General features: G+C 52.0%; 1 protein-coding gene across 1 annotated transcript; it reads right to left on the reverse strand.

Annotated features, from left to right (window-relative positions):
- Positions 1-4545: 4545 nt before the first annotated feature.
- Positions 4546-55031, reverse strand: clcn4 (chloride channel, voltage-sensitive 4). The gene is made up of 12 exons (XM_079263639.1): positions 54873-55031; positions 54553-54707; positions 54383-54482; positions 53006-53193; positions 52808-52930; positions 52531-52737; positions 36762-36842; positions 36151-36696; positions 35285-35471; positions 34816-35214; positions 34523-34739; positions 4546-5299 (listed from the first exon to the last, which is right to left on the reverse strand). Exons 1-12 carry the CDS (start codon positions 54898-54900, stop codon positions 5209-5211), a joined length of 2322 nt encoding a protein of 773 aa, XP_079119765.1. The 5' UTR covers positions 54901-55031; the 3' UTR covers positions 4546-5208.
- Positions 55032-71051: the final 16020 nt, after the last annotated feature.

Below are 71051 nucleotides of genomic sequence, written 5' to 3' on the forward strand. Positions count from 1 at the left end.
CACGGTCCGCAGCCAAGACCCTGGTCCGCAGCCAAGACCCTGGACCACGGTCCGCAGCCAAGACCCTGGACCACGGTCCGCAGCCAAGACCCTGGACCACGGTCCGCAGCCAAGACCCTGGTCCGCAGCCAAGACCCTGGACCACGGTCCGCTGCCAAGACCCTGGTCCGCAGCCAAGACCCTGGACCACGGTCCGCTGCCAAGACCCTGGACCACGGTCCGCAGCCAAGACCCTGGACCACGGTCCGCAGCCAAGACCCTGGACCACGGTCCGCAGCCAAGACCCTAGACCACGGTCCGCAGCCAAGACCCTGGACCACGGTCCGCAGCCAAGACCCTAGACCACGGTCCGCAGCCAAGACCCTAGACCACGGTCAGCTGCCAAGACCCTGGTCCGCTGCCAAGACCCTGGACCACGGTCCGCAGCCAAGACCCTGGACCACGGTCCGCAGCCAAGACCCTGGACCACGGTCCGCAGCCAAGACCCTGGACCACGGTCCGCAGCCAAGACCCTGGTCCGCTGCCAAGACCCTGGACCACGGTCCGCAGCCAAGACCCTAGACCACGGTCCGCAGCCAAGACCCTAGACCACGGTCTGCTGCTAAGACCCTAGACCAGATGATGTCACAGGCTGTGTCTGGTGCGGTACCAGGTATTATATAAACCGCTACCAGAATAACACAGGTAAACTCTCTGGGTAAATAATATGGACGGAAGCTCACAGCTAACAGTTCCATGTCCCTTGTGCATATCTTCTCCTTGACAGTAACATGTCCAGGATGACACCAACGCTGGTTAACCAGCACTGCAATTCCACCACCCTTTAGCTTTCCGCTGTGTTGTCTACTGCGGTCTGCACGGACCGTTTTAAAGCCCGGTACAGACACATTACAGTCAGGGATGTGTTCATGCAGCCATGTCTCGGTGAAGCACATAATACTGCACTCTCTGTATTCTTTCTGAGACCTTGTTAGCATCTCGAGCTCATCCGTTTTGTTAGCTAGCAATCTCACATTACCCATGACGACGGTCGGGAGAAATGGCTTAAATCTCCATCACCTTCTTCGCTCTCTGACGACCACTCTGCATCCTCTTCTCTTTCTTTTCAACTCAATCAGGATTTGATGTGTTGTTTCGCTGATAATCCTGATTTGGGAGAGTTTAATCAGTTGATCCTGATTGTAAACAAGTCTTTCGTTGCCATGGAAACTCATAACAAGCCTTGAAAGAGCGAAAATATGCAAAAAAAAAATCCTTGCAGCACACCCTCCGAACCGGCATGAAATCCTCAGAAAAAATACCTAATTTCAGATATCTATGCAAGGAGACATGCAAAAAAATCAAGATAGCAAGTCAGAGCTACTACAATCTGCTGCCAACAGACGGGACAATCAAGAATCTAGAATATCCCATTCATCCTCTCCTGAGACCCATTGTATCTTCTGCTCCCTGCTGGATACCTGTTGCACATTATGCAAGACTAAACAGTTCATGTGTAAAATGAATTAGTTTTACATTTTGGTAAAGTGGCATGCAGATCTCAGATAGAAATTGACATTTCTGCCCATTACGTCTTGGTTTAGCTGTGTTGTTCATTCCACAAATGCACCATTTTTACCAGTTCTTTTGAAAAGCCTGATCAGTCACCTTTACATTTTCGTAAAGGTGTAATGATGGAATGTTCCGACCAAGGTTCCATGAATACACAACACAACCCCCCTTGATGCAGATGGTCTCCAGCAACTGTAGACCAGACTGGGTTCCCTCCTGTCAGCTAAGAACAAGAAACTTAGGCTACAATTCACAGACTCACCAGAACTGGACGAAGATTGAAAAACGTTGGAAGAAGCATTGCTCCTGAGATCAAGTACCAGCTTATGATTTAAAATTACATGTAATTAGAGGAGATTTTAACAGTAAACAGTGTCAACATGATGACAAATGTGAGCACATAAAACAAGCGGAAACTCTTCAGCTGGTTCACACATTTAATTTTCCATATTTACAAATAAAAATACAAATGGCTGAGTTGTGTTGGAACAATGCATCTGATAAACAACCAGTGCTCAATGCTAGTGTTCTGTCAAAATAAATATAAAAAACACAATAAGTCTCCAAAATATATACAACAGCTATCTTTCCAAGACATGCTCCCAGCACTTAAAACCAACAACATGAAGGGGTGCGTTATCCATCAGCAGCTCAACAACAAAGAACACAGTAAGCAGATAAAAAGTGTGGATTCGGGTTGGGGTTAGGCCAAGGAGGACGAGGACTGGACATGGGTTGGGGTGAGGACTGGGCATGGGTTGGGGAGAGGACGAGGACTGGGCATGGGTTGGGGTGAGGACAAGGAGGACGAGGACTGGGCATGGGTTGGGGTGAGGACAAGGAGGACGAGGACTGGGCATGGGTTGGGGTGAGGACGAGGACTGGGCATGGGTTGGGGTGAGGACGAGGACTGGGCATGGGTTGGGGTGAGGACGAGGACTGGGCGTGGGTTGGGGTGAGGACGAGGACTGGGCATGGGTTGGGGTGAGGACGAGGACTGGGCATGGGTTGGGTTGAGGTCTGGGCATGGGTTGGGGAGAGGACGAGGACTGGGCATGGGTTGGGGTGAGGACAAGGAGGACGAGGACTGGGCATGGGTTGGGGTGAGGACGAGGACTGGGCATGGGTTGGGGAGAGGACGAGGACTGGGCATGGGTTGGGGTGAGGACAAGGACTGGGCATGGGTTGGGTTGAGGTCTGGGCATGGGTTGGGGAGAGGACGAGGACTGGGCATGGGTTGGGGTGAGGACGAGGACTGGGCATGGGTTGGGGTGAGGACGAGGACTGGGCATGGGTTGGGGTGAGGACAAGGACTGGGCATGGGTTGGGGTGAGGACAAGGACTGGGCATGGGTTGGGGTGAGGACAAGGACTGGGCATGGGTTGGGGTGAGGACGAGGACTGGGCATGGGTTGGGGTGAGGACGAGGACTGGGCATGGGTTGGGGTGAGGACGAGGACTGGGCATGGGTTGGGGTGAGGACAAGGAGGACGAGGACTGGGCATGGGTTGGGGTGAGGACAAGGAGGACGAGGACTGGGCATGGGTTGGGGTGAGGACGAGGACTGGGCGTGGGTTGGGGTGAGGACGAGGACTGGGCGTGGGTTGGGGTGAGGACGAGGACTGGGCGTGGGTTGGGGTGAGGACAAGGACTGGGCATGGGTTGGGGTGAGGACGAGGACTGGGCATGGGTTGGGTTGAGGTCTGGGCATGGGTTGGGGAGAGGACGAGGACTGGGCATGGGTTGGGGTGAGGACGAGGACTGGGCATGGGTTGGGGTGAGGACGAGGACTGGGCATGGGTTGGGGTGAGGACGAGGACTGGGCGTGGGTTGGGGTGAGGACGAGGACTGGGCGTGGGTTGGGGTGAGGACGAGGACTGGGCATGGGTTGGGGTGAGGACGAGGACTGGGCATGGGTTGGGTTGAGGTCTGGGCATGGGTTGGGGAGAGGACGAGGACTGGGCATGGGTTGGGGTGAGGACGAGGACTGGGCATGGGTTGGGGTGAGGACGAGGACTGGGCATGGGTTGGGGTGAGGACGAGGACTGGGCATGGGTTGGGGTGAGGACAAGGAGGACGAGGACTGGGCATGGGTTGGGGTGAGGACAAGGAATGGGCATGGGTTGGGGTGAGGACGAGGACTGGGCATGGGTTGGGGTGAGGACGAGGACTGGGCATGGGTTGGGGTGAGGACGAGGACTGGGCATGGGTTGGGGTGAGGACAAGGACTGGGCATGGGTTGGGGTGAGGACGAGGACTGGGCATGGGTTGGGGTGAGGACAAGGAGGACGAGGACTGGGCATGGGTTGGGGTGAGGACAAGGAGGACGAGGACTGGGCATGGGTTGGGGTGAGGACAAGGAGGACGAGGACTGGGCATGGGTTGGGGTGAGGACGAGGACTGGGCGTGGGTTGGGGTGAGGACGAGGACTGGGCGTGGGTTGGGGTGAGGACAAGGACTGGGCATGGGTTGGGGAGAGGACGAGGACTGGGCATGGGTTGGGGAGAGGACGAGGACTGGGCATGGGTTGGGTTGAGGTCTGGGCATGGGTTGGGGTGAGGACGAGGACTGGGCATGGGTTGGGGTGAGGACGAGGACTGGGCATGGGTTGGGTTGAGGTCTGGGCATGGGTTGGGGTGAGGACGAGGACTGGGCATGGGTTGGGTTGAGGTCTGGGCATGGGTTGGGGTGAGGACGAGGACTGGGCATGGGTTGGGGTGAGGACGAGGACTGGGCATGGGTTGGGTTGAGGTCTGGGCATGGGTTGGGGTGAGGACGAGGACTGGGCATGGGTTGGGGTGAGGACGAGGACTGGGCATGGGTTGGGGTGAGGACGAGGACTGGGCATGGGTTGGGTTGAGGTCTGGGCATGGGTTGGGGTGAGGACGAGGACTGGGCATGGGTTGGGGAGAGGACGAGGACTGGGCATGGGTTGGGTTGAGGTCTGGGCATGGGTTGGGGTGAGGACGAGGACTGGGCATGGGTTGGGGTGAGGACGAGGACTGGGCATGGGTTGGGGTGAGGACAAGGAATGGGCATGGGTTGGGGTGAGGACGAGGACTGGGCATGGGTTGGGGTGAGGACGAGGAAAACGAGGACCAGCTTCTTCATGAGCCAGATAGAAGCAACCACCGTATCATCTGAGGTGGCAGACTCCCTGAAAAACTGCAAAATGTACCAACATAAAGAATAAACAGTTGCAGCGCAGATAAACAGTCTGACATGTTCCGTCTACAGCAGCATTGGTTTAAATATTGCAACAACGTGAAACTAAAAAAGCCCATAGACTTCGTACAGATAGGCCTTATTGTCTGAATGAAATGTAAGAAAAAGATTAGGTGATATAACTTCTGGTGTATTCCATTATCACTGCAGGATGAACACTGACCTTTCACATAATATACAAACTCATTTGCATATTAATGCCACACTAGTTAAACTGGTATTCCAATCAGCTGAAACTGGTTCCAGTTACTGGAGCTCCAGAGATTCTTGACCCCACCAGTGGATTTAGTTTAGTGGTTGTTACTGTGATCGACAGATGTGATGGGCTAGAGGCAGGGTTTCTGCTGCAGACAGTCAGCTGTGTGTTATTGGTGGTATCCCAGGGTACGGGAGGGGTTGTTAATCTAGCTTTATTTACACCATCAGTCTGTGGTTAGTTGAACATGATGGACTCGGGGTCTTGGTTCATCATCTGGGCCATGTGTCGCAGAACGTCCTTCTTAGTGATGATGCCCAGGAGGCGCCTACAGATAACCAGAAACAAGTAAAAGACCAGAACCCAACAAATGATCAACAGAAAACATGTCATAAGGCTGGTTCAGAAGCTGCTTAGCTGGTTTCTCCTTACACACCAGACTCTTTCTTAGTAACTATCATATGTATCCAGACAGGCCTGTAGGCCGGCAGAGATGGGCCAGTAGGCCGGCAGAGACGGGCCTGTAGCATGGCAGAGACGGGCCTGTAGCCCATCAGAGACGGGCCTGTAGCACGGCAGAGACGGGCCTGTAGCACGGCAGAGACGGGCCTGTAGCACGGCAGAGACGGGCCTGTAGCATGTCAGAGACGGGCCTGTAGGCCGGCAGAGACGGGCCTGTAGCCCATCAGAGACGGGCCTGTAGCACGGCAGAGACGGGCCTGTAGCACGGCAGAGACGGGCCTGTAGGCCGGCAGAGACGGGCCTGTAGCATGTCAGAGACGGGCCTGTAGGCCGGCAGCGACGGGCCTGTAGCATGGCAGAGACGGGCCTGTAGGCCGGCAGAGACGGGCCTGTAGGCCGGCAGCGACGGGCCTGTAGCATGGCAGAGACGGGCCTGTAGGCCGGCAGAGACGGGCCTGTAGGCCGGCAGAGACGGGCCTGTAGCATGGCAGAGACGGGCCTGTAGCATGGCAGAGACGGGCCTGTAGGCCGGCAGCGACGGGCCTGTAGCATGGCAGAGACGGGCCGGCAGCGACGGGCCTGTAGCATGGCAGAGACGGGCCTGTAGGCCGGCAGAGACGGGCCTGTAGCATGGCAGAGACGGGCCTGTAGCATGGCAGAGACGGGCCTGTAGGCCGGCAGAGACGGGCCTGTAGGCCGGCAGAGACGGGCCTGTAGGCCGGCAGAGACGGGCCGGCAGAGACGGGCCTGTAGCATGGCAGAGACGGGCCTGTAGCATGGCAGAGACGGGCCTGTAGGCCGGCAGAGACGGGCCTGTAGGCCGGCAGAGACGGGTCTGTAGCATGTCAGAGACGGGCCTGTAGGCCGGCAGAGACGGGTCTGTAGCATGGCAGAGACGGGCCTGTAGGCCGGCAGAGACGGGCCTGTAGGCCGGCAGAGACGGGTCTGTAGCATGGCAGAGACGGGTCTGTAGCATGGCAGAGACGGGCCTGTAGGCCGGCAGAGACGGGCCTGTAGGCCGGCAGAGACGGGTCTGTAGCATGGCAGAGACGGGCCTGTAGGCCGGCAGAGACGGGTCTGTAGCATGGCAGAGACGGGCCTGTAGGCCGGCAGAGACGGGTCTGTAGCATGGCAGAGACGGGCCTGTAGGCCGGCAGAGACGGGTCTGTAGCATGGCAGAGACGGGCCTGTAGGCCGGCAGAGACGGGTCTGTAGCATGGCAGAGACGGGCCTGTAGGCCGGCAGAGACGGGCCTGTAGCATGGCAGAGACGGGCCTGTAGGCCGGCAGAGACGGGCCTGTAGCATGGCAGAGACGGGCCTGTAGGCCGGCAGAGACGGGCCTGTAGCATGGCAGAGACGGGCCTGTAGGCCGGCAGAGACGGGCCTGTAGCATGGCAGAGACGGGCCTGTAGGCCGGCAGAGACGGGCCTGTAGCATGGCAGAGTAGTCGACAGGTAGATTGAGTAGCCTGTAGTCGACTCAATCTACCGTAGTTTAGTCAGCGATATTATGATTTACATTTTAATTTGTATTTTAGTCAATTCAATCTACCGTAGTTTAGTCAGAGATATTATGATTTACATTTTCATTTTTATTTCAGTGGACTCAATCTACTGTAGTTTAGTCAGAGATATTTAGTCGACTAAGTGGACCATAACTCAGGGAATGATGATGACTTAATTATGACAAAACTTATATGGACTTTCTGGTTTGGTCCTCAACTGGTTCAGGTAGAGTCCAGACCAAAGTCCAGACCAGAGACCAGTGTCCAGTTCTGGGACCAGAGTCCAGACCAGGGACCAGAGACCAGAGTCCAGTCCCGGGACCAGAGTCCAGTCCGGGACCAGAGACCAGACCAGGGACCAGAGTCCAGACCAAGGACCAGAAAGCAGACCAGGGACCAGTCCAGGGACCAGGGACCAGTCCTGGGACCAGAAACCAGAGACCAGTCCCAGGACCAGAGACCAGAGTTCAGTCCCGGGACCAGGGACCAGAGTCCGGTCCACAGACCAGTGGGACAGAACGTGGGACCGAATGTAGAACAGAACGTAGGACAGACCAGTGGGAATGAATGTGGGACAGGACATAGGAAAGAACGTGAGGTGTTATCGTGGCGTTAGCGGTGAGGCGTTATCGTGGCGCTAGAGGTGAGGCGTTATCGTGGCGCTAGCGGTGAGGCGTTATCGAGGCGTTAGCGGTGAGGTGTCATCGTGACGTTAGCGGTGGCGTGTCATTGTGACGTTAGCGGTGGCGTGTCATTGTGACGTTAGCGGTGGTTAGCGGTGGCGTGTTATCGTGACGTTAGCGGTGGCGTGTCATTGTGACGTTAGCGGTGGCGTGTTATCGTGACGTTAGCGGTGGCGTGTTATCGTGACGTTAGCGGTGGCGTGTTATCGTGACGTTAGCAGTGAGGTGTTATCGTGACGTGGGACAGAATGTGGAACACAGCGTGGGACAGAGCGTGGGACAGAACGTGGAGCAGAGCGTGGGACAGGACGTAGGACAGAACGTGGGACAAAATGTAGGAAAGAACGTGAGGCGTTATCGTGACGTTAGCGGTGGCGTGTCATCGTGACGTTAGCGGTGGCGTGTCATTGTGACGTTAGCGGTGGCGTGTCATCGTGACGTTAGCGGTGGCGTGTTATCGTGACGTTAGCAGTGAGGTGTTATCGTGACGTTAGCGGTGGCGTGTCATCGTGACGTTAGCGGTGGCGTGTCATCGTGACGTTAGCGGTGGCGTGTTATCGTGACGTTAGCAGTGAGGTGTCATCGTGACGTTAGCGGTGGCGTGTCATCGTGACGTTAGCGGTGGCGTGTTATCGTGACGTTAGCGGTGGCGTGTTATCGTGACGTTAGCGGTGGCGTGTTATCGTGACGTTAGCGGTGGCGTGTTATCGTGACGTTAGCAGTGAGGTGTTATCGTGACGTGGGACAGAATGTGGAACACAGCGTGGGACAGAGCGTGGGACAGAACGTGGAGCAGAGCGTAGGACAGGACGTAGGACAGAACGTGGGACAAAATGTAGGAAAGAACGTGAGGCGTTATCGTGACGTTAGCGGTGGCGTGTCATCGTGACGTTAGCGGTGGCGTGTCATCGTGACGTTAGCGGTGGCGTGTTATCGTGACGTTAGCAGTGAGGTGTTATCGTGACGTTAGCGGTGGCGTGTCATCGTGACGTTAGCGGTGGCGTGTTATCGTGACGTTAGCAGTGAGGTGTTATCGTGACGTTAGCAGTGAGGTGTTATCGTGACGTTAGCGGTGGCGTGTCATCGTGACGTTAGCGGTGGCGTGTTATCGTGACGTTAGCGGTGGCGTGTTATCGTGACGTTAGCGGTGGCGTGTTATCGTGACGTTAGCAGTGAGGTGTTATCGTGACGTGGGACAGAATGTGGAACACAGCGTGGGACAGAACGTGGAGCAGAGCGTGGGACAGGACGTAGGACAGAACGTGGGACAAAATGTAGGAAAGAACGTGAGGCGTTATCGTGACGTTAGCGGTGGCGTGTCATCGTGACGTTAGCGGTGGCGTGTCATCGTGACGTTAGCGGTGGCGTGTCATCGTGACGTTAGCGGTGGCGTGTCATTGTGACGTTAGCGGTGGCGTGTTATCGTGACGTTAGCAGTGAGGTGTTATCGTGACGTTAGCGGTGGCGTGTCATCGTGACGTTAGCGGTGGCGTGTTATCGTGACGTTAGCAGTGAGGTGTTATCGTGACGTTAGCGGTGGCGTGTCATCGTGACGTTAGCGGTGGCGTGTTATCGTGACGTTAGCGGTGGCGTGTTATCGTGACGTTAGCGGTGAGGTGTTATCGTGACGTTAGCGGTGGCGTGTCATCGTGACGTTAGCGGTGGCGTGTCATCGTGACGTTAGCGGTGGCGTGTCATCGTGACGTTAGCGGTGGCGTGTCATCGTGACGTTAGCGGTGGCGTGTCATCGTGACGTTAGCGGTGGCGTGTCATCGTGACGTTAGCGGTGGCGTGTCATCGTGACGTTAGCGGTGGCGTGTTATCGTGACGTTAGCGGTGGCGTGTTATCGTGACGTTAGCAGTGAGGTGTTATCGTGACGTGGGACAGAATGTGGAACACAGCGTGGGACAGAGCGTGGGACAGAACGTGGAGCAGAGCGTGGGACAGGACGTAGGACAGAACGTGGGACAAAATGTAGGAAAGAACGTGAGGCGTTATCGTGACGTTAGCGGTGGCGTGTCATCGTGACGTTAGCGGTGGCGTGTCATTGTGACGTTAGCGGTGGCGTGTTATCGTGACGTTACCGGTGGCGTGTCATTGTGATGTTAGCGGTGGCGTGTTATCGTGACGTTAGCAGTGAGGTGTTATCGTGACGTTAGCGGTGGCGTGTCATCGTGACGTTAGCGGTGGCGTGTCATCGTGACGTTAGCGGTGGCGTGTCATCGTGACGTTAGCGGTGGCGTGTCATCGTGACGTTAGCGGTGGCGTGTCATCGTGACGTTAGCGGTGAGGTGTTATCGTGACGTTAGCGGTGGCGTGTCATCGTGACGTTAGCGGTGGCGTGTCATCGTGACGTTAGCGGTGAGGTGTTATCGTGACGTTAGCGGTGGCGTGTCATCGTGACGTTAGCGGTGGCGTGTCATCGTGACGTTAGCGGTGGCGTGTCATCGTGACGTTAGCGGTGGCGTGTCATCGTGACGTTAGCGGTGGCGTGTCATCGTGACGTTAGCGGTGAGGTGTTATCGTGACATTAGCGGTGAGGTGTTATCGTGACGTTAGCGGTGGCGTGTCATCGTGACGTTAGCGGTGGCGTGTCATCGTGACGTTAGCGGTGAGGTGTTATCGTGACGTTAGCGGTGGCGTGTCATCGTGACGTTAGCGGTGGCGTGTCATCGTGACGTTAGCGGTGGCGTGTCATCGTGACGTTAGCGGTGGCGTGTCATCGTGACATGGGACAGAATGTGGAACACAGAGTGGGACAGGACGTATGACAGAACGTGGGACAGAACGTGGAACAGGGCGTGGGACAGAACGTGGAACAGGGCGTGGGACAGGACGTGGGACAGAACGTAGGACAGAACACATGACAGAACGTGGGACAGAACGTATGACAGAAGGTGGGACAGAACGTATGACAGAAGGTGGGACAGAATGTGGGGCGTGGTAAAGTACGTTGGATGTGGCACAGAACGTAGGACAGGACGTGGGAAAGACCAGTGGGACAGACCAGTGGGAGGTGTTATTGTGATGTTAGCGGTGGCGTGTTATCGTGACGTTAGCGGTGAGGTGTTATCGTGACATTAGGGGTGAGGTGTTATCGTGATGTTAGGGGTGAGGTGTTATCGTGACGTTAGCGGTGAGGTGTCATCGTGACGTTAGCGTGTCATCGTGACGTTAGCGTGTCATCGTGACGTTAGCGTGTCATCGTGACATTAGCGGTGAGGTGTCATCGTGGCGTTAGAGGTGGCGTGTTATCGTGGCGTTAGCGGTGGCGTGTCATTGTTACATTAGCGGTGGAGTGTCATCGTGACGTATTATCGTTATGTTAGCGTGTTATTGTGACGTTAGCGGTGGCGTGTCATCGTGGCGTTAGCGGTGGCGTGTTATCGTGGCGTTAGCGGTGGCGTGTCATTGTGACATTAGCGGTGGCGTGTTATTGTGACGTATTATCGTTATGTTAGCGTGTTATTGTGACGTTAGCGGTGGCGTGTCATTGTGACGTTAGCAGTGAGGTGTTATCGTGACGTTAGCGGTGGCGTGTTATCGTGACGTTAGCGGTGGCGTGTTATCGTGACGTTAGCGGTGGCGTGTTATCGTGACGTTAGCGTGTCATCGTGACGTTAGCGGTGGCGTGTTATCGTGACGTTAGCGTGTCATCGTGACGTTAGCGTGTCATCGTGACGTTAGCGTGTCATCGTGACGTTAGCGGTGAGGTGTCATCATGACGTTAGCAGTTTGGTGTTATGACATGGGACAGAATGTGGAACACAGCGTGGGACAGGACGTATGACAGAACGTGGGACAGAACGTGGAACAGGGCGTGGGACAGAACGTGGAACAGGGCGTGGGACAGGACGTGGGACAGAACGTAGGACAGAACACATGACAGAACGTAGGACAGAACACATGACAGAACGTGGGACAGAACGTATGACAGAACGTGGGACAGAACGTATGACAGAAGGTGGGACAGAAAGTGGGGCATGGTAAAGTACGTTGGATGTGGCACAGAACGTAGGACAGGACGTGGGACAGACCAGTGGGACAGACCAGTGGGAGATGTTATCGTGACGTTAGCGGTGGCGTGTTATCGTGACGTTAGCGGTGAGGTGTTATCGTGACGTTAGGGGTGAGGTGTTATCGTGACGTTAGCGGTGAGGTGTTATCGTGACGTTAGCGGTGAGGTGTTATCGTGACGTTAGCGGTGAGGTGTTATCGTGACGTTAGCGGTGAGGTGTTATCGTGACGTTAGCGTGTCATCGTGACGTTAGCGTGTCATCGTGACGTTAGCGTGTCATCGTGACGTTAGCGTGTCATCGTGACATTAGCGTGTCATCGTGACGTTAGCGTGTCATCGTGACATTAGCGTGTCATCGTGACGTTAGCGTGTCATCGTGACGTTAGCGTGTCATCGTGACGTTAGCGTGTCATCGTGACGTTAGCGGTGAGGTGTCATCGTGACGTTAGCGGTGGCGTGTCATCGTGACGTTAGCGGTGGCGTGTTATCGTGACGTTAGCGGTGGCGTGTCATCGTGACGTTAGCGGTGGCGTGTCATCGTGACGTTAGCGGTGGCGTGTCATCGTGACGTTAGCGGTGGCGTGTCATCGTGACGTTAGCGGTGGCGTGTCATCGTGACGTTAGCGGTGGCGTGTTATCGTGACGTTAGCGGTGGCGTGTTATCGTGACGTTAGCGGTGGCGTGTTATCGTGACGTTAGCGGTGGCGTGTTATCGTGACGTTAGCAGTGAGGTGTTATCGTGACGTGGGACAGAATGTGGAACACAGCGTGGGACAGAGCGTGGGACAGAACGTGGAGCAGAGCGTAGGACAGGACGTAGGACAGAACGTGGGACAAAATGTAGGAAAGAACGTGAGGCGTTATCGTGACGTTAGCGGTGGCGTGTCATCGTGACGTTAGCGGTGGCGTGTCATCGTGACGTTAGCGGTGGCGTGTTATCGTGACGTTAGCAGTGAGGTGTTATCGTGACGTTAGCGGTGGCGTGTCATCGTGACGTTAGCGGTGGCGTGTTATCGTGACGTTAGCAGTGAGGTGTTATCGTGACGTTAGCAGTGAGGTGTTATCGTGACGTTAGCGGTGGCGTGTCATCGTGACGTTAGCGGTGGCGTGTTATCGTGACGTTAGCGGTGGCGTGTTATCGTGACGTTAGCGGTGGCGTGTTATCGTGACGTTAGCAGTGAGGTGTTATCGTGACGTGGGACAGAATGTGGAACACAGCGTGGGACAGAACGTGGAGCAGAGCGTGGGACAGGACGTAGGACAGAACGTGGGACAAAATGTAGGAAAGAACGTGAGGCGTTATCGTGACGTTAGCGGTGGCGTGTCATCGTGACGTTAGCGGTGGCGTGTCATCGTGACGTTAGCGGTGGCGTGTCATCGTGACGTTAGCGGTGGCGTGTCATTGTGACGTTAGCGGTGGCGTGTTATCGTGACGTTAGCAGTGAGGTGTTATCGTGACGTTAGCGGTGGCGTGTCATCGTGACGTTAGCGGTGGCGTGTTATCGTGACGTTAGCAGTGAGGTGTTATCGTGACGTTAGCGGTGGCGTGTCATCGTGACGTTAGCGGTGGCGTGTTATCGTGACGTTAGCGGTGAGGTGTTATCGTGACGTTAGCGGTGGCGTGTCATCGTGACGTTAGCGGTGGCGTGTCATCGTGACGTTAGCGGTGGCGTGTCATCGTGACGTTAGCGGTGGCGTGTCATCGTGACGTTAGCGGTGGCGTGTCATCGTGACGTTAGCGGTGGCGTGTCATCGTGACGTTAGCGGTGGCGTGTCATCGTGACGTTAGCGGTGGCGTGTCATCGTGACGTTAGCGGTGGCGTGTTATCGTGACGTTAGCGGTGGCGTGTTATCGTGACGTTAGCAGTGAGGTGTTATCGTGACGTGGGACAGAATGTGGAACACAGCGTGGGACAGAGCGTGGGACAGAACGTGGAGCAGAGCGTGGGACAGGACGTAGGACAGAACGTGGGACAAAATGTAGGAAAGAACGTGAGGCGTTATCGTGACGTTAGCGGTGGCGTGTCATCGTGACGTTAGCGGTGGCGTGTCATTGTGACGTTAGCGGTGGCGTGTTATCGTGACGTTACCGGTGGGGTGTCATTGTGATGTTAGCGGTGGCGTGTTATCGTGACGTTAGCAGTGAGGTGTTATCGTGACGTTAGCGGTGGCGTGTCATCGTGACGTTAGCGGTGGCGTGTCATCGTGACGTTAGCGGTGGCGTGTCATCGTGACGTTAGCGGTGGCGTGTCATCGTGACGTTAGCGGTGGCGTGTCATCGTGACGTTAGCGGTGGCGTGTTATCGTGACATTAGCGGTGAGGTGTTATCGTGACGTTAGCGGTGGCGTGTCATCGTGACGTTAGCGGTGGCGTGTCATCGTGACGTTAGCGGTGAGGTGTTATCGTGACGTTAGCGGTGGCGTGTCATCGTGACGTTAGCGGTGGCGTGTCATCGTGACGTTAGCGGTGGCGTGTCATCGTGACGTTAGCGGTGGCGTGTCATCGTGACATGGGACAGAATGTGGAACACAGAGTGGGACAGGACGTATGACAGAACGTGGGACAGAACGTGGAACAGGGCGTGGGACAGAACGTGGAACAGGGCGTGGGACAGGACGTGGGACAGAACGTAGGACAGAACACATGACAGAACGTGGGACAGAACGTATGACAGAAGGTGGGACAGAACGTATGACAGAAGGTGGGACAGAATGTGGGGCGTGGTAAAGTACGTTGGATGTGGCACAGAACGTAGGACAGGACGTGGGAAAGACCAGTGGGACAGACCAGTGGGAGGTGTTATTGTGACGTTAGCGGTGGCGTGTTATCGTGACGTTAGCGGTGAGGTGTTATCGTGACATTAGGGGTGAGGTGTTATCGTGATGTTAGGGGTGAGGTGTTATCGTGACGTTAGCGGTGAGGTGTCATCGTGACGTTAGCGTGTCATCGTGACGTTAGCGTGTCATCGTGACGTTAGCGTGTCATCGTGACATTAGCGGTGAGGTGTCATCGTGGCGTTAGAGGTGGCGTGTTATCGTGGCGTTAGCGGTGGCGTGTCATTGTTACATTAGCGGTGGAGTGTCATCGTGACGTATTATCGTTATGTTAGCGTGTTATTGTGACGTTAGCGGTGGCGTGTCATCGTGGCGTTAGCGGTGGCGTGTTATCGTGGCGTTAGCGGTGGCGTGTCATTGTGACATTAGCGGTGGCGTGTTATTGTGACGTATTATCGTTATGTTAGCGTGTTATTGTGACGTTAGCGGTGGCGTGTCATTGTGACGTTAGCAGTGAGGTGTTATCGTGACGTTAGCGGTGGCGTGTTATCGTGACGTTAGCGGTGGCGTGTTATCGTGACGTTAGCGGTGGCGTGTTATCGTGACGTTAGCGGTGGCGTGTTATCGTGACGTTAGCGTGTCATCGTGACGTTAGCGTGTCATCGTGACGTTAGCGTGTCATCGTGACGTTAGCGGTGAGGTGTCATCATGACGTTAGCAGTTTGGTGTTATGACATGGGACAGAATGTGGAACACAGCGTGGGACAGGACGTATGACAGAACGTGGGACAGAACGTGGAACAGGGCGTGGGACAGAACGTGGAACAGGGCGTGGGACAGGACGTGGGACAGAACGTAGGACAGAACACATGACAGAACGTAGGACAGAACACATGACAGAACGTGGGACAGAACGTATGACAGAACGTGGGACAGAACGTATGACAGAAGGTGGGACAGAAAGTGGGGCATGGTAAAGTACGTTGGATGTGGCACAGAACGTAGGACAGGACGTGGGACAGACCAGTGGGACAGACCAGTGGGAGATGTTATCGTGACGTTAGCGGTGGCGTGTTATCGTGACGTTAGCGGTGAGGTGTTATCGTGACGTTAGGGGTGAGGTGTTATCGTGACGTTAGCGGTGAGGTGTTATCGTGACGTTAGCGGTGAGGTGTTATCGTGACGTTAGCGGTGAGGTGTTATCGTGACGTTAGCGTGTCATCGTGACGTTAGCGTGTCATCGTGACGTTAGCGTGTCATCGTGACGTTAGCGTGTCATCGTGACATTAGCGTGTCATCGTGACGTTAGCGTGTCATCGTGACATTAGCGTGTCATCGTGACGTTAGCGTGTCATCGTGACGTTAGCGTGTCATCGTGACGTTAGCGTGTCATCGTGACGTTAGCGGTGAGGTGTCATCGTGGCGTTAGCGGTGGCGTGTCATCGTGACATTAGCGGTGGCGTGTCATCGTGACATTAGCGGTGGCGTGTCATTGTGACATTAGCGGTGGCCTGTTATTGTGACGTATTATCGTTATGTTAGCGTGTTATTGTGATGTTAGCGGTGGCGTGTCATCGTGACGTTAGCAGTGAGGTGTTATCGTGACGTTAGCGGTGGCGTGTTATCGTGACGTTAGCGGTGGCGTGTTATCGTGACGTTAGCGGTGGCGTGTCATCGTGACGTTAGCAGTGAGGTGTTATCGTGACGTTAGCGGCGGCTTGTTATCGTGACGTTAGCGTGTCATCGTGACATTAGCGTGTCATCGTGACATTAGCGTGTCATCGTGACATTAGCGGTGAGGTGTCATCGTGGCGTTAGCGGTGGCGTGTTATCGTGGCGTTAGCGGTGGCGTGTTATCGTGGCGTTAGCGGTGGCGTGTTATCGTGGCGTTAGCGGTGGCGTGTCATTGTGACATTAGCGGTGGCGTGTTATTGTGACGTATTATCGTTATGTTAGCGTGTTATCGTGATGTTAGCGGTGAGGTGTTATCGTGACGTTAGCGGTGGCGTGTCATCGTGACGTTAGCGGTGGCGTGTCATCGTGACGTTAGCGGTGGCGTGTCATCGTGACGTTAGCGGTGGCGTGTCATCGTGACGTTAGCGGTGGCGTGTCATCGTGACGTTAGCGGTGGCGTGTCATCGTGACATTAGCGGTGGCGTGTCATCGTGACGTTAGCGGTGGCGTGTCATCGTGACGTTAGCGGTGGCGTGTCATCGTGACGTTAGCGGTGGCGTGTTACCGTGACGTTAGCGGTGGCGTGTTACCGTGACGTTAGAGGTGAGGTGTTATCGTGACGTTAGCGGTGAGGTGTTATCGTGACGTTAGCGGTGAGGTGTTATCGTGACGTTAGCGTGTTATCGTGACGTTAGCGTGTCATCGTGACGTTAGCGTGTCATCGTGACGTTAGCGTGTCATCGTGACGTTAGCGTGTCATCATGACGTTAGCGTGTCATCGTGACATTAGCGTGTCATCGTGACATTAGCGGTGAGGTGTCATCGTGGCGTTAGCGGTGGCGTGTTATCGTGGCGTTAGCGGTGGCGTGTCATTGTTACATTAGCGGTGGAGTGTCATCGTGACGTATTATCGTTATGTTAGCGTGTTATTGTGACGTTAGCGGTGGCGTGTCATCGTGACGTTAGCAGTGAGGTGTTATCGTGACGTTAGCGGTGGCGTGTTATCGTGACGTTAGCGGTGGCGTGTTATCGTGACGTTAGCGGTGGCGTGTTATCGTGACGTTAGCTGTGGCGTGTTATCGTGACGTTAGCGTGTCATCGTGACGTTAGCGTGTCATCGTGACGTTAGCGTGTCATCGTGACGTTAGCGTGTCATCGTGACGTTAGCGTGTCATCGTGACGTTAGCGGTGAGGTGTCATCGTGACGTTAGCAGTTTGGTGTTATCATGACATGGGACAGAATGTGGAACACAGCGTGGGACAGGACGTATGACAGAACGTGGGACAGAACGTGGAACAGGGCGTGGGACAGAACGTGGAACAGGGCGTGGGACAGGACGTGGGACAGAACGTAGGACAGAACACATGACAGAACGTAGGACAGAACACATGACAGAACGTAGGACAGAACACATGACAGAACGTAGGACAGAACACATGACAGAACGTAGGACAGAACACATGACAGAACGTGGGACAGAACGTATGACAGAACGTGGGACAGAACGTATGACAGAAGGTGGGACAGAATGTGGGGCATGGTAAAGTACGTTGGATGTGGCACAGAACGTAGGACAGGACGTGGGACAGACCAGTGGGACAGACCAGTGGGAGATGTTATCGTGACGTTAGCGGTGGCGTGTTATCGTGACGTTAGCGGTGAGGTGTTATCATGACGTTAGGGGTGAGGTGTTATCGTGACGTTAGCGGTGAGGTGTTATCGTGACGTTAGCGGTGAGGTGTTATCGTGACGTTAGCGGTGAGGTGTTATCGTGACGTTAGCGTGTCATCGTGACGTTAGCGTGTCATCGTGACGTTAGCGTGTCATCGTGACGTTAGCGTGTCATCGTGACGTTAGCGGTGGCGTGTCATCGTGACGTTAGCGGTGGCGTGTCATCGTGACGTTAGCGGTGGCGTGTCATCGTGACGTTAGCGGTGGCGTGTCATCGTGACGTTAGCGGTGGCGTGTTATCGTGACGTTAGCGGTGGCGTGTTATCGTGACGTTAGCAGTGAGGTGTTATCGTGACGTTAGCAGTGAGGTGTTATCGTGACGTGGGACAGAATGTGGAACACAGCGTGGGACAGAGCGTGGGACAGAACGTGGAGCAGAGCGTAGGACAGGACGTAGGACAGAACGTGGGACAAAATGTAGGAAAGAACGTGAGGCGTTATCGTGACGTTAGCGGTGGCGTGTCATCGTGACGTTAGCGGTGGCGTGTCATCGTGACGTTAGCGGTGGCGTGTCATCGTGACGTTACCGGTGGCGTGTCATCGTGACGTTACCAGTGGCGTGTCATCGTGACGTTAGCGGTGGCGTGTCATCGTGACGTTAGCGGTGGCGTGTCATCGTGACGTTAGCGGTGGCGTGTCATCGTGACGTTAGCGGTGGCGTGTCATCGTGACGTTAGCGGTGGCGTGTCATCGTGACGTTAGCAGTGAGGTGTTATCGTGACATGGGACAGAATGTGGAACACAGCGTGGGACAGGACGTATGACAGAACGTGGGACAGAACGTGGAACAGGGCGTGGGACAGGACGTGGGACAGAACGTGGAACAGGGCGTGGGACAGGGCGTGGGACAGAACGTAGGACAGAACACATGACAGAACGTGGGACAGAACGTATGACAGAAGGTGGGACAGAACGTATGACAGAAGGTGGGACAGAATGTGGGGCGTGGTAAAGTACGTTGGATGTGGCACAGAACGTAGGACAGGACGTGGGAAAGACCAGTGGGACAGACCAGTGGGAGGTGTTATCGTGACGTTAGCGGTGGCGTGTTATCGTGACGTTAGCGGTGAGGTGTTATCGTGACGTTAGCGGTGAGGTGTTATCGTGACGTTAGGGGTGAGGTGTTATCGTGACGTTAGCGGTGAGGTGTCATCGTGACGTTAGCGTGTCATCGTGACGTTAGCGTGTCATCGTGACGTTAGCGTGTCATCGTGACGTTAGCGTGTCATCGTGACATTAGCGGTGGAGTGTCATCGTGACGTATTATCGTTATGTTAGCGTGTTATTGTGACGTTAGCGGTGGCGTGTTATCGTGGCGTTAGCGGTGGCGTGTCATTGTGACATTAGCGGTGGCGTGTTATTGTGACGTATTATCGTTATGTTAGCGTGTTATTGTGACGTTAGCGGTGGCGTGTCATCGTGACGTTAGCAGTGAGGTGTTATCGTGACGTTAGCGGTGGCGTGTTATCGTGACGTTAGCGGTGGCGTGTTATCGTGACGTTAGCGGTGGCGTGTTATCGTGACGTTAGCGGTGGCGTGTTATCGTGACGTTAGCGTGTCATCGTGACGTTAGCGTGTCATCGTGACGTTAGCGTGTCATCGTGACGTTAGCGTGTCATCGTGACGTTAGCGTGTCATCGTGACATTAGCGGTGAGGTGTCATCGTGGCGTTAGCGGTGGCGTGTTATCGTGGCGTTAGCGGTGGCGTGTCATCGTGACGTTAGCAGTGAGGTGTTATCGTGACGTTAGCGGCGGCGTGTTATCGTGACGTTAGCGTGTCATCGTGACATTAGCGTGTCATCGTGACATTAGCGGTGAGGTGTCATCGTGGCGTTAGCGGTGGCGTGTTATCGTGGCGTTAGCGGTGGCGTGTTATCGTGGCGTTAGCGGTGGGGTGTCATTGTGACATTAGCGGTGGCGTGTTATTGTGACGTATTATCGTTATGTTAGCGTGTTATTGTGATGTTAGCAGTGAGGTGTTATCGTGACGTTAGCGGTGGCGTGTTATCGTGACGTTAGCGGTGGCGTGTCATCGTGACGTTAGCGGTGGCGTGTTATCGTGACGTTAGCGGTGGCGTGTTATCGTGACGTTAGCAGTGAGGTGTTATCGTGACGTGGGACAGAATGTGGAACACAGCGTGGGACAGAGCGTGGGACAGAACGTGGAGCAGAGCGTAGGACAGGACGTAGGACAGAACGTGGGACAAAATGTAGGAAAGAACGTGAGGCGTTATCGTGACGTTAGCGGTGGCGTGTCATCGTGACGTTAGCGGTGGCGTGTCATCGTGACGTTAGCGGTGAGGTGTTACCGTGACGTTAGCGGTGGTGTGTCATCGTGACGTTAGCGGTGAGGTGTTATCGTGACGTTAGCGGTGAGGTGTCATCGTGACGTTAGCGGTGGCGTGTTATCGTGACGTTAGCGGTGGCGTGTTATCGTGACGTTAGCGGTGGCGTGTTATCGTGACGTTAGCGGTGGCGTGTTATCGTGACGTTAGCGGTGGCGTGTTATCGTGACGTTAGCGGTGGCGTGTTATCGTGACGTTAGCAGTGAGGTGTTATCGTGACGTGGGACAGAATGTGGAACACAGCGTGGGACAGAGCGTGGGACAGAACGTGGAGCAGAGCGTGGGACAGGACGTAGGACAGAACGTGGGACAAAATGTAGGAAAGAACGTGAGGCGTTATCGTGACGTTAGCGGTGGCGTGTCATCGTGACGTTAGCGGTGGCGTGTCATCGTGACGTTAGCGGTGGCGTGTCATCGTGACGTTAGCGGTGGCGTGTCATCGTGACGTTAGCAGTGAGGTGTTATCGTGACGTTAGCGGTGGCGTGTCATCGTGACGTTAGCGGTGGCGTGTTATCGTGACGTTAGCGGTGAGGTGTTATCGTGACGTTAGCAGTGAGGTGTTATCGTGACGTTAGCGGTGGCGTGTCATCGTGACGTTAGCGGTGGCGTGTTATCGTGACGTTAGCGGTGGCGTGTTATCGTGACGTTAGCGGTGGCGTGTTATCGTGACGTTAGCAGTGAGGTGTTATCGTGACGTGGGACAGAATGTGGAACACAGCGTGGGACAGAGCGTGGGACAGAACGTGGAGCAGAGCGTGGGACAGGACGTAGGACAGAACGTGGGACAAAATGTAGGAAAGAACGTGAGGCGTTATCGTGACGTTAGCGGTGGCGTGTCATCGTGACGTTAGCGGTGGCGTGTCATCGTGACGTTAGCGGTGGCGTGTCATCGTGACGTTAGCGGTGGCGTGTCATCGTGACGTTAGCGGTGGCGTGTTATCGTGACGTTAGCAGTGAGGTGTTATCGTGACGTTAGCGGTGGCGTGTCATCGTGACGTTAGCGGTGGCGTGTTATCGTGACGTTAGCAGTGAGGTGTTATCGTGACGTTAGCGGTGAGGTGTTATCGTGACGTTAGCGGTGGCGTGTCATCGTGACGTTAGCGGTGGCGTGTCATCGTGACGTTAGCGGTGGCGTGTTATCGTGACGTTAGCGGTGAGGTGTTATCGTGACGTTAGCGGTGGCGTGTCATCGTGACGTTAGCGGTGGCGTGTCATCGTGACGTTAGCGGTGGCGTGTCATCGTGACGTTAGCGGTGGCGTGTCATCGTGACGTTAGCGGTGGCGTGTTATCGTGACGTTAGCGGTGGCGTGTTATCGTGACGTTAGCGGTGGCGTGTCATCGTGACGTTAGCGGTGGCGTGTCATCGTGACGTTAGCGGTGGCGTGTTATCGTGACGTTAGCGGTGGCGTGTTATCGTGACGTTAGCAGTGAGGTGTTATCGTGACGTGGGACAGAATGTGGAACACAGCGTGGGACAGAGCGTGGGACAGAACGTGGAGCAGAGCGTGGGACAGGACGTAGGACAGAACGTGGGACAAAATGTAGGAAAGAACGTGAGGCGTTATCGTGACGTTAGCGGTGGCGTGTCATCGTGACGTTAGCGGTGGCGTGTCATTGTGACGTTAGCGGTGGCGTGTTATCGTGACGTTACCGGTGGCGTGTCATTGTGATGTTAGCGGTGGCGTGTTATCGTGACGTTAGCAGTGAGGTGTTATCGTGACGTTAGCGGTGGCGTGTCATCGTGACGTTAGCGGTGGCGTGTCATCGTGACGTTAGCGGTGGCGTGTCATCGTGACGTTAGCGGTGGCGTGTCATCGTGACGTTAGCGGTGGCGTGTCATCGTGACGTTAGCGGTGAGGTGTTATCGTGACGTTAGCGGTGGCGTGTCATCGTGACGTTAGCGGTGAGGTGTTATCGTGACGTTAGCGGTGGCGTGTCATCGTGACGTTAGCGGTGGCGTGTCATCGTGACGTTAGCGGTGGCGTGTCATCGTGACGTTAGCGGTGGCGTGTCATCGTGACATGGGACAGAATGTGGAACACAGAGTGGGACAGGACGTATGACAGAACGTGGGACAGAACGTGGAACAGGGCGTGGGACAGAACGTGGAACAGGGCGTGGGACAGGGCGTGGGACAGAACGTAGGACAGAACACATGACAGAACGTGGGACAGAACGTATGACAGAAGGTGGGACAGAACGTATGACAGAAGGTGGGACAGAATGTGGGGCGTGGTAAAGTACGTTGGATGTGGCACAGAACGTAGGACAGGACGTGGGAAAGACCAGTGGGACAGACCAGTGGGAGGTGTTATTGTGACGTTAGCGGTGGCGTGTTATCGTGACGTTAGCGGTGAGGTGTTATCGTGACATTAGGGGTGAGGTGTTATCGTGATGTTAGGGGTGAGGTGTTATCGTGATGTTAGGGGTGAGGTGTTATCGTGACGTTAGCGGTGAGGTGTCATCGTGACGTTAGCGTGTCATCGTGACGTTAGCGTGTCATCGTGACGTTAGCGTGTCATCGTGACATTAGCGGTGAGGTGTCATCGTGGCGTTAGCGGTGAGGTGTCATCGTGGCGTTAGAGGTGGCGTGTTATCGTGGCGTTAGCGGTGGCGTGTCATTGTTACATTAGCGGTGGAGTGTCATCGTGACGTATTATCGTTATGTTAGCGTGTTATTGTGACGTTAGCGGTGGCGTGTCATCGTGGCGTTAGCGGTGGCGTGTTATCGTGGCGTTAGCGGTGGCGTGTCATTGTGACATTAGCGGTGGCGTGTTATTGTGACGTATTATCGTTATGTTAGCGTGTTATTGTGACGTTAGCGGTGGCGTGTCATCGTGACGTTAGCAGTGAGGTGTTATCGTGACGTTAGCGGTGGCGTGTTATCGTGACGTTAGCGGTGGCGTGTTATCGTGACGTTAGCGGTGGCGTGTTATCGTGACGTTAGCGGTGGCGTGTTATCGTGACGTTAGCGGTGGCGTGTTATCGTGACGTTAGCGTGTCATCGTGACGTTAGCGTGTCATCGTGACGTTAGCGTGTCATCGTGACGTTAGCGGTGAGGTGTCATCATGACGTTAGCAGTTTGGTGTTATCATGACATGGGACAGAATGTGGAACACAGCGTGGGACAGGACGTATGACAGAACGTGGGACAGAACGTGGAACAGGGCGTGGGACAGAACGTGGAACAGGGCGTGGGACAGGACGTGGGACAGAACGTAGGACAGAACACATGACAGAACGTAGGACAGAACACATGACAGAACGTGGGACAGAACGTATGACAGAACGTGGGACAGAACGTATGACAGAAGGTGGGACAGAAAGTGGGGCATGGTAAAGTACGTTGGATGTGGCACAGAACGTAGGACAGGACGTGGGACAGACCAGTGGGACAGACCAGTGGGAGATGTTATCGTGACGTTAGCGGTGGCGTGTTATCGTGACGTTAGCGGTGAGGTGTTATCGTGACGTTAGGGGTGAGGTGTTATCGTGACGTTAGCGGTGAGGTGTTATCGTGACGTTAGCGGTGAGGTGTTATCGTGACGTTAGCGTGTCATCGTGACGTTAGCGTGTCATCGTGACGTTAGCGTGTCATCGTGACGTTAGCGTGTCATCGTGACATTAGCGTGTCATCGTGACGTTAGCGTGTCATCGTGACATTAGCGTGTCATCGTGACGTTAGCGTGTCATCGTGACGTTAGCGTGTCATCGTGACGTTAGCGGTGGCGTGTCATCGTGGCGTTAGCGGTGGCGTGTCATCGTGACATTAGCGGTGGCGTGTCATCGTGACATTAGCGGTGGCGTGTCATTGTGACATTAGCGGTGGCCTGTTATTGTGACGTATTATCGTTATGTTAGCGTGTTATTGTGATGTTAGCGGTGGCGTGTCATCGTGACGTTAGCAGTGAGGTGTTATCGTGACGTTAGCGGTGGCGTGTTATCGTGACGTTAGCGGTGGCGTGTTATCGTGACGTTAGCGGTGGCGTGTTATCGTGACGTTAGCGGTGGCGTGTCATCGTGACGTTAGCAGTGAGGTGTTATCGTGACGTTAGCGGCGGCGTGTTATCGTGACGTTAGCGTGTCATCGTGACATTAGCGTGTCATCGTGACATTAGCGTGTCATCGTGACATTAGCGGTGAGGTGTCATCGTGGCGTTAGCGGTGGCGTGTTATCGTGGCGTTAGCGGTGGCGTGTTATCGTGGCGTTAGCGGTGGCGTGTTATCGTGGCGTTAGCGGTGGCGTGTTATTGTGACGTATTATCGTTATGTTAGCGTGTTATCGTGATGTTAGCGGTGGCGTGTTATCGTGACGTTAGCGGTGGCGTGTCATCGTGACGTTAGCGGTGGCGTGTCATCGTGACGTTAGCGGTGGCGTGTCATCGTGACGTTAGCGGTGGCGTGTCATCGTGACGTTAGCGGTGGCGTGTCATCGTGACGTTAGCGGTGGCGTGTCATCGTGACGTTAGCGGTGGCGTGTCATCGTGACGTTAGCGGTGGCGTGTCATCGTGACGTTAGCGGTGGCGTGTCATCGTGACGTTAGCGGTGGCGTGTTACCGTGACGTTAGCGGTGGCGTGTTACCGTGACGTTAGAGGTGAGGTGTTATCGTGACGTTAGCGGTGAGGTGTTATCGTGACGTTAGCGGTGAGGTGTTATCGTGACGTTAGCGTGTTATCGTGACGTTAGCGTGTCATCGTGACGTTAGCGTGTCATCGTGACGTTAGCGTGTCATCGTGACGTTAGCGTGTCATCATGACGTTAGCGTGTCATCATGACGTTAGCGTGTCATCGTGACATTAGCGTGTCATCGTGACATTAGCGGTGAGGTGTCATCGTGGCGTTAGCGGTGGCGTGTTATCGTGGCGTTAGCGGTGGCGTGTCATTGTTACATTAGCGGTGGAGTGTCATCGTGACGTATTATCGTTATGTTAGCGTGTTATTGTGACGTTAGCGGTGGCGTGTCATCGTGACGTTAGCAGTGAGGTGTTATCGTGACGTTAGCGGTGGCGTGTTATCGTGACGTTAGCGGTGGCGTGTTATCGTGACGTTAGCGGTGGCGTGTTATCGTGACGTTAGCTGTGGCGTGTTATCGTGACGTTAGCGTGTCATCGTGACGTTAGCGTGTCATCGTGACGTTAGCGTGTCATCGTGACGTTAGCGTGTCATCGTGACGTTAGCGGTGAGGTGTCATCGTGACGTTAGCAGTTTGGTGTTATCATGACATGGGACAGAATGTGGAACACAGCGTGGGACAGGACGTATGACAGAACGTGGGACAGAACGTGGAACAGGGCGTGGGACAGAACGTGGAACAGGGCGTGGGACAGGACGTGGGACAGAACGTAGGACAGAACACATGACAGAACGTAGGACAGAACACATGACAGAACGTAGGACAGAACACATGACAGAACGTAGGACAGAACACATGACAGAACGTGGGACAGAACGTATGACAGAACGTGGGACAGAACGTATGACAGAAGGTGGGACAGAATGTGGGGCATGGTAAAGTACGTTGGATGTGGCACAGAACGTAGGACAGGACGTGGGACAGACCAGTGGGACAGACCAGTGGGAGATGTTATCGTGACGTTAGCGGTGGCGTGTTATCGTGACGTTAGTGGTGAGGTGTTATCATGACGTTAGGGGTGAGGTGTTATCGTGACGTTAGCAGTGAGGTGTTATCGTGACGTTAGCGGTGAGGTGTTATCGTGACGTTAGCGGTGAGGTGTTATCGTGACGTTAGCGGTGAGGTGTTATCGTGACGTTAGCGGTGAGGTGTTATCGTGACGTTAGCGTGTCATCGTGACGTTAGCGTGTCATCGTGACGTTAGCGGTGGCGTGTCATCGTGACGTTAGCGGTGGCGTGTCATCGTGACGTTAGCGGTGGCGTGTCATCGTGACGTTAGCGGTGGCGTGTCATCGTGACGTTAGCGGTGGCGTGTCATCGTGACGTTAGCGGTGGCGTGTCATCGTGACGTTAGCGGTGGCGTGTTATCGTGACGTTAGCGGTGGCGTGTTATCGTGACGTTAGCAGTGAGGTGTTATCGTGACGTTAGCAGTGAGGTGTTATCGTGACGTGGGACAGAATGTGGAACACAGCGTGGGACAGAGCGTGGGACAGAACGTGGAGCAGAGCGTAGGACAGGACGTAGGACAGAACGTGGGACAAAATGTAGGAAAGAACGTGAGGCGTTATCGTGACGTTAGCGGTGGCGTGTCATCGTGACGTTAGCGGTGGCGTGTCATCGTGACGTTAGCGGTGGCGTGTCATCGTGACGTTACCGGTGGCGTGTCATCGTGACGTTAGCGGTGGCGTGTCATCGTGACGTTAGCGGTGGCGTGTCATCGTGACGTTAGCGGTGGCGTGTCATCGTGACGTTAGCAGTGGCGTGTCATCGTGACGTTAGCGGTGGCGTGTCATCGTGACGTTAGCGGTGGCGTGTCATCGTGACGTTAGCGGTGGCGTGTCATCGTGACGTTAGCAGTGAGGTGTTATCGTGACATGGGACAGAATGTGGAACACAGCGTGGGACAGGACGTATGACAGAACGTGGGACAGAACGTGGAACAGGGCGTGGGACAGGACGTGGGACAGAACGTGGAACAGGGCGTGGGACAGGGCGTGGGACAGGACGTGGGACAGAACGTAGGACAGAACACATGACAGAACGTGGGACAGAACGTATGACAGAAGGTGGGACAGAACGTATGACAGAAGGTGGGACAGAATGTGGGGCGTGGTAAAGTACGTTGGATGTGGCACAGAACGTAGGACAGGACGTGGGAAAGACCAGTGGGACAGACCAGTGGGAGGTGTTATCGTGACGTTAGCGGTGGCGTGTTATCGTGACGTTAGCGGTGAGGTGTTATCGTGACGTTAGCGGTGAGGTGTTATCGTGACGTTAGCGGTGAGGTGTTATCGTGACGTTAGGGGTGAGGTGTTATCGTGACGTTAGCGGTGAGGTGTCATCGTGACGTTAGCGTGTCATCGTGACGTTAGCGTGTCATCGTGACGTTAGCGTGTCATCGTGACGTTAGCGTGTCATCGTGACATTAGCGGTGGAGTGTCATCGTGACGTATTATCGTTATGTTAGCGTGTTATTGTGACGTTAGCGGTGGCGTGTTATCGTGGCGTTAGCGGTGGCGTGTCATTGTGACATTAGCGGTGGCGTGTTATTGTGACGTATTATCGTTATGTTAGCGTGTTATTGTGACGTTAGCGGTGGCGTGTCATCGTGACGTTAGCAGTGAGGTGTTATCGTGACGTTAGCGGTGGCGTTATCGTGACGTTAGCGGTGGCGTGTTATCGTGACGTTAGCGGTGGCGTGTTATCGTGACGTTAGCGTGTCATCGTGACGTTAGCGTGTCATCGTGACGTTAGCGTGTCATCGTGACATTAGCGGTGAGGTGTCATCGTGGCGTTAGCGGTGGCGTGTTATCGTGGCGTTAGCGGTGGCGTGTCATCGTGACGTTAGTAGTGAGGTGTTATCGTGACGTTAGCGGCGGCGTGTTATCGTGACGTTAGCGTGTCATCGTGACATTAGCGTGTCATCGTGACATTAGCGGTGAGGTTTCATCGTGGCGTTAGCGGTGGCGTGTTATCGTGGCGTTAGCGGTGGCGTGTTATCGTGGCGTTAGCGGTGGGGTGTCATTGTGACATTAGCGGTGGCGTGTTATTGTGACGTATTATCGTTATGTTAGCGTGTTATTGTGATGTTAGCAGTGAGGTGTTATCGTGACGTTAGCGGTGAGGTGTTATCGTGACGTTAGCGGTGGCGTGTTATCGTGACGTTAGCGGTGGCGTGTCATCGTGACGTTAGCGGTGGCGTGTCATCGTGACGTTAGCGGTGAGGTGTTATCGTGACGTTAGCGGTGAGGTGTTATCGTGACGTTAGCGGTGGCGTGTCATCGTGACGTTAGCGGTGGCGTGTCATCGTGACGTTAGCGGTGGCGTGTCATCGTGACGTTAGCGGTGGCGTGTCATCGTGACGTTAGCGGTGGCGTGTTATCGTGACGTTAGCGGTGGCGTGTTATCGTGACGTTAGCGGTGGCGTGTTATCGTGACGTTAGCGGTGAGGTGTTATCGTGACGTTAGCGGTGAGGTGTTATCGTGACGTTAGCGGTGAGGTGTTATCGTGACGTTAGCGTGTCATCGTGACGTTAGCGTGTCATCGTGACGTTAGCGTGTCATCGTGACGTTAGCGTGTCATCGTGACGTTAGCGTGTCATCTTAGCGGTGGCGTGTCATCGTGACATTAGCGGTGAGGTGTCATCGTGGCGTTAGCAGTTTGGTGTTATCATGACATGGGACAGAATGTGGAACACAGCGTGGGACAGGACGTATGACAGAACGTGGGACAGAACGTGGAACAGGGCGTGGGACAGGACCTGGGACAGAACGTAGGACAGAACACATGACAGAACGTAGGACAGAACACATGACAGAACGTAGGACAGAACACATGACAGAACGTAGGACAGAACACATGACAGAACGTGGGACAGAACGTATGACAGAACGTGGGACAGAACGTATGACAGAAGGTGGGACAGAATGTGGGGCATGGTAAAGTACGTTGGATGTGGCACAGAACGTAGGACAGGACGTGGGACAGACCAGTGGGACAGACCAGTGGGAGATGTTATCGTGACGTTAGCGGTGGCGTGTTATCGTGACGTTAGCGGTGAGGTGTTATCGTGACGTTAGGGGTGAGGTGTTATCGTGACGTTAGCGGTGAGGTGTTATCGTGACGTTAGCGGTGAGGTGTTATCGTGACGTTAGCGGTGAGGTGTTATCGTGACGTTAGCGGTGAGGTGTTATCGTGACGTTAGCGTGTCATCGTGACGTTAGCGTGTCATCGTGACGTTAGCGGTGGCGTGTCATCGTGACGTTAGCGGTGGCGTGTCATCGTGACGTTAGCGGTGGCGTGTCATCGTGACGTTAGCGGTGGCGTGTCATCGTGACGTTAGCGGTGGCGTGTCATCGTGACGTTAGCGGTGGCGTGTCATCGTGACGTTAGCGGTGGCGTGTTATCGTGACGTTAGCGGTGGCGTGTTATCGTGACGTTAGCAGTGAGGTGTTATCGTGACGTTAGCAGTGAGGTGTTATCGTGACGTGGGACAGAATGTGGAACACAGCGTGGGACAGAGCGTGGGACAGAACGTGGAGCAGAGCGTAGGACAGGACGTAGGACAGAACGTGGGACAAAATGTAGGAAAGAACGTGAGGCGTTATCGTGACGTTAGCGGTGGCGTGTCATCGTGACGTTAGCGGTGGCGTGTCATCGTGACGTTAGCGGTGGCGTGTCATCGTGACGTTACCGGTGGCGTGTCATCGTGACGTTAGCGGTGGCGTGTCATCGTGACGTTAGCGGTGGCGTGTCATCGTGACGTTAGCGGTGGCGTGTCATCGTGACGTTAGCGGTGGCGTGTCATCGTGACGTTAGCGGTGGCGTGTCATCGTGACGTTAGCAGTGAGGTGTTATCGTGACATGGGACAGAATGTGGAACACAGCGTGGGACAGGACGTATGACAGAACGTGGGACAGAACGTGGAACAGGGCGTGGGACAGGACGTGGGACAGAACGTGGAACAGGGCGTGGGACAGGGCGTAGGACAGGACGTGGGACAGAACGTAGGACAGAACACATGACAGAACGTGGGACAGAACGTATGACAGAAGGTGGGACAGAACGTATGACAGAAGGTGGGACAGAATGTGGGGCGTGGTAAAGTACGTTGGATGTGGCACAGAACGTAGGACAGGACGTGGGAAAGACCAGTGGGACAGACCAGTGGGAGGTGTTATCGTGACGTTAGCGGTGGCGTGTTATCGTGACGTTAGCGGTGAGGTGTTATCGTGACGTTAGCGGTGAGGTGTTATCGTGACGTTAGGGGTGAGGTGTTATCGTGACGTTAGCGGTGAGGTGTCATCGTGACGTTAGCGTGTCATCGTGACGTTAGCGTGTCATCGTGACGTTAGCGTGTCATCGTGACGTTAGCGTGTCATCGTGACATTAGCGGTGGAGTGTCATCGTGACGTATTATCGTTATGTTAGCGTGTTATTGTGACGTTAGCGGTGGCGTGTTATCGTGGCGTTAGCGGTGGCGTGTCATTGTGACATTAGCGGTGGCGTGTTATTGTGACGTATTATCGTTATGTTAGCGTGTTATTGTGACGTTAGCGGTGGCGTGTCATCGTGACGTTAGCAGTGAGGTGTTATCGTGACGTTAGCAGTGAGGTGTTATCGTGACGTTAGCGGTGGCGTGTTATCGTGACGTTAGCGGTGGCGTGTTATCGTGACGTTAGCGGTGGCGTGTTATCGTGACGTTAGCGGTGGCGTGTTATCGTGACGTTAGCGTGTCATCGTGACGTTAGCGTGTCATCGTGACGTTAGCGTGTCATCGTGACGTTAGCGTGTCATCGTGACATTAGCGGTGAGGTGTCATCGTGGCGTTAGCGGTGGCGTGTTATCGTGGCGTTAGCGGTGGCGTGTCATCGTGACGTTAGCAGTGAGGTGTTATCGTGACGTTAGCGGCGGCGTGTTATCGTGACGTTAGCGTGTCATCGTGACATTAGCGTGTCATCGTGACATTAGCGGTGAGGTGTCATCGTGGCGTTAGCGGTGGCGTGTCATCGTGACGTTAGCGGTGGCGTGTCATCGTGACGTTAGCGGTGGCGTGTCATCGTGACGTTAGCGGTGAGGTGTTATCGTGACGTTAGCGGTGGCGTGTTATTGTGACGTATTATCGTTATGTTAGCGTGTTATTGTGATGTTAGCAGTGAGGTGTTATCGTGACGTTAGCGGTGAGGTGTTATCGTGACGTTAGCGGTGGCGTGTTATCGTGACGTTAGCGGTGGCGTGTCATCGTGACGTTAGCGGTGGCGTGTTATCGTGACGTTAGCGGTGAGGTGTTATCGTGACGTTAGCGGTGGCGTGTCATCGTGACGTTAGCGGTGGCGTGTCATCGTGACGTTAGCGGTGGCGTGTCATCGTGACGTTAGCGGTGGCGTGTCATCGTGACGTTAGCGGTGGCGTGTCATCGTGACGTTAGCGGTGGCGTGTCATCGTGACGTTAGCGGTGGCGTGTCATCGTGACGTTAGCGGTGGCGTGTTATCGTGACGTTAGCGGTGGCGTGTTATCGTGACGTTAGCGGTGAGGTGTTATCGTGACGTTAGCGGTGAGGTGTTATCGTGACGTTAGCGTGTCATCGTGACGTTAGCGTGTCATCGTGACGTTAGCGTGTCATCGTGACGTTAGCGTGTCATCGTGACGTTAGCGTGTCATCGTGACGTTAGCGTGTCATCTTAGCGGTGGCGTGTCATCGTGACATTAGCGGTGAGGTGTCATCGTGGCGTTAGCAGTTTGGTGTTATCATGACATGGGACAGAATGTGGAACACAGCGTGGGACAGGACGTATGACAGAACGTGGGACAGAACGTGGAACAGGGCGTGGGACAGGACCTGGGACAGAACGTAGGACAGAACACATGACAGAACGTAGGACAGAACACATGACAGAACGTAGGACAGAACACATGACAGAACGTAGGACAGAACACATGACAGAACGTGGGACAGAACGTATGACAGAACGTGGGACAGAACGTATGACAGAAGGTGGGACAGAATGTGGGGCATGGTAAAGTACGTTGGATGTGGCACAGAACGTAGGACAGGACGTGGGACAGACCAGTGGGACAGACCAGTGGGAGATGTTATCGTGACGTTAGCGGTGGCGTGTTATCGTGACGTTAGCGGTGAGGTGTTATCGTGACGTTAGGGGTGAGGTGTTATCGTGACGTTAGCGGTGAGGTGTTATCGTGACGTTAGCGGTGAGGTGTTATCGTGACGTTAGCGGTGAGGTGTTATCGTGACGTTAGCGGTGAGGTGTTATCGTGACGTTAGCGTGTCATCGTGACGTTAGCGTGTCATCGTGACATTAGCGTGTCATCGTGACGTTAGCGGTGGCGTGTCATCGTGACGTTAGCGGTGGCGTGTCATCGTGACGTTAGCGGTGGTGTGTTATCGTGACGTTAGCAGTGAGGTGTTATCGTGACGTTAGCGGTGGCGTGTCATCGTGACGTTAGCGGTGGCGTGTCATCGTGACGTTAGCGGTGGCGTGTCATCGTGACGTTAGCGGTGGCGTGTCATCGTGACGTTAGCGGTGGCGTGTCATCGTGACGTTAGCGGTGGCGTGTCATCGTGACGTTAGCGGTGAGGTGTTATCGTGACGTTAGCGGTGGCGTGTCATCGTGACGTTAGCGGTGAGGTGTTATCGTGACGTTAGCGGTGAGGTGTTATCGTGACGTTAGCGGTGAGGTGTCATCGTGACGTTAGCGTGTCATCGTGACGTTAGCGTGTCATCGTGACGTTAGCGTGTCATCGTGACATTAGCGGTGAGGTGTCATCGTGACGTTAGCGGTGGCGTGTTATCGTGACGTTAGTGTGTCATCGTGACATTAGCGTGTCATCGTGACATTAGCGGTGAGGTGTCATCGTGGCGTTAGCGGTGGCGTGTTATCGTGGCGTTAGCGGTGGCGTGTCATTGTGACATTAGCGGTGGCGTGTTATTGTGACGTATTATCGTTATGTTAGCGTGTTATTGTGATGTTAGCGGTGGCGTGTCATCGTGACGTTAGCAGTGAGGTGTTATCGTGACGTTAGCGGTGGCGTGTTATCGTGACGTTAGCGGTGGCGTGTTATCGTGACGTTAGCGGTGGCGTGTTATCGTGACGTTAGCGGTGGCGTGTTATCGTGACGTTAGTGTGTCATCGTGACATTAGCATGTCATCGTGACATTAGCGGTGAGGTGTCATCGTGGCGTTAGCGGTGGCGTGTTATCGTGGCGTTAGCGGTGGCGTGTTATCGTGGCGTTAGCGGTGGCGTGTCATTGTGACATTAGCGGTGGCGCGTTATTGTGAGGTATTATCGTTATGTTAGCGTGTTATTGTGATGTTAGCGGTGGCGTGTCATCGTGACGTTAGCAGTGAGGTGTTATCGTGACGTTAGCGGTGGCGTGTCATCGTGACGTTAGCAGTGAGGTGTTATCTTGACGTTAGCGGTGGCGTGTCATCGTGACGTTAGCGGTGGCGTGTCATCGTGACGTTAGCGGTGGCGTGTCATCGTGACGTCAGCGGTGGCGTGTTATCGTGACGTCAGCGGTGGCGTGTTATCGTGACGTCAGCGGTGGCGTGTCATCGTGACGTTAGCGGCGGAGTGTCATCGTGACGTTAGCGGTGGCGTGTTATCGTGACGTTAACGGTGAGGTGTCATCGTGACGTTAGCGTGTCATCGTGACGTTAGCGTGTTATCGTGACGTTAGCGTGTCATCGTGACGTTAGCGTGTTATCGTGACGTTAGCGTGTCATCGTGACGTTAGCGTGTCATCGTGACGTTAGCGTGTCGTCGTGACGTTAGCGGTGGCGTGTTATTGTGACGTATTATCGTTATGTTAGCGTGTTATTGTGACGTTAGCGGTGAGGGGTTATCGTGACGTAGGACAGAACGTGGAACAGAGCATGGGACAGAGCGTGGGAAAGGACGTGGGAAAGAACGTGGGACAGGACGTGGGACAGAAAGTAGGACAGAACACATGACAGAACGTGGGACAGAACGTATGACAGAGGGTGGGACAGAATGTGGGGCGTGGTAAAGGATGTTGGACAGAACAGGGGACAGAACGGGGGACGTGGGACAGAAGGTGTAACAGAACGTAGGACAGGACGTGGGACAGACCAGTGGGAAGTGTTATCGTGACGTTAGCGGTGAGGTGTTATCGTGACGTTAGCGGTGAGGAGTTATCGTGACGTTAGCGGTGAGGAGTTATCGTGACGTTAGCGGTGGCGTGTCATCGTGACGTTAGCGGTGGCGTGTCATCGTGACGTTAGCGGTGGCGTGTCATCGTGACGTTAGCGGTGGCGTGTTATCGTGACGTTAGCGGTGAGGTGTTATCGTTACGTTAGTGGTGAGGTGTTATTGTCATGTTAGCGGTGAGGTGTTATCGTGACGTTAGCGGTGGGGAGTTATCGTGACGTTAGCATTTAGGTGTTATCGTAATGTTAGCGGTGAGGTGTTATCGTGACTTTAGTGGTGAGGTATTATCGTGACATTAGCGGTGAGGTGTTATCGTGACGTTAGCAGTTAGGTGTTATCGTGACTTTAGTGGTGAGGTATTATCGTGACGTTAGCGGTGAGGTGTTATCGTGACGTTAGCGGTGAGGTGTTATCGTGACGTTAGCAGTTAGGTGTTATCGTGATGTTAGCGGTGAGGTGTTATCGTGATGTTAGTGGTGAGGTGTAATCATGACATTAGCGGTGGCGTGCCGCTGCATTCTTACCCACTCCTGGTGACCAGACACTGGCGGAGGCCGAGTTTCCGGAAGATGTCCACCACCGTCTCCATGGGGGTGTGGTCGGTGACCGTGAAGGGACTGAGGTTCAGAATGCGTCGCAGCTTCAGGGGCTGTGGGTTGCTGGCCGGCAGCTGCGGCGCCTCCTCGGTGAAGTACACCACCGAGCTGCTGACCACGCCATCCTGTTTCTGACGGGCGTTTTCTGGGGAGAGATCGGACATGGCACGTCACCCAGCTGCTGGTGAACTGCCCGGGTATCTGTCGGCGGTCTGACTCACTGATGGCAAGTGTCAGATCCCGCCGCTGGACGAAGCCGATGAGCCGCTCCGATTCCCTGGATACGACCACCGGGAAGCCGTTGTAGTCCGTGTCTTTGATGAGCGTCTCCACGTCCTCCACAGTGGTGCTGTCCTGAGTAAGGACGGCGAGAGGGGCGTCATTCCTGCGGGGTCGCATGACATCAGTGGCCAGCGTGCGGTGGGTGAACTCGTCTCTGACGTCCAGGTAGGGGTAGCCATTGAGCTGGATGTGCGACTCATAGATGCCCTCCTTCCCAAAGGCGTCCGCCACCCACTTGCTGGTGACGGCGGCGGCCATCAGAGGGACGATGTACTCCAGTCCGCCGGTAAGCTCGAACATGATGACCACTAGGGAGACTGTCATCCTGGTGACGCCGCCTTCAGGACACGACAACAGCTTTAACACAGCAGGGAAACCATGTGGAGCTTTTAGTCTGCTTCAACTCACCCAGACAGGCGGCGGCGCCCACCATGGCGTACAGCCCGGGTGTGACACAGTCGGCGCCAGGGCGGCACCAATTCTTAAAGATGATCCAGTCATGGTGGTGATATGCCATCTGCTCCACGGCGATCCCAACGATCCGCCCAGCGATGGCGCCCACCGCCATGCTGGGAATGAAGAGACCTGACGGGATCTGAAGAAGAAGGAGACGGCGTTTAGGGAGGCTCCGGGGACGCCGACGTGCCTGCGGCGCACAATTAATTGTAATTTTATGGTGATCGTGATTTTGGCCGAAGTTAACCTGATTTTTCTCTCTCTCTCTCTCTCTCTCCCTCTCTCTCTCTCTCCCTCTCTCTCCTATATATATATATAGTCGGACATGTGAGGTGGGCGTGGTTAACACGGAAAAGCAGGAAGCAGAGACGCAGCTTCCGTATTTTTCCTGTTGCAGGTAAAACGGATTGTTTTGCCCTGCCCCGCCCAGCCCAGCCCCGGGCACGCCCCGTCCCGCTGCGGGCGAAGCTTCTGCTGGAGGATGGAAGGAACTTCAGATTGATGAGAGTTGGGCGTGGCCTGCGTCGTGGGGCGTGGCTTGCGGCGTATGAGGAACGTCCAGGGAACGGTAATTATATTTCCTCCATGTAATCTTGTAGAAAATTAAAGGTGTTAGACTGGATATAAAACATCTGACGGATCTGAAGACTTTATTGTGTGATTGAGGACCTGTGTTCCAGACGGACGGTCGACACGCAGTACATACACGTTTCCCGCCAGGTCGTCATGGGAACATCCTGCCCACCCGCTGCAGCTCTGACACGTCTCCTGCTCAGGACTGTGAGAGCTGAACCCTAACTCCCTGACCACACACTGACCTTCATGCCAAAGGTGAAGATGGTGATGACGATCTTGAAGACGAGCGCCAGCGCGAGCTGCCACAGGGCGCTGTAAACGCCGGGCCCCGCCGGGCGGTCCGGGATGTCGTCCACCGGCCGGCTCATGTTGGGGTTGTTGACGTAGTCGCAGAGCTGCGAGGACTCCAAAGCCCCGCAGTCGTTGAAGAGCTCGGAGATGAGCTCGCTGGTGCTGCGGCGGGTGTACGGGTTGGGGTACGCCAGCACGGCGGTGATCCCCGTCACCACGATCACCTCCAGGACCGGGTACTTCCCCAGCTGGGTGGTCTTCCTCCGTCTGCACCAGGCGATGTTGGCCCTGATGAAGAGCGTTCCCCAGAGACCGCCAAACACGCCCAGCAGTATGAAGGGAACCAGCTCGGCCATGTACCAGGGCGTGTGGTACTCCACGTAGAACAGAACCAGGCGGCTGTTGCCGAACGGGTTGATGGAGCGCAGCGTGAAGGCGGCCACCAAAGCAGCGAAGAAGGAGCGCCACAGGGTCTTCAGGGGGAAGTAGTAGCTGACCTGCAGGAGGAACACCTGTCAGAGAGCGGCCATGACACCAGAAAGGCCGGCGGCTCGATACCAACCTCTTCCAGGCTAAACAGAACTCCTCCGATAGGAGCGCCGAAGGCCACCGACACGCCGGCTGCAGCCGCCGCCGACAGCACCTGCAGGAGGAGACCAGCAGGGAGCTCATCATCACTGGTACTGGTAGTGGTACCAGTACCGGTACTGTTGAAGTGCTGAAATCAATCCTCAGCCTTCTCCAAGGTTCAGGACTCGCTGGATGCTGGACGAAGGAAATCAGGCTCAATAAAAACACAATGTCTTGGGTAGGTTTGGCCTTTCCAAGGGGAGAGTCTCATGCAGCTCCTTACACTCCAGGATCTGCAGCAGGAATCTGCCTCCTCTCTTCAACAGGCTGTTTTTATTCAGAGATTATAGGTGGAGTTGTACAGCATGCATAATAAGGAAGATCCTGTTTCTCACACAGGATATTTCTCATGAGGAGTTTTTCTACTCTCGGTCATGCTGACATGGAGACTCAGCAGTTAGTCATAACCTGTTCTCCTCACTATCTGAGGCGCAGCACCGTTTGTTTCTCGTTTTGGAGGAGACGCCCGTGGGAGCGTCCTGTTCTGTATCTTCTCACTGCTAGAGTCTTCTGCTGAGAGAGGTTCAGCCTTATAAAAGCAGGTATTCTACGAATAAGAAATGACATTGCATGACTCCATAAAAGCTTGAGGGTTAGTACACATGTGAATAAACCTCCTTCAGTACCAGTAACAGCACTAGACTAGACAGAAAACTTCAGGCTATAAAGCTGTGGTACCACCACCAGTAACAGTACTGGTAATGGTACCACAGCTTTATAACCTGAAGTTTTCTCTCTGAAAACGTCTAAATCAACACTAAGTTGTGTCTCAACGTAGGAACTGAAATGAAGAAGAAAATGAGGATGATGAGGAACCAGACACAGCGGTGGGGGGGGGGCGATACGACCGACATCTCCCATCATCGTACAGCTCCTCTTCCATCCCATAATGATCCATAACCATATAAACTGTGTCAGCCATCAGTATGTATCAGGTGTTGCTAGGCAACAGCAGCAGGGATCTCCTTCCATCTGGGGGAACTATGGCCGTATGACGTTCCACAGGTAAATACCTGCTGCAGCGTCTGGAGTTTATTCTGAGCTTTCTCCTCCACTAGACGCTGCTTTTATTGACTCTATTCTTTATTCTGGATTCTTTATCCTGATTCCTGCAGGTGATAAAATGAGTTAGTTGTGTCGGAGTCCGTTGTTGGGACTGTGAGCTAGTCTGTTGTCGGTTCCACGTCGCTCTTTTTATATCCAAACCGCATCCAGACAGAAATTTCCCTCTTTTAGGAACAAGCTCATCAGTTTGGGTTGGCTGCTCATCTTTTAGAGAATTATCCTCTGAAACACGTCTGCTACTGTCTTCCTCCATGTTTATGTATTGCAGCGTGCCGTAGAGCGCATCTTGACGTAAAATACTGCAGTATTTTTTAATACTGTAGCTTATGGTGGCGTGAACGATAGAAAATCGGTTCATACGAGGCTCTATCATCCAGACGAAGTATATCTTCATATCGCCCTGCTCTACCCAGCAGTACACGAGATCCAGTAGCTGATACATGCAGTTAGACTGATGATGTTTAATCACATGACCATCTCCTGTCTTTCCTCATTCTCTCATCGATGCCTCCAGAGCCGCCACTAATTTACAAAAGACACACCTGTGACAGACAGGTGTGAACTGATTGACATCATCTACTAATAAAGTCCCAGCTGCTCTGTGACAGTCCAGTGATGTTTACTGGTCTCCAGGGACCCACGGGGGAAAATCAATTCGTCCCCAGGTAAATAAAGTTATTTCTCTGAAATGATGTTTTCATTGAAATGCAGCGTTAAAGTGAAAGGACAAGGAAAAACTGGCTGGTCAGTTGCTATGGCAGCGGGTAAACTGGTATGACACTTCTACATGCGTGCCGATGCACATTGTCGACACGGTGCTGCTGGAAACGTTCCTTTTGCTGCTAACTGACTTTAAACACGTTGCTTCTGTGGGTGTGTCCATGGACACATCAACAGCAAGTCGTCAATAAGCTGATCACTTCTGATCACAGGAAGACTCATCCAGAAATCTGGGGTGTGGGTTGGAAAGTTGTCTTAACGATTCCATCAAATATCCAAGTGGTCCAACGTCCCTTTCCAATAACGAGCTGCCTGAAACTATGCAAAATTAATCTTTATTCCAGGAAAAGACATTTCTTTCCCACAAACTTTTCAGGACAAACGATGCTGGAATGACACTGGAATAGTGTGAGATGATGTGGGAATAATTCGGGGAATGACTCAAGGATTAATGGTGGGAAGGATGGTGGGAAGGATGTAGGAAGGATGGTGAGAAGGATGTGGGAAGGATGTAGGAAGAATGGTGGGAAGGAAGTGGGAAGGATGGTGAGAAGGATGTGGGAAGGATGTAGGAAGGATGTAGGAAGAATGGTGGGAAGGAAGTGGGAAGGATGTAGGAAGGATGTGGGAAGGATGGTGGGAAGGATGTAGGAAGGATGGTGAGAAGGATGTGGGAAGGATGTGGGAAGGATGTAGGAAGGATGGTGAGAAGGATGTAGGAAGAATGTGGGAAGAATGGTGGGAAGGATGTGGGAAGAATGGAAAGGTTGTGGGAAGGATGTAGGAAGGATGTGGGAAGGATATAGGAAAGATGTGAGAAGGATGTGGGAAGGAAGTGGAAAGGAAGTGGAAAGGAAGTGGAAAGGAAGTGGAAAGGATTGTGGGGATGGATGGTGGGGATGGATGGTGGGAAGGATGTGGGAAGAATGGTGGGAAGGATGTAGGAAGGATGGTGGGAAGGATGTGGGAAGAATGGTGGGAAGGATGGTGGGAAGGATGTAGGAAGGATGTAGTAAGTATGTGGGAAGGATGTAGGAAGTATGTTGGAAGGATGTGGGAAGGATGGTGGGAAGGATGTAGGAAGGATGTGGGAAGAATGGTGGGAAGGATGGTGGGATGGATGTAGGAAGAATGGTGGGAAGGATGTAGGAAGGATGTGGGAAGGATGTAGGAAGGATGTTGGAAGGATGTGGGAAGGATGGTGGGAAGGATGTAGGAAGAATGTGGGAAGGATGTGGGAAGGATGGTGGGAAGGATGTGGAAGGATGTAGGAAGGATGTGGAAGGATGTAGGAAGTATGTGGGAAGGATGGTGGGAAGGATGTGGGAAGAATGGTGGGAAGGATGGTGGGAAGGATGTAGGAAGAATGTGGGAAGAATGGTGGGAAGGATGTGGGAAGAATGGTGGAAAGGTTGTGGGAAGGATGTAGGAAGGATGTGGGAAGGATATAGGAAAGATGTGAGAAGGATGGTGGGAAGGATGTAAGAAGAATGGTGGGAAGGATGTAGGAAGGATGTAGGAAGGATGGTGAGAAGGATGTGGGAAGGATGTAGGAAGAATGGTGGGAAGGAAGTGGGAAGGATGTGGGAAGGATGTAGGAAGGATGGTGGGAAGGATGGTGGGAAGGAAGTGGGAAGAATGGTGGGAAGGATGTAGGAAGGATGGTGGGAAGGATGTGGGAAGAATGGTGGGAAGGATGGTGGGAAGAATGGTGGGAAGGATGTGGGAAGAATGGTGGGAAGGATGTGGGAAGAATGGTGGGAAGGATGGTGGGAAGGATGTAGGAAGGATGTCGGAAGGATGTAGGAAGTATGTGGGAAGGATGTAGGAAGTATGTTGGAAGGATGTGGGAAGGATGGTGGGAAGGATGTAGGAAGGATGGTGGGAAGGATGGTGGGATGGATGTAGGAAGAATGGTGGGAAGGATGTAGGAAGGATGTGGGAAGGATGTAGGAAGGATGTTGGAAGGATATGGGAAGGATGGTGGGATGGATGTAGGAAGAATGTGGGAAGGATGGCGAGAAGGATGTAGGAAGGATGGTGAGAAGGATCTAGGAAGGCTGTAGGAAGAATGGTGGGAAGGATGTAGGAAGGATGGTGGGAGGGATGAAGGAAAGATGTGGGAAGGATGGTGGGAAGAATGTAGGAAGAATGGTGGGAAGGATGTGGGAAGAATTGTGGGAAGGCTGTGGGAAGAATGGTGGGAAGGCTGTGGGAAGGATGGTGGGAAGGTTGTAGGAAGGATGTGGGAAGGATAGCGAGAAGGATGTAGGAAGGATGGTGAGAAGGATCTAGGAAGGCTGTAGGAAGAATGGTGGGAAGGATGTGTGAAGGATGGTGAGAAGGATGTGGGAAGGATGGTGGGAAGGATCTAGGAAGGCTGTAGGAAGAATGGTGGGAAGGATGGTGAGAAGGATATGGAAAGAATAGTGGGAAGGATGTGGGAAGGATGGTGGGAACGATGGCGAGAAGGATGTAGGAAGAATGGTGGGATAGATGTGGAAAGGATGTAGGAAGGATGTGGGAAGAATGGTGGGAAGGATGTGGGAAGAATGGTGGGAAGGATGTGGGAAGAATGGTGGGAAGGATGGTGGGAAGGATGTAGGAAGGATGTGGGAAGGATGTAGGAAGTATGTGGAAGGATGTAGGAAGTATGTGGGAAGGATGTAGGAAGTATGTGGGAAGGATGTTGGAAGTATGTTGGAAGGATGTAGGAAAGATGTGGGAAGGATGGTGGGAAGAATGTAGAAAGAATGGTGGGAAGGATGTGGGAAGAATTGTGGGAAGGCTGTGGGAAGAATGGTGGGAAGGCTGTGGGAAGGATGGTGGGAAGGTTGTAGGAAGGATGTGGGAAGGATAGCGAGAAGGATGTAGGAAGGATGGTGAGAAGGATCTAGGAAGGCTGTAGGAAGAATGGTGGGAAGGATGTGTGAAGGATGGTGAGAAGGATGTGGGAAGGATGGTGGGAAGGATCTAGGAAGGCTGTAGGAAGAATGGTGGGAAGGATGGTGAGAAGGATATGGAAAGAATAGTGGGAAGGATGTGGGAAGGATGGTGGGAAGGATGTGGGAAGGATGGCGAGAAGGATGTAGGAAGAATGGTGGGATAGATGTGGAAAGGATGTAGGAAGGATGTGGGAAGAATGGTGGGAAGGATGTAGGAAGGATGTGGTAAGAATGGTGGGAAGGATGTAGGAAAAATGGTGGGAAGGATGTAGGAAGGATGTTGGAAGGATATGGGAAGGTTGGTGGGAAGGATGTGGGAAGAATGGTGGGAAGGATGTAGGAAGGATGTGGGAAGGATGTAGGAAGGATGTGGAAGGATGTAGGAAGTATGTGGGAAGGATGGTGGGATGGATGTAGGAAGAATGGTGGGATGGATGGTGGGAAGGATGTAGGAAGGATGGTGAGAAGGATGTAGGAATAATGGTGGGAAGGATGTGGGAAGAATAGTGTGAAAAATGGTGGGAAGGATGTAGGAATAATGGTGGGAAGGATTTGGGAAGAATGGTGGGAAGGATGGTGAGAAGGATTTGGAAAGGATGTAGGAAGGATGTGGGAAGAATGGTGGGAAGGATGTAGGAAGAATGTAGAAAGAATGGTGGGAAGGATGTAGGAAAAATGGTGGGAAGAATGGTGGGAAGGATTTGGGAAGAATGGTGGGAAAGATGTGGGAAGGATGTGGGAAGGATTTAGGAAGGATGTGGGAAGGATGTGGGAAGAATGGTGGGAAGGATGTGGGAAGAATGGAGGGAAGAATGGAGGGAAGGATGGTGGGAAGGATGGTGGGAAGGATTTGGAAAGGATGTGAGAAGGATGGTGGGAAGAATGGTGGGAAGGATGTGGGAAGAATGGTGGGAAGGATGTGGGAAGAATGGTGGGAAGGATGTGGGAAGAATGGCGGGAAGGATATGGGAAGGATGGTGAGAAGGATTTGGAAAGGATGTGGGAAGAATGGTGGGAAGAATGGTGGGAAGGATGTGGTTAGAATGGTGGGAAGGATGTGGTTAGAATGGTGGGAAGGATGTGGGAAGTATGGTGGGAAGGATGTGGGAAGGATGTAGGAAGGATGTGGGAAGGATATAGGAAGGATATAGGAAGGATGTGGGAAGAATGGTGGGAAGGATGTGGGAAGGATGTGGGAAAAATGGTGGGAAGGATAGTGGGAAGGATGTGGGATGGATGGTGGGAAGGGTGTGGGATGGATGGTAGGAAGGATGTGGGAAGAATGGTGGGAAGGATGTGGGTAGAATGGTGGGAAGGATGTAGGAAGGATGTGGGAAGGATGGTGGGAAGGATGTGGGAAGAATGGTGGGAAGGATGGTGGGAAGAATGGTGGGAAGGATGGTGGGAAGGATGGTGAGAAGGATGTGGGAAGGATGTAGGACGAATGTGGAAAGGATGGTGGGAAGGATGTGGGAAGGATGTTGGGAAGGATGTGGGAAGGATGTGGGAAGAATGGTGGGAAGGATGTGGGAAGGATGGTGGGAAGGATGGTGGGAAGAATGGTGGGAAGGATGTGGGAAGAATGGTGGGAAGGATGTAAGAAGGATGTGGGAAGGATGGTGGGAAGGATGTAGGAAAGATGTGGGAAGGATGGTGGGAAGGCTGTCGGAAGAATGGTGGGAAGGCGGTGGGAAGGATGTGGGAAGGATGTAGGAAGGATGTGGGAAGGATATAGGAAGGATATAGGAAGGATGTGGGAAGAATGGTGGGACGGATGTGGGAAGGATGGTGGGAAGGATGGTGGGAAGAATGGTGGGAAGGATGTAGGAAGGATGTGGGAAGGATGGTGGGAAGGATGTAGGAAAGATGTGGGAAGGATGTAGGAAGAATGTAGGAAGGATGGCGAGAAGGATGTAGGAAGGATGGCGGGAAGAATGTGGAAAGGATGGTGGGAAGGATGTAGGAGGAATGGTGGGATGGATAGTGGAAAGGATGGTGGGATGGATAGTGGGAAGGAGGGTGGGAAGGAGGTGGAAAGATAGTGGGAAGGATAGTGGGAAGGATAGTGGGAATGATGGTGGGAAAGACGTGTGAATGATCCTGGGAATGGCAGAGAAAGTAACATACCAAGTCTCCTTTCACTCTGCAGAACACAAAAAAGGCAAGGCCAAGAGTTTCGGGATACAAGCATCAACTGGAAGAAGTTCAGTCCTCCTCCAGCTGCACATATGACTCATCTTTGAGCTAAAATGTTCCTGAAACAGTTTTCTTTAGACTTTTACAGGTGTGTCTCGGCGAACCTCACCTTGAAGCCCTAAGTATTCAGATAACGGAAAAGACCATAAAGTGTGGCCAACTGAATGTCAGATCCCTCCCAAATAAGTCTTTATTAGTCAATGACTTGATAGGTGATCACCACATTGATTTATTCTGTCTTACGGAAACCTGGTTACAGCAAGAGGATTATGTTAGTATTAATGAAGCTACGCCAGCTAACTATTTAAACTTTCACATTCCTAGAACTACAGGCAGAGGAGGAGGTGTTGCAGCTATTTTTCAGTCAGAATTATTAATTAATCCTAAACTCAAAACTAACTATAAATCCTTTGAATTCCTGACATTAAATTTATCTCATCCAAAATGGAATTCAGAGAAAGCACTCCTTTTAGCATTAGTGTATCGCCCACCTGGACCTTACTCCGAGTTTCGGACCGAATTCTCTGATCTCTTGTCTGAGTTAGTGCTGACTACTGATAAAGTCATTGTACTAGGTGATTTTAATATTCATGTTGACCATGAAAACGATAGTTTAAACATTCCCTTTAGCTCTATTCTAAACTCAATTGGGTTTTCACAAAATGTCCATGGAGCCACTCACTCTCATGGCCATACTCTTGATCTGGTTCTAACATCTGGTATTGAGACTGATAAGCTCAAAGTATTTCCTCAAAACCCTGTCTTGTCCGATCACTTCTTATTAACCTTTGAATTCACTGTATTTGATTACTCACTGACCAAAAATAAATTCTACTATAGTAGATGTTTATCGGACAATATTACAAAATTTAAACAATCAATTGTATCCATTTTTTCACATCTACCATGTGTTAGCATGACTGAGAGTCCCCCTTTAAGCCTTACTCCTGCTCAGATTGATCAACATGCTGATACTATAACAGCTTCAATGCGTACAACCTTGGATAACGTTGCTCCCCTAAAGAAGAAGAAATTAGGTAAGATTATGAAGGCTCCCTGGTTTAATTCCCAGCTTCGAGCTCTAAAACAGGCGTCAAGGCGTTTGGAAAACAGATGGCGTTCATCAGGACTAGAGAAGGATGTAGGAAGGATGGTGAGAAGGATCTAGGAAGGCTGTAGGAAGAATGGTGGGAAGGATGTGGAAAGGAGGTGGGAAGGATGTGGGAAGGATGGCGAGAAGGATGTAGGAAGAATGGTGGGAAGGATGTAGGAAGGATGTGGGAAGAATGGTGGGAAGGATGTAAGAAAAATGGTGGGAAGGATGTGGGAAGGATGGTGGGAAGGATGTAGGAAGAATGGTGGGAAGGATGTGGAAAAATGGTGGGAAGGATGTAGGAAGGACGGTGGGAAGAATGGTGGGAAGGATGTGGGAAAGATGTAGGAAGAATGGTGAGAAGGATGTAGGAAGGATGGTGGGAAGAATGGTGGGAAGGATGTGGGAAGGATGGTGGGAAGAATGGTGGGAAGAATGTGGGAAGGATGTAGGAAGAATGTAGGAAGAATGGTGGGAAGGATGTGGGAAGAATGGTGGGAAGGATGGTGAGAAGGATGTAGGAAGGATGTAGGAAGGATGGCGAGAAGGATGGCGAGAAGGATGTAGGAAGGATGGTGGGAAGGATGGTGGGAAGGATGTGGGAAGGATATAGGAAGGATGTGGGAAGAATGGTGGGAAGGATGTGGGAAGGATGGTGGGAAGGATGTGGGAAGGATGGTGGTAAGGATGTGGGAAGGATGTGGGAAGGATGGTGGGAAGGATGTGGGAAGAATGGTGGGATGGATAGTGGAAAGGATGGTGGGATGGATAGTGGAAAGGATGGTGGGATGGATAGTGGAAAGGATGGTGGGATGGATAGTGGGAAGGAGGGTGGGAAGGAGGTGGAAAGATAGTGGGAAGGATAGTGGGAAGGATGGTGGGAAAGACGTGTGAATGATCCTGGGAATGGCTGAGAAAGTAACATACCAAGTCTCCTTTCACTCTGCAGAACACAAAAAAAGGCCAAGCCAAGAGTTTCGGGATACAAGCATCAACTGGAAGAAGTTCAGTCCTCCTCCAGCTGCACATATGACTCATCTTTGAGCTAAAATGTTCCTGAAACAGTTTTCTTTAGACTTTTACAGGTGTGTCTCGGCGAACCTCACCTTGAAGCCCTAAGTATTCAGATAACAGAAAAGACCATAAAGTGTGGCCAACTGAATGTCAGATCCCTCCCAAATAAGTCTTTATTAGTCAATGACTTGATAGGTGATCACCACATTGATTTATTCTGTCTTACGGAAACCTGGTTACAGCAAGAGGATTATGTTAGTATTAATGAAGCTACGCCAGCTAACTATTTAAACTTTCACATTCCTAGAACTACAGGCAGAGGAGGAGGTGTTGCAGCTATTTTTCAGTCAGAATTATTAATTAATCCTAAACTCAAAACTAACTATAAATCCTTTGAATTCCTGACATTAAATTTATCTCATCCAAAATGGAATTCAGAGAAAGCGCTCCTTTTAGCATTAGTGTATCGCCCACCTGGACCTTACTCCGAGTTTCGGACCGAATTCTCTGATCTCTTGTCTGAGTTAGTGCTGACTACTGATAAAGTCATTGTACTAGGTGATTTTAATATTCATGTTGACCATGAAAACGATAGTTTAAACATTTCCTTTAGCTCTATTCTAAACTCAATTGGGTTTTCACAAAATGTCCATGGAGCCACTCACTCTCATGGCCATACTCTTGATCTGGTTCTAACATCTGGTATTGAGACTGATAAGCTCAAAGTATTTCCTCAAAACCCTGTCTTGTCCGATCACTTCTTATTAACCTTTGAATTCACTGTATTTGATTACTCACTGACCAAAAATAAATTCTACTATAGTAGATGTTTATCAGACAATAATATTACAAAATTTAAACAATCAATTGTATCCATTTTTTCACATCTACCATGTGTTAGCATGACTGAGAGTCCCCCTTTAAGCCTTACTCCTGCTCAGATTGATCAACATGCTGATACTATAACAGCTTCAATGCGTACAACCTTGGATAACGTTGCTCCCCTAAAGAAGAAGAAATTAGGTAAGATTATGAAGGCTCCCTGGTTTAATTCCCAGCTTCGAGCTCTAAAACAGGCGTCAAGGCGTTTGGAAAACAGATGGCGTTCATCAGGACTAGAGAAGGATGTAGGAAGGATGGTGAGAAGGATCTAGGAAGGCTGTAGGAAGAATGGTGGGAAGGATAGTGGGAAGGATGGTGGGAAAGACGTGTGAATGATCCTGGGAATGGCTGAGAAAGTAACATACCAAGTCTCCTTTCACTCTGCAGAACACAAAAAAAGGCCAAGCCAAGAGTTTCGGGATACAAGCATCAACTGGAAGAAGTTCAGTCCTCCTCCAGCTGCACATATGACTCATCTTTGAGCTAAAATGTTCCTGAAACAGTTTTCTTTAGACTTTTACAGGTGTGTCTCGGCGAACCTCACCTTGAAGCCCTAAGTATTCAGATAACAGAAAAGACCATAAAGTGTGGCCAACTGAATGTCAGATCCCTCCCAAATAAGTCTTTATTAGTCAATGACTTGATAGGTGATCACCACATTGATTTATTCTGTCTTACGGAAACCTGGTTACAGCAAGAGGATTATGTTAGTATTAATGAAGCTACGCCAGCTAACTATTTAAACTTTCACATTCCTAGAACTACAGGCAGAGGAGGAGGTGTTGCAGCTATTTTTCAGTCAGAATTATTAATTAATCCTAAACTCAAAACTAACTATAAATCCTTTGAATTCCTGACATTAAATTTATCTCATCCAAAATGGAATTCAGAGAAAGCGCTCCTTTTAGCATTAGTGTATCGCCCACCTGGACCTTACTCCGAGTTTCGGACCGAATTCTCTGATCTCTTGTCTGAGTTAGTGCTGACTACTGATAAAGTCATTGTACTAGGTGATTTTAATATTCATGTTGACCATGAAAACGATAGTTTAAACATTTCCTTTAGCTCTATTCTAAACTCAATTGGGTTTTCACAAAATGTCCATGGAGCCACTCACTCTCATGGCCATACTCTTGATCTGGTTCTAACATCTGGTATTGAGACTGATAAGCTCAAAGTATTTCCTCAAAACCCTGTCTTGTCCGATCACTTCTTATTAACCTTTGAATTCACTGTATTTGATTACTCACTGACCAAAAATAAATTCTACTATAGTAGATGTTTATCAGACAATAATATTACAAAATTTAAACAATCAATTGTATCCATTTTTTCACATCTACCATGTGTTAGCATGACTGAGAGTCCCCCTTTAAGCCTTACTCCTGCTCAGATTGATCAACATGCTGATACTATAACAGCTTCAATGCGTACAACCTTGGATAACGTTGCTCCCCTAAAGAAGAAGAAATTAGGTAAGATTATGAAGGCTCCCTGGTTTAATTCCCAGCTTCGAGCTCTAAAACAGGCGTCAAGGCGTTTGGAAAACAGATGGCGTTCATCAGGACTAGAGAAGGATGTAGGAAGGATGGTGAGAAGGATCTAGGAAGGCTGTAGGAAGAATGGTGGGAAGGATGTGGAAAGGAGGTGGGAAGGATGTGGGAAGGATGGCGAGAAGGATGTAGGAAGAATGGTGGGAAGGATGTAGGAAGGATGTGGGAAGAATGGTGGGAAGGATGTAAGAAAAATGGTGGGAAGGATGTGGGAAGGATGGTGGGAAGGATGTAGGAAGAATGGTGGGAAGGATGTGGAAAAATGGTGGGAAGGATGTAGGAAGGACGGTGGGAAGAATGGTGGGAAGGATGTGGGAAAGATGTAGGAAGAATGGTGAGAAGGATGTAGGAAGGATGGTGGGAAGAATGGTGGGAAGGATGTGGGAAGGATGGTGGGAAGAATGGTGGGAAGAATGTGGGAAGGATGTAGGAAGAATGTAGGAAGAATGGTGGGAAGGATGTGGGAAGAATGGTGGGAAGGATGGTGAGAAGGATGTAGGAAGGATGTAGGAAGGATGGCGAGAAGGATGGCGGAAGGATGGCGGGAAGGATGTGGGAAGGATGGTGGGAAGGATGTGGGAAGGATGTGGGAAGGATGTGGGAAGGATATAGGAAGGATGTGGGAAGAATGGTGGGAAGGATGTGGGAAGGATGGTGGGAAGGATGTGGGAAGGATGGTGGTAAGGATGTGGGAAGGATGTGGGAAGGATGGTGGTAAGGATGGGGGAAGGATGGTGGGAAGGATGTGGGAAGAATGGTGGGATGGATAGTGGAAAGGATGGTGGGATGGATAGTGGAAAGGATGGTGGGATGGATAGTGGAAAGGATGGTGGGATGGATAGTGGGAAGGAGGGTGGGAAGGAGGTGGAAAGATAGTGGGAAGGATAGTGGGAAGGATGGTGGGAAAGACGTGTGAATGATCCTGGGAATGGCTGAGAAAGTAACATACCAAGTCTCCTTTCACTCTGCAGAACACAAAAAAAGGCCAAGCCAAGAGTTTCGGGATACAAGCATCAACTGGAAGAAGTTCAGTCCTCCTCCAGCTGCACATATGACTCATCTTTGAGCTAAAATGTTCCTGAAACAGTTTTCTTTAGACTTTTACAGGTGTGTCTCGGCGAACCTCACCTTGAAGCCCTAAGTATTCAGATAACAGAAAAGACCATAAAGTGTGGCCAACTGAATGTCAGATCCCTCCCAAATAAGTCTTTATTAGTCAATGACTTGATAGGTGATCACCACATTGATTTATTCTGTCTTACGGAAACCTGGTTACAGCAAGAGGATTATGTTAGTATTAATGAAGCTACGCCAGCTAACTATTTAAACTTTCACATTCCTAGAACTACAGGCAGAGGAGGAGGTGTTGCAGCTATTTTTCAGTCAGAATTATTAATTAATCCTAAACTCAAAACTAACTATAAATCCTTTGAATTCCTGACATTAAATTTATCTCATCCAAAATGGAATTCAGAGAAAGCGCTCCTTTTAGCATTAGTGTATCGCCCACCTGGACCTTACTCCGAGTTTCGGACCGAATTCTCTGATCTCTTGTCTGAGTTAGTGCTGACTACTGATAAAGTCATTGTACTAGGTGATTTTAATATTCATGTTGACCATGAAAACGATAGTTTAAACATTTCCTTTAGCTCTATTCTAAACTCAATTGGGTTTTCACAAAATGTCCATGGAGCCACTCACTCTCATGGCCATACTCTTGATCTGGTTCTAACATCTGGTATTGAGACTGATAAGCTCAAAGTATTTCCTCAAAACCCTGTCTTGTCCGATCACTTCTTATTAACCTTTGAATTCACTGTATTTGATTCCTCACTGACCAAAAATAAATTCTACTATATTAGATGTTTATCAGACAATAATATTACAAAATTTAAACAATCAATTGTATCCATTTTTTCACATCTACCATGTGTTAGCATGACTGAGAGTCCCCCTTTAAGCCTTACTCCTGCTCAGATTGATCAACATGCTGATACTATAACAGCTTCAATGCGTACAACCTTGGATAATGTTGCTCCCCTAAAGAAGAAGAAATTAGGTAAGATTATGAAGGCTCCCTGGTTTAATTCCCAGCTTCGAGCTCTAAAACAGGCGTCAAGGCGTTTGGAAAACAGATGGCGTTCATCAGGACTAGAGGAGTCTCACTTAACCTGGAAAGAAAGTTTAATTGTATACAAAAAAGCCTTACGTACGGCAAGAACAGCTTATTATTCATCATTGATAGAGGCAAACAAAAACAACCCTCAGTTTCTTTTCAACACTGTAGCTAGGCTTACTAGGAGCCGGAGCGCTGTGGAGCCATGTATTCCTTTCTCACTTAGCTGTGATGATTTCATGTATTTTTTCAGGAATAAAATTGATACTATTAGAGATCAAATTCACAATATTCTTCCTTCTACTTATAATGTTGAGTCTGTTGTGGTCTCCGAAGCATCCTTAGAACCAGGATCTGACTTGTGTCTAAATAGTTTCTGTCCTGTCCAACCCTCTGAATTAACTAAAATAATAGCTTCATCTAAACCATCCACCTGTATCTTAGACCCTCTCCCAACGAGCCTCTTTAAGGACATTTTCCCTTTAATTAATACATCACTACTAAATCTTATCAATATGTCTTTAGTGACAGGATATGTACCACAATCATTTAAAACTGCTGTAATCAAGCCTTTACTTAAAAAGCAATCTCTGGATCCAGAGGTGATAGCAAATTATAGACCTATATCTAACCTCCCGTTTATGTCCAAAATTCTGGAGAAAATAGTTTCCGCTCAGCTACATGCCCACCTGAGCAGAAATAATTTATGCGAGGAGTTTCAGTCAGGATTTAGAGCTCATCATAGCACTGAGACAGCATTGGTGAAAGTTACTAATGACCTTCTTATGGCCTCAGACAAAGGACTTGTGTCCGTACTTATCTTGCTTGATCTTAGTGCTGCATTTGATACAGTCGATCATAACATTCTGTTACAGAGACTAGAACAGGTAGTTGGAATTACAGGTACAATGTTAAGCTGGTTTAAATCATATTTATCTGATAGACTTCAGTTCGTTCATGTAAATGACAAGTCCTCCTCCCAAACTACAGTAAGTCATGGAGTTCCTCAAGGTTCTGTACTTGGACCAATACTCTTCACGCTATATATGCTCCCTTTAGGCAAAATTATTAGACAGCATGGAATAAACTTTCATTGTTATGCAGATGATACTCAGATATACTTATCCTTTAAACCAGATGAAACAAATCAGCCCAATAGGCTACAAAATTGTCTCATAGACATAAAGACTTGGATGTCTAGAAATGTTCTCCTCTTAAACTCAGATAAGACTGAAGTAATTCTCGTTGGATCTGAAAAACTCAGAGCTAAATTTTCCGGTTTTGTAATGAACCTGGATGGCATTACTTTAGCTTCCAGTGCTACAGTGAGAAACCTTGGAGTAATATTTGACCCTGACCTGTTCTTTGGCCCACATATTAAGCAGGTTACTAAAACAGCCTTCTTTCATTTACGTAATAAAGCCAAAATTAGGGACATTCTGTCTCAGAGTGATGCAGAAAAACTGGTTCACGCTTTTGTTACTTCGAGACTAGATTACTGTAACTCTCTATTACTGGGCTGTCCTAAATATGCCCTGAAAAGCCTTCAGCTGATCCAGAATTCTGCAGCCAGAGTCCTGACCAGAACCAGCAGGAGAGATCATATTTCTCCAGTTTTAGCCTCTCTTCATTGGCTGCCTGTTGAATCTAGAATAGAATTTAAAATCCTTCTCCTTACATATAAAGCCCTCCACAACCAGGCACCACTATATATCAAAGACCTCATTGTTCCTTATATACCAAGCAGAGTACTTCGTTCGCAGACTGCAGGCTTACTTGTGGTTCCTAGAGTCTCAAAGAGCCGAGCAGGAGGCAGAGCCTTTGGTTATCAGGCCCCTCTCTTATGGAATAAGCTCCCAGTTAGTGTTAGGGAAGCAGACACCCTCCCCACCTTTAAGACTAGGCTGAAGACTTATCTTTTTGATAAGTCCTATAGCTAGGGATGGTTAGCATCCCTTAGTTATGCTGCTATAGGTTTAGACTGCTGAGGGACATTTCCTGATACACTGAGCTTCTTTCTCTTTAGCTCTCTCTTTTATGCCCCCCCCCTTGATATAAGCGTCTTGATATAAATAAAGTTGAATTGAATGGAAATTGAATTGAATCCATGGACATACCTCCCGCCGCTTGCCCTCGTTCTTGCTGTACTTGGAGAAGAGGCTGCAGAAGAGGTTTCCACAGCAACAGGCCACGTGCACCAGAGGACCCTCCTTTCCCAGACTGAGACCCGAGGACACCGCCAGTACCAGGGTGACCGTCTTGATTAGCAGGGTCCATTTCCCCAAGTAACCCCGGATGATGAAACCGCTCAGGATTGTCTTGATCTGTGCAAAAAGCACCAGTTATCTTCATCTTCCACCATCATCACTGAGTGCGAGACCTTCCTCGCCTTACCTCTGGGATTCCTGACCCGCAGGCATACGGTGCAAACACTCGGACCAGCGACACAGCCAGGAAGGAAAACAGTAGAGCCCACAGGATATACAGGAAGTAGTTCAACACATACGCTCCGGCTCCCTGAAACACCAGAAACCGTTTCCCGTTATCCATCCATCCATCCCCCTGACCTGATCCAGCCAGCTGGTCTCTCACCTCCGAGTAGCCCGTCATCAGCTCCGCCCACTTCTGCCACTGGGGACACTTGTCCCGGTCATCAAACGTGGTCTCATTGGATGTCCAGCAGCACTGCTCGTGGCTGTACCAGAAGGCAGACAGACACACGCCCTCCTTCAGATCCGTCATCCAGTCCACCGCCAGGTCGATGACGCCAGCAAGCGTTCCTGAAAAAAGCTGAGTTTAACTCTCACAGAGGACCAAAAACCAGTTTCAGACCAGTTTTCCCATCTCAGACACAGAACCACAGAAGAAGAAGCAAACAGAATAGCCTATAAACAGAGAAGAAGGAATGATGACGAAGGAAAGTAAACACAAAGCATGAGGAGTGGAGAGTTTTATGTCTACTGCAGTCAGGACCAGACGGAAACTCAGGAGGAAAAACGGGACATTAGAGGGAAACAAAAGAAAAACTCAGGAAGGACCAGCTTGTCCCACTGGAGACCCTACAGCGGTCAGTTCTATCATGTTCACATAGATCCGCGTTCAGACAGAGCACCAGCAGCTGCTGGTTCCCCCAGAGAAGCCACATCACTGCATAAAACCAGCAAGAACCAGGAAAAACCAGCAAGAACCAGCAAAAACCAGTCAAAAACAGTAAAAACCAGCAAGAACCAGTAAAAACCAGCAAGAACCAGCAAAAACCAGTAAGAACCAGTAAGAACCAGCAAACACCAGGAAAAACCAGTCAAAAACAGTAAAAACCAGTAAAAACCGGTAAAAACCAGCAAGAACTAGCAGAGACCAACTCAGGCCAGTTGGTCTGAGACTGGACCGGACAGGTCCACCGGGACAGGACCACCGGGACAGGTCCACCGGGACAGGTCCACCGGGACAGGTCCACCGGGACAGGACCACCGGGACAGGTCTACCCGGACAGGACCACCCGGACAGGTCCACCCGGACAGGACCACCGGGATAGGACCACCTGTCCATTGCAGGACCGACACACTCAGTCCCAGGGAGAATTTAGACGATGGGAACAAACCCCCACCGAGAGGGGACAGAAAGGCCCGGCTCGGCTGGATTCAGGTCTTTGCTGGACTTGCTGCCATTTTTCCAGACCACCACTTTCAGATGTGAATCTCCTGGAGACAGATTTCGTCTTCTCCTGTCCTCCGTGTGTCCACCTGTCTGATCTCTTTTCACACATGAAACTGAAGAAACGGGAACAAATGATGCATCTTTTCCTGAAGGTCCAGGTTAAACTGGTTCCTTGCTGGGTACATTTTAGTGTGAAGTCAGAGTTCTGGTGCAAGTTTGAGAGGAAAATATGAAGACCAGAAACTTTGTAAAATACGATGAAAAGGTGGAAAATGTTGAGTAATGTGTCTGCCAGATGACATCCTGACTGACCTGAGAGGAGGCCGATGAGCAGCATGACCACCCATCCGGACCAGGCGTCCAGCAGACTCTTGATCAGCTCCCAGATGGATTCTTTGCTCTTGCTGGTGATCTGCAGACAAACAGCAGCGGTGAACATCACGCCGACACCCCCGGCCTGAAGACAGAGCCCCGGGACGGACCTTACGGTGCCGGTCCGTGTCTCTGGACTTCTCCCTGAGCCAGTCGATGGTGTGGAAGTCCTCATAGGTCCCCACGTCAGGGAAAGGCTCGTCCAGAAAGTCCATGAGGGTTCCAGCTCCGTTCATTTCCTCCGTGGGCGTGGACGCGCTGACACCTGCAGAGGACAGCCGGGTCAGCTTGAGTCAGAGGGAAGGTTTGACAGTCAGAGGGGGAAATTTTACAACATTTTACAGGACAGTATTTAATAACCAGGAAACCCCGCTGCTGCATGAACAACTGAGGCTTATCTCGCTGGAGCCTCGTTTTTTTTTTTTTTTACCGTCAGCAGCCTCCATGTTGCAGTCCATCCTCCCCGCTGCCGATGGAAAACCGAGCCGGTAAATAGTTTCTTTATGTGCACACAAATTAACAGGACATGTTTGTCCAAATTTAAAGATAAACAAACAAACAAAAAAAACCCACAGCAGCCAGCTGCTAAATGACTGTAGTCAGACTGCTGCGTACTCAGTCTCACGAGGTTTCATAATCTCGCGATCGTTAAACTCAAAGATTGTCTGTTGTTAAGAGAACTCACGCGTCGGGGAAAAAGGCGGCCTTTAATAACATAAAAATACTCGCTTCACAAAAATGAAGTAAACATTAAAAGAGGAAAAACACTTCAAATAAGTTCACATAGTTAAACTTAATAACAGTGGAGTCAGATTTGACCTAAATGTGGTGACTTATTTATCTGCTTTACTCCTCTTTGTGCCGCAGTAGCCCAGGTTACACACCGCACACGAGCTTTTCCTACCATCCAGTGGTCAAACGTCTGAACCACAACACATGTCATCAAATAAACCAGTATCACTGGTTCAGCCACAGTGTGGAACAGCTGCAGGCTTTCTCACTGACACACCTGATTCAAAAAAGACATTTCTGTCATTTACATTCTAGGTAGCGTCGTCTGTTGGCAGCAGATTGTAGTAGCTCTGACTTGCTACCTTGATTTTTTAAAAGTACAAAGTATTCTCACATAGATATTACATCAAATTAGTTTTTTTTTCCTGAGGACTTTATGCCAGTGTCGTGCCAAGGTAGTTATCCCCGACAGAATTTGTGTCCCCAACGTGGGAGCGCGTTCTTGCTGCGTCGAACGTGGGTTTCTTCCTTGTGCTGTTAAATTTCAGCATTTAACATTAAAATATACAGCGTACTGGTTCCTCAAGTTATTGTTTTGTGGTTGTTGTTCTGCCAGCGAGGTTCTGCTAAGTTTTCTTAGCTCTTAACGTCATATAATTATCGGATTTTTTTTTTTGTAAGTTTTGCAGGACGATATTAATTTTAAAAACTTGACAACACCCACATAACACACTAAAATAACAGATTTCCCAACACCACATCGTATACAGGCGGCTGAAATGAGTTTCCTCTGCAGGGTGGCCGGGCTCTCCCTTAGAGATAGGGTGAGGAGCTCAGTCATCCGGGAGGAGATCAGAGTAGAGCCGCTGCTCCTTCGCATCAAGAGGAACCAGTTGAGGTGGCTCGGGCATCTGGTCAGGATGCCTCCTGGACGCCTCCCTGGTGAGGTGTTCCAGGCACGTCCCTCGGGGAGGAGACCCCGGGGAAGACCCAGGACACGCTGGAGGGATTATATCTCTCGGCTGGCCTGGGAACGCCTCGGGATCCCCCCCGCAGAGTTGGCAAATGTGGCTGGGGAGAGGGAAGTCTGGGCTTCCCTGCTTAGGCTGCTGCCCCCGCGACCCGACCCCGGATAAGCGGCAGAAGATGGATGGATGGATGGACATCGTAGCCTATGTTTGGCTAAGATTTAAAAGGCGTTTAATTCATTATATGTAGGTAGTGGTCTGCATCTCAATGTACGGATGGTCTGCCATTTGCTCTCTATTTTAAGCTTTTATTTTGCATGCAGGGTTCATGGAACCAGAACTTTTTCCAATCCTTTAATCTTAAAATAAATGTGTAGTTTCACATTTTTAGTCAGCATATATTTTGATAAGCTCTTGGTTATTTTGTTATTAAAGTAACTTGTTGGATGTGGTTCTTTCCCTTTCTTTTTACACAACATAAAAAGGGCAATGTGTTGTTGTGTTGCTTAATAAGAAATGATATCCATGATATATTCACATCACTTTTTATTTGGAAAACAATTTGTTGTATTGAATTCACTCACATGTGATATGATTTTTCAATATGGAAATATCTGTGGAAGATTAATCTGTGTTTTCCAAGGTGCAGTATGCCAGGATCAGGGGTGGTCTTACCATGAGGCAAAACTAAGCCGTTGCTTAGGGCCCCCAGTTCTTTAGGGCCCCATAACACTTGTCATACACTTATGGTTATTTATTACTTAGTATGACTAACAAAAATTATGTTTTTGATTAAAATGCATTCGCTAAACTGTCAGCAGAATGGTTGTTATATTATGTGTGTCCTGGCCCCCCCCTTCTGGTATATAGGGCCGCGCACTAATACCCAATGTGATCTGTGTGTGTGTGTGATGTCAGTGAGTTGATCTGTAACTTAAAGGATGACTCCTCACAATAAATGATCAGTTTGTACCATCGAGTGAAGCAGTGTCATTATACACGGTCCTCTCAGTCAGCAAAGAGACTTTTACTCTGGCTGTTTGTTAGTGTAACGGCTCCTGAATGGTTGCTGACAGACAATAAGGTCACACCAAGGATCAGGATCAGCACGTTTATTCTGTGAATAACATGGGAGGGCACAGTTCAGACGCAGACAACGGTACGGTCTCTCTCCGCCTCCTGCAGCAGGTCAGAGGAACGTGGGAAAATCCCCAGCACATTTAGTCACAATAACGGTCAATTTTACCGACCAAAACTCATGAAAAACAAACTAAAAGAAAGAGTGGCAAAAATATATGTACTTTCTTAAGGTGTCTAAGCCAAAGCAAAACATTTTTAGACCGCTTGTTAAAGAGAGAGCCAACACTGAAACACGTCTTTCCCATACTAAAGTTTCCCAGCTTTTCCCGCGAAGCTGCAAAACGTCACACATGCAGCTGTGGTGCACCACTAATTACGCCCCCCTCACAACAACAGGCTACTAGGAACTTTGATAACAATGTGAAGGAAAGGGCCTGATAATTATTTTTAAAAAAAAAACAGCCAGTTGACAGTAAAGTATAACAGGTTTGAAGAATGTTCATAATAACTGATTGATATTTCTTAATGCTTTATCTTTCCTTTTTTTTAAAAAAAAACAACAACATATTTTTACTCAGCTTCATTAGCAACACAAATAATATACAGTAGTGGAGTAGAAAGTGTAATATTTACCATAGGGCCCCATGTCTACCTTTGCCTGGGGCCCCAAATCTCTTAAATCTGCCACTGGCCAGGATCTGTGTCCCCAGCCAGCACTTCTATCCTGCCAGTATGTGTTTGCATATATATATATATATATATATTCTTTATATAAAGCCTTATAACTGCAGCATGAGGAATGAGGAATGTATGTATTCTATGAAAAAGGTTAGACGGGATACAAATTCTTGCAGACACTGAGCCTGCCAGAATCCGTATCCCCTATAACAACACAAACTGCATCTTACCAAATCTTGCTATTCTTTTTTATTTTTCTTCTTTGTAGTTATTATGAGAAGGTTTCCTCTTTATTAATAAACATTAGGTCGGAAAAATACTCCATCTGGAAGATTGACATACACGCTTAACATAATGTTGTTCATCTGTGGGCAATAAAAAAGATTTTATTTGAAGTTATTGTGGTTAAAACAGAACTTTTTAATACAATGACAAAGTTGTGTTTTTTGGGAAAATATAAAGTGGCCATTAGTTATCCAACAATCTATTTGCTGCATAGTTTCACTAGTCTTTACGATCTGGGATTGTACTGTTAGCACTATGTGTGAACTTCCAAAGTGTGAACATAAACAGCCAGCCAAACTCCTTTTCATGAGCCAGGATTGCGAGCGAACTTGCTCCTTTATTCTGCATACACAAAGTGCATCACGGTGACAGCATTGAATTGGAGTGAAAAGCCATTGCTTTCTGAAGGATTCACACAAAGGATGGCTTTGGATTCCTTGAAGTAAAACAGATGGGCTGTGTCTCAATTCGTTAGTGCACTGGAATGCAGTGCATAGTGTGCACTGTGCACTTTTCTCTGTAGTGCGCACTACGGTGGGTAAGTACTGTCCCAAATGGAACATGGACGTAGTGCACTAACCGGTGGTGACGAACTCGCATTTGACCACAATTATTCTGCCGCCAAAAGTAAAACAAAGCTCTAAATTAGGAGAATGAATTTGCTTCTCATGAAACTCCATCGCATTAAAGGTGAAGAAGGATCCTCCTCCGATTGGCTGAACATGAGTTGGTACGTATATTTATTTATTTCTAACGTGTATGACCCGCCTGCATACGTACCCAGAGTACGGACCTGTTGCCAGCCTCGCTTCATTGTTGGCTCATCGTTTCAGAGACGGTTCGTCCCACTAAATTCTTTTTAGGAAGTTGTAATAAATAAATGAACAAATCCAGCAAACATAACTTTATGTATCATATCATCATATATTATGGCCTACACTAGAGGGATCTATCTCAGTTGTTAACTGTATAAAGCAACATCAGACTGTCATGTGTCTCTGCATGTCTCCCTCATGCTTATTAGTATCATAAAGTTTAAATCAAAACACTAATAAAACAGCTTTTAAATATGCAAAGATATTTTTAGTGGAAAAAAATGTCCTTTACATGAAACACATGTGTTTTAACTGGTGTTTACTCTGATGCTGTGCACATCTGGCAGCAGGAAAGGGATTATAAATGATAATGTAGGGAATGTAATGCTGTAAAGAAGATGCTCAGACACAGAGATGCAGCAAAGTTGTTACAGAAACATTTTATTGAATCTCCTCCTGCTTGTAGCGGTCCATCTTCCTCATGACGCTCCTCAGGCAGCCTGTCTGAACCCACCTGCAAGCTCGCTTCACCTGCTGCCTGTCAGAAGCCAGGTGTGTGTGGAGAGGTCTTTCAGGACCCTAGAGACCAGGTGGAGGTCCGTCTTTCAGGATCCTAGAGACCAGGTGGAGGTCCGTCTTTCAGGATCCTAGAGACCAGGTGGAGGTCCGTCTTTCAGGATCCTAAAGACCAGGTGGAGGTCCGTCTTTCAGGATCCTAGAGACCAGGTGGAGGTCTTTCAGGATCCTAGAGACCAGGTGGAGGTCCGTCTTTCAGGATCCTAGAGACCAGGTGGAGGTCCGTCTTTCAGGATCCTAGAGACCAGGTGGAGGTCTTTCAGGATCCTAGAGACCAGGTGGAGGTCCGTCTTTCAGGACTCTAGAGACCAGGTGGAGGTCCGTCTTTCAGGATCCTAGAGACCAGGCGGAGGTCCGTCTTTCAGGATCCTAGAGACCAGGTGGAGGTCTTTCAGGATCCTAGAGACCAGGTGGAGGTCCGTCTTTCAGGACCCTAGAGACCAGGTGGAGGTCCGTCTTTCAGGATCCTAGAGACCAGGCGGAGGTCCGTCTTTCAGGATCCTAGAGACCAGGTGGAGGTCCGTCTTTCAGGATCCCAGAGACCAGGTGGAGGTCCGTCTTTCAGGATCCCAGAGACCAGGTGGAGGTCCGTCTTTCAGGATCCCAGAGACCAGGTGGAGGTCCGTCTTTCAGGATCCCAGAGACCAGGTGGAGGTCCGTCTTTCAGGATCCTAGAGACCAGGTGGAGGTCCGTCTTTCAGGATCCTAGAGACCAGGTGGAGGTCCGTCTTTCAGGATCCTAGAGACCAGGTGGAGGTCCGTCTTTCAGGATCCTAGAGACCAGGTGGAGGTCCGTCTTTCAGGATCCCAGAGACCAGGTGGAGGTCCGTCTTTCAGGATCCTAGAGACCAGGTGGAGGTCCGTCTTTCAGGATCCCAGAGACCAGGTGGAGGTCTTTCAGGATCCTAGAGACCAGGTGGAGGTCTGTCTTTCAGGATCCTAGAGACCAGGTGGAGGTCCGTCTTTCAGGATCCTAGAGACCAGGTGGAGGTCCGTCTTTAAGGATCCTAGAGACCAGGTGGAGGTCCGTCTTTCAGGATCCTAGAGACCAGGTGGAGGTCCGTCTTTCAGGATCCCAGAGACCAGGTGGAGGTCCATCTTTCAGGATCCTAGAGACCAGGTGGAGGTCCGTCTTTCAGGATCCCAGAGACCAGGTGGAGGTCAGTCTTTCAGGATCCTAGAGACCAGGTGGAGGTCCGTCTTTCAGGATCCCAGAGACCAGGTGGAGGTCCGTCTTTCAGGATGCTAGAGACCAGGTGGAGGTCCGTCTTTCAGGATCCCAGAGACCAGGTGGAGGTCCGTCTTTCAGGATCCTAGAGACCAGGTGGAGGTCCGTCTTTCAGGATCCTAGAGACCAGGTGTGGAGGTCCATCTTTCAGGATCCCAGAGACCAGGTGGAGGTCCGTCTTTCATGATCTCAGAGACCAGGTGGAGGTCCGTCTTTCAGGATCCTAGAGACCAGGTGGAGGTCCGTCTTTCAGGATCCTAGAGACCAGGTGGAGGTCCGTCTTTCAGGATCCCAGAGACCAGGTGGAGGTCCGTCTTTCAGGATCCCAGAGACCAGGTGGAGGTCCATCTTTCAGGATCCTAGAGACCAGGTGGAGGTCCGTCTTTCAGGATCCTAGAGACCAGGTGGAGGTCCGTCTTTCAGGATCCCAGAGACCAGGTGGAGGTCCGTCTTTCAGGATCCTAGAGACCAGGTGGAGGTCCGTCTTTCAGGATCCTAGAGACCAGGTGGAGGTCCATCTTTCAGGATCCTAGAGACCAGGTGGAGGTCCGTCTTTCAGGATCCCAGAGACCAGGTGGAGGTCCGTCTTTCAGGATCCTAGAGACCAGGTGGAGGTCCGTCTTTCAGGATCCCAGAGACCAGGTGGAGGTCCGTCCTTCAGGATCCTAGAGACCAGGTGGAGGTCCGTCTTTCAGGATCCTAGAGACCAGGTGTGGAGGTCCATCTTTCAGGATCCCAGAGACCAGGTGGAGGTCCGTCTTTCATGATCTCAGAGACCAGGTGGAGGTCCGTCTTTCAGGATCCTAGAGACCAGGTGGAGGTCCGTCTTTCAGGATCCTAGAGACCAGGTGGAGGTCCGTCTTTCAGGATCCCAGAGACCAGGTGGAGGTCCGTCTTTCAGGACCCTAGAGACCAGGTGGAGGTCCGTCTTTCAGGATCCCAGAGACCAGGTGGAGGTCCGTCTTTCAGGATCCTAGAGACCAGGTGGAGGTCCGTCTTTCAGGATCCCAGAGACCAGGTGGAGGTCCGTCCTTCAGGATCCCAGAGACCAGGTGGAGGTCCGTCTGTCAGGACCCCAGAGACCAGGTGGAGGTCTTTCAGGATCCTAGAGACCAGGTGGAGGTCTTTCAGCTTCCTAGAGACCAGGTGGAGGTCTTTCAGGATCCCAGAGACCAGGTGGAGGTCTTTCAGGATCCTAGAGACCAGGTGGAGGTCCGTCTTTCAGGATCCTAGAGACCAGGTGGAGGTCCGTCTTTCAGGATCCTAGAGACCAGGTGGAGGTCCGTCTCTCAGGATCCCAGAGACCAGGAGGAGGTCCGTCTTTCAGGATCCCAGAGACCAGGTGGAGGTCCGTCTTTCAGGATCCTAGAGATCAGGAGGAGGTCCGTCTTTCAGGATCCCAGAGACCAGGTGGAGGTCCGTCTGTCAGGATCCCAGAGACCAGGTGGAGGTCCGTCTTTCAGGATCCTAGAGACCAGGTGGAGGTCCGTCTTTCAGGATCCCAGAGACCAGGTGGAGGTCCGTCTTTCAGGGTCCCAGAGACCAGGTGGAGGTCCATCTTTCAGGATCCTAGAGACCAGGTGGAGGTCCGTCTTTCAGGACCCTAGAGACCAGGTGGAGGTCCGTCTTTCAGGATCCCAGAGACCAGGTGGAGGTCCATCTTTCAGGATCCTAGAGACCAGGTGGAGGTCCGTCTTTCAGGATCCTAGAGACCAGGTGGAGGTCCGTCTTTCAGGATCCCAGAGACCAGGTGGAGGTCCGTCTTTCAGGATCCTAGAGACCAGGTGGAGGTCCGTCTTTCAGGATCCCAGAGACCAGGTGGAGGTCCGTCTTTCAGGATCCTAGAGACCAGGTGGAGGTCCGTCTTTCAGGATCCCAGAGACCAGGTGGAGGTCCGTCTTTCAGGATCCCAGAGACCAGGTGGAGGTCCGTCTTTCAGGACCCTAGAGACCAGGTGGAGGTCCGTCTTTCAGGATCCCAGAGACCAGGTGGAGGTCCGTCTTTCAGGATCCCAGAGACCAGGTGGAGGTCCATCCTTCAGGATCCTAGAGACCAGGTGGAGGTCCGTCTGTCAGGACCCCAGAGACCAGGTGGAGGTCTTTCAGGATCCTAGAGACCAGGTGGAGGTCTTTCAGGATCCTAGAGACCAGGTGGAGGTCCGTCTTTCAGGACCCTAGAGACCAGGTGGAGGTCCGTCTTTCAGGATCCTAGAGACCAGGTGGAGGTCTTTCAGGATCCTAGAGACCAGGTGGAGGTCCGTCTTTCAGGACCCTAGAGACCAGGTGGAGGTCCGTCTTTCAGGATCCCAGAGACCAGGTGGAGGTCCGTCTTTCAGGATCCCAGAGACCAGGTGCAGGTCCGTCTTTCAGGATCCCAGAGACCAGGTGGAGGTCTTTAAGGATCCTAGAGACCAGGTGGAGGTCCGTCTTTCAGGACCCTAGAGACCAGGTGGAGGTCCGTCTTTCAGGATCCCAGAGACCAGGTGGAGGTCTTTAAGGATCCTAGAGACCAGGTGGAGGTGCGTCTTTCAGGACCCTAGAGACCAGGTGGAGGTCCGTCTTTCAGGACCCTAGAGACCAGGTGGAGGTCCGTCTTTCAGGATCCTAGAGACCAGGTGGAGGTCCGTCTTTCAGGATCCCAGAGACCAGGTGGAGGTCCGTCTTTCAGGATCCTAGAGACCAGGTGGAGGTCCATCTTTCAGGATCCCAGAGACCAGGTGGAGGTCCGTCTTTCAGGATCCCAGAGACCAGGTGGCGGTCCGTCTTTCAGGATCCCAGAGACCAGGTGGAGGTCCGTCTTTCAGGATCCTAGAGACCAGGTGGAGGTCCGTCTTTCAGGAACCTAGAGACCAGGTGGAGGTCCGTCTTTCAGGACCCTAGAGACCAGGTGGAGGTCCGTCTTTCAGGATCCCAGAGACCAGGTGGAGGTCCGTCTTTCAGGATCCTAGAGACCAGGTGGAGGTCAGTCTTTCAGGACCCCAGAGACTAGGTGGAGGTCTTTCAGGATCCTAGAGACCAGGTGGAGGTCCGTCTTTCAGGATCCTAGAGACCAGGTGGAGGTCCGTCTTTCAGGAACCCAGAGACCAGGTGGAGGTCCGTCTTTCAGGACCCTAGAGACCAGGTGGAGGTCCGTCTTTCAGGATCCTAGAGACCAGGTGGAGGTCCGTCTTTCAGGACCCTAGAGACCAGGTGGAGGTCCGTTTTCAGGACTCTAGAGACCAGGTGGAGGTCCGTCTTTCAGGACCCCAGAGACCAGGTGGAGGTCTTTAAGGATCCTAGAGACCAGGTGGAGGTCCGTCTTTCAGGACCCTAGAGACCAGGTGGAGGTCCGTCTTTCAGGATCCCAGAGACCAGGTGGAGGTCCGTCTTTCAGGATCCTAGAGACCAGGTGGAGGTCCGTCTTTCAGGATCCTAGAGACCAGGTGGAGGTCCGTCTTTCAGGATCCTAGAGACCAGGTGGAGGTCCGTCTTTCAGGATCCTAGAGACCAGGTGGAGGTCCGTCTTTCAGGACCCCAGAGACCAGGTGGAGGTCTTTCAGGATCCCAGAGACCAGGTGGAGGTCTGTCTTTCAGGACCCTAGAGACCAGGTGGAGGTCCGTTTTCAGGACCCTAAAGACCAGGTGGAGGTCCGTCTTTCAGGATCCCAGACACCAGGTGGAGGTCCGTCTTTCAGGATCCTAGAGACCAGGTGGAGGTCCGTCTTTCAGGATCCTAGAGACCAGGTGGAGGTCCGTCTTTCAGGACCCTAGAGACCAGGTGGAGGTCCGTCTTTCAGGATCCCAGAGACCAGGTGGAGGTCCGTCTTTCAGGACCCCAGAGACCAGGTGGAGGTCTTTCAGGATCCCAGAGACCAGGTGGAGGTCTGTCGTTCAGGACCCTAGAGACCAGGTGGAGGTCCGTTTTCAGGACCCTAAAGACCAGGTGGAGGTCCGTCTTTAAGGACCCCAGAGACCAGGTGGAGGTCTTTCAGGATCCCAGAGACCAGGTGGAGGTCCGTCTTTCAGGACCCTAGAGACCAGGTGGAGGTCCGTCTTTCAGGATCCTAGAGACCAGGTGGAGGTCCGTCTTTCAGGATCCCAGAGACCAGGTGGAGGTCCGTCTTTCAGGATCCTAGAGACCAGGTGGAGGTCCGTCTTTCAGGATCCTAGAGACCAGGTGGAGGTCCGTCTTTCAGGATCCTAGAGACCAGGTGGAGGTCCGTCTTTCAGGATCCCAGAGACCAGGTGGAGGTCTTTAAGGATCCTAGAGACCAGGTGGAGGTCCGTCTTTCAGGATCCTAGAGACCAGGTGGAGGTCCGTCTTTCAGGATCCTAGAGACCAGGTTGAGGTCTTTCAGGATTCTAGAGACCAGGTGGAGGTCCGTCTTTCAGGATCCTAGAGACCAGGTGGAGGTCCGTCTTTCAGGATCCTAGAGACCAGGTGGAGGTCCGTCTTTCAGGATCCTAGAGACCAGGTGGAGGTCAGTCTTTCAGGACCCCATAGACCAGGTGGAGGTCTTTAAGGATCCTAGAGACCAGGTGGAGGTCCGTCTTTCAGGACACTAGAGACCAGGTGGAAGTCCGTCTTTCAGGATCCCAGAGACCAGGTGGAGGTCTTTAAGGATCCTGGAGACCAGGTGGAGGTCCGTCCTTCAGGATCCTAGAGACCAGGTGGAGGTCCGTCTTTCAGGATCCCAGAGACCAGGTGGAGGTCTTTAAGGATCCTAGAGACCAGGTGGAGGTCCGTCTTTCAGGACCCTAGAGACCAGGTGGAGGTCCGTCTTTCAGGATCCTAGAGACCAGGTGGAGGTCCGTTTTCAGGACCCTAAAGACCAGGTGGAGGTCCGTCTTTCAGGACCCCAGAGACCAGGTGGAGGTCCGTCTTTCAGGATCCTAGAGACCAGGTGGAGGTCTTTCAGGATCCTAGAGACCAGGTGGAGGTCCGTCTTTCAGGATCCTAGAGACCAGGTGGAGGTCCGTCTTTCAGGATCCTAGAGACCAGGTGGAGGTCCGTCTTTCAGGAACCTAGAGACCAGGCGGAGGTCCGTCTTTCAGGATCCTAGAGACCAGGCGGAGGTCCGTCTTTCAGGGTCCTAAAGACCAGGTGGAGGTCCGTCTTTCAGGATCCCAGAGACCAGGTGGAGGTCCGTCTTTCAGGATCCCAGAGACCAGGTGGAGGTCCGTCTTTCAGGATCCCAGAGACCAGGTGGAGGTCTTTCAGGATCCTAGAGACCAGGTGGAGGTCTGTCTTTCAGGACCCTAGAGACCAGGTGGAGGTCCGTCTTTCAGGATCCTAGAGACCAGATGGAGGTCCGTCTTTCAGGACCCTAGAGACCAGGTGGAGGTCCGTCTTTCAGGATCCTAGAGACCAGGTGGAGGTCCGTCTTTCAGGATCCTAGAGACCAGGTGGAGGTCAGTCTTTCAGGACCCCAGAGACCAGGTGGAGGTCTTTAAGGATCCTAGAGACCAGGTGGAGGTCCGTCTTTCAGGACCCTAGAGACCAGGTGGAGGTCCGTCTTTCAGGATCCCAGAGACCAGGTGGAGGTCTTTAAGGATCCTGGAGACCAGGTGGAGGTCCGTCTTTCAGGACCCTAGAGACCAGGTGGAGGTCCGTCTTTCAGGATCCCAGAGACGAGGTGGAGGTCTTTAAGGATCCTGGAGGCCAGGTGGAGGTCCGTCTTTCAGGACCCTAGAGACCAGGTGGAGGTCCGTCTTTCAGGATCCTAGAGACCAGGTGGAGGTCCGTTTTCAGGACCCTAGAGACCAGGTGGAGGTCCGTCTTTCAGGACCCCAGAGACCAGGTGGAGGTCTTTCAGGATCCCAGAGACCAGGTGGAGGTCCGTCTTTCAGGATCCTAGAGACCAGGTGGAGGTCTTTCAGGATCCTAGAGACCAGGTGGAGGTCCGTCTTTCAGGATCCTAGAGACCAGGTGGAGGTCCGTCTTTCAGGATCCTAGAGACCAGGTGGAGGTCCGTCTTTCAGGAACCTAGAGACCAGGTGGAGGTCCGTCTTTCAGGATCCTAGAGACCAGGCGGAGGTCCGTCTTTCAGGATCCTAGAGACCAGGCGGAGGTCCGTCTTTCAGGATCCTAGAGACCAGGCGGAGGTCCGTCTTTCAGGATCCTAGAGACCAGGCGGAGGTCCGTCTTTCAGGATCCTAGAGACCAGGTGGAGGTCCGTCTTTCAGGATCCTAGAGACCAGGTGGAGGTCCATCTTACAGGATCCTAGAGACCAGGCGGAGGTCCGTCTTTCAGGATCCTAGAGACCAGGCGGAGGTCCGTCTTTCAGGATCCTAGAGACCAGGCGGAGGTCCGTCTTTCAGGATCCTAGAGACCAGGCGGAGGTCCGTCTTTCAGGATCCTAGAGACCAGGCGGAGGTCCGTCTTTCAGGATCCTAGAGACCAGGCGGAGGTCCGTCTTTCAGGATCCTAGAGACCAGGCGGAGGTCCGTCTTTCAGGATCCTAGAGACCAGGCGGAGGTCCGTCTTTCAGGATCCTAGAGACCAGGCGGAGGTCCGTCTTTCAGAATCCTAGAGACCAGGTGGAGGTCTGTCTTTCAGGATCCTAGAGACCAGGTGGAGGTCTTTCAGGATCCTAGAGACCAGGTGGAGGTCCGTCTTTCAGGATCCCAGAGACCAGGTGGAGGTCCATCTTTCAGGATCCTAGAGACCAGGTGGAGGTCCGTCTATCAGGATCCTAGAGACCAAGTGGAGGTCCGTCTTTCAGGATCCTAGAGACCAGGTGGAGGTCCATCTTTCAGGATCCTAGAGACCAGGTGGAGGTCCGTCTTTCAGGATCCCAGAGACCAGGTGGAGGTCCGTCTTTCAGGGTCCTAGAGACCAGGTGGAAGTCCATCTTTCAGGACCCTAGAGACCAGGTGGAGGTCCGTCTTTCAGGATCCCAGAGACCAGGTGGAGGTCCGTCTTTCAGGACCCTAGAGACCAGGTGGAGGTCCGTCTTTCAGGATCCTAGAGACCAGGTGGAGGTCTGTCTTTCAGGATCCCAGAGACCAGGTGGAGGTCCGTCTTTAAGGATCCTAGAGACCAGGTGGAGGTCCATCTTTCAGGATCCTAGAGACCAGGTGGAGGTCCGTCTTTCAGGATCCCAGAGACCAGGTGGAGGTCCGTCTTTCAGGATCCCAGAGACCAGGTGGAGGTCCGTCTTTCAGGATCCCAGAGACCAGGTGGAGGTCCGTCTTTCAGGATCCTAGAGACCAGGTGGAGGTCCGTCTTTCAGGATCCCAGAGACCAGGTGGAGGTCCGTCTTTCAGGATCCCAGAGACCAGGTGGAGGTCCGTCTTTCAGGATCCTAGAGACCAGGTGGAGGTCCGTCTTTCAGGATCCCAGAGACCAGGTGGAGGTCCGTCCTTCAGGATCCTAGAGACCAGGTGGAGGTCCGTCTTTCAGGATCCTAGAGACCAGGTGGAGGTCCGTCTTTCAGGACCCCTGAGACCAGGTGGAGGTCTTTAAGGATCCTAGAGACCAGGTGGAGGTCCGTCTTTCAGGACCCTAGAGACCAGGTGGAGGTCCGTCTTTCAGGATCCTAGAGACCAGGTGGAGGTCCATCTTTCAGGATCCTAGAGACCAGGTGGAGGTCCGTCTTTCAGGACCCTAGAGACCAGGTGGAGGTCCGTCTTTCAGGATCCTAGAGACCAGGTGGAGGTCCGTCTTTCAGGATCCCAGAGACCAGGTGGAGGTCCGTCTTTCAGGATCCTAGAGACCAGGTGGAGGTCCATCTTTCAGGATCCTAGAGACCAGGTGGAGGTCCGTCTTTCAGGATCCCAGAGACCAGGTGGAGGTCCGTCTTTCAGGATCCCAGAGACCAGGTGGAGGTCCGTCTTTCAGGATCCCAGAGACCAGGTGGAGGTCCGTCTTTCAGGATCCCAGAGACCAGGTGGAGGTCCGTCTTTCAGGATCCTAGAGACCAGGTGGAGGTCCGTCTTTCAGGATCCTAGAGACCAGGTGGAGGTCCGTCTTTCAGGATCCCAGAGACCAGGTGGAGGTCCGTCTTTCAGGATCCTAGAGACCAGGTGGAGGTCCGTCTTTCAGGATCCCAGAGACCAGGTGGAGGTCCGTCCTTCAGGATCCTAGAGACCAGGTGGAGGTCCGTCTTTCAGGATCCTAGAGACCAGGTGGAGGTCCGTCTTTCAGGACCCCTGAGACCAGGTGGAGGTCTTTCAGGATCCTAGAGACCAGGTGGAGGTCTTTCAGGATCCTAGAGACCAGGTGGAGGTCCGTCTTTCAGGACCCTAGAGACCAGGTGGAGGTCCGTCTTTCAGGATCCTAGAGACCAGGTTGAGGTCTTTCAGGATTCTAGAGACCAGGTGGAGGTCCGTCTTTCAGGACCCTAGAGACCAGGTGGAGGTCCGTCTTTCAGGATCCTAGAGACCAGGTGGAGGTCCGTCTTTCAGGATCCTAGAGACCAGGTGGAGGTCAGTCTTTCAGGACCCCATAGACCAGGTGGAGGTCTTTAAGGATCCTAGAGACCAGGTGGAGGTCCGTCTTTCAGGACACTAGAGACCAGGTGGAAGTCCGTCTTTCAGGATCCCAGAGACCAGGTGGAGGTCTTTAAGGATCCTGGAGACCAGGTGGAGGTCCGTCCTTCAGGATCCTAGAGACCAGGTGGAGGTCCGTCTTTCAGGATCCCAGAGACCAGGTGGAGGTCTTTAAGGATCCTAGAGACCAGGTGGAGGTCCGTCTTTCAGGACCCTAGAGACCAGGTGGAGGTCCGTCTTTCAGGATCCTAGAGACCAGGTGGAGGTCCGTCTTTCAGGACCCCAGAGACCAGGCGGAGGTCCGTCTTTCAGGGTCCTAAAGACCAGGTGGAGGTCCGTCTTTCAGGATCCCAGAGACCAGGTGGAGGTCCGTCTTTCAGGATCCCAGAGACCAGGTGGAGGTCCGTCTTTCAGGATCCCAGAGACCAGGTGGAGGTCTTTCAGGATCCTAGAGACCAGGTGGAGGTCTGTCTTTCAGGACCCTAGAGACCAGGTGGAGGTCCGTCTTTCAGGATCCTAGAGACCAGGTGGAGGTCCGTCTTTCAGGACCCTAGAGACCAGGTGGAGGTCCGTCTTTCAGGATCCTAGAGACCAGGTGGAGGTCCGTCTTTCAGGATCCTAGAGACCAGGTGGAGGTCAGTCTTTCAGGACCCCAGAGACCAGGTGGAGGTCTTTAAGGATCCTAGAGACCAGGTGGAGGTCCGTCTTTCAGGACCCTAGAGACCAGGTGGAGGTCCGTCTTTCAGGATCCCAGAGACCAGGTGGAGGTCTTTAAGGATCCTGGAGACCAGGTGGAGGTCCGTCTTTCAGGACCCTAGAGACCAGGTGGAGGTCCGTCTTTCAGGATCCCAGAGACGAGGTGGAGGTCTTTAAGGATCCTGGAGACCAGGTGGAGGTCCGTCTTTCAGGACCCTAGAGACCAGGTGGAGGTCCGTCTTTCAGGATCCTAGAGACCAGGTGGAGGTCCGTTTTCAGGACCCTAGAGACCAGGTGGAGGTCCGTCTTTCAGGACCCCAGAGACCAGGTGGAGGTCTTTCAGGATCCCAGAGACCAGGTGGAGGTCCGTCTTTCAGGATCCTAGAGACCAGGTGGAGGTCTTTCAGGATCCTAGAGACCAGGTGGAGGTCCGTCTTTCAGGATCCTAGAGACCAGGTGGAGGTCCGTCTTTCAGGATCCTAGAGACCAGGTGGAGGTCCGTCTTTCAGGAACCTAGAGACCAGGTGGAGGTCCGTCTTTCAGGATCCTAGAGACCAGGCGGAGGTCCGTCTTTCAGGATCCTAGAGACCAGGCGGAGGTCCGTCTTTCAGGATCCTAGAGACCAGGCGGAGGTCCGTCTTTCAGGATCCTAGAGACCAGGCGGAGGTCCGTCTTTCAGGATCCTAGAGACCAGGCGGAGGTCCGTCTTTCAGGATCCTAGAGACCAGGCGGAGGTCCGTCTTTCAGGATCCTAGAGACCAGGCGGAGGTCCGTCTTTCAGGATCTTAGAGACCAGGCGGAGGTCCGTCTTTCAGGATCCTAGAGACCAGGCGGAGGTCCGTCTTTCAGGATCCTAGAGACCAGGCGGAGGTCCGTCTTTCAGAATCCTAGAGACCAGGCGGAGGTCCGTCTTTCAGGGTCCTAGAGACCAGGTGGAAGTGCGTCTTTCAGGACCCTAGAGACCAGGTGGAGGTCCGTCTTTCAGGATCCCAGAGACCAGGTGGAGGTCCGTCTTTCAGGACCCTAGAGACCAGGTGGAGGTCCGTCTTTCAGGATCCTAGAGACCAGGTGGAGGTCTG

The sequence above is a fragment of the Telmatherina bonti genome (assembly GCF_933228915.1).
Source record: "Telmatherina bonti genome assembly, chromosome: 24".
In the NCBI taxonomy this organism is placed as follows: Eukaryota; Metazoa; Chordata; class Actinopteri; order Atheriniformes; family Telmatherinidae; genus Telmatherina; species Telmatherina bonti.

Bases quoted from the DNA above. Each gene is read 5' to 3' on its own strand.
- clcn4 (XM_079263639.1), bottom strand. From the start codon at position 54,900: ATGGACTGCAACATGGAGGCTGCTGACG. The intron at 35,215-35,284 runs GTGAGTTGAAGC...CGTGTCCTGAAG, and splicing joins GGGCGCCGCCGCCTGTCTGG to GCGGCGTCACCAGGATGACA. The intron at 5,300-34,522 runs GTAAGAATGCAG...GGTTATCTGTAG, and splicing joins TGTCTGGTCACCAGGAGTGG to GCGCCTCCTGGGCATCATCA.